Below are 72,089 nucleotides of genomic sequence, written 5' to 3' on the forward strand. Positions count from 1 at the left end.
ATAATAACAACCTAAAACTCACCCAAAGAAGTAACATACGCAACTAATTAGACTTTGACACTTGATTTTTGTGATTTGGTTTCGATACTTTGAAATTAGTTTAGACTTTGTCAATTGATTTTTATGACTTGGTTTCGATACTTTGAAATCGATTTAGAATGACACTTGATTTTTGTGATGTTTTTCGATTCTTTGAAATCAAATATGAATCTCTATTTTACTAGTTAAATATGAATCTTTAAATTAGCAGTTGAATTTTTATTTCTTTTTGTATAAAAATCGCATTTCATTTATTTAGAAAAACTAATTATAAAAAGTATTAGCGACGAATTTCTAACGGATTTGATGGGTTCCCCGAGATAGAGTAGTGACGGATTACCGATGGTTATTAGTGGCATATTAGCGATGGAATCCGGGGTTCCATTGAGCAATGTGTATCATCGCAAATTCGTCACTGAATCTGTCTGGCAATTAACGACAGGGGTTTTTTCGACCGATAATTTTTACGTTGATAGTTATCAGTGACAGATTAGCGACGGAATTGTCTGTCTCTGAAATTGCATTTTCTAGCAGTATAGCAGTTCTAATAGAATATTAGAATATTTTACCATATATTATCAATTTTAGTATATAATATTAAAATATTTTAACATTCTAAAAATTCGATTTGATTATTTACACTGTAATATTTTATTAGAATATTTCATTTATATTTCGAAAAAAAACAGTAAAGTTTTTATTATTTTGTACTTTTAAATATTTTTTTGGATAAATTAGATAACGAAAATAATATTTTTAAAAAGTTGGGATTTTTCTTTTTGTTATGCGTTTTATAACTTTTTTTTTTAATTTTTTTGATCTTCGTGATGAGTGACTAAGATCGCGTCCCCATATATCACAAATTAACGTGGTCTCAAATAAACACACACACACACACACACACACATATATATATATATATATATATATATATATATATATATATATATATATTATTTTTTATTTTTAAATATTTTTTTGGATAAATTAGATAACAAAAATAATATTTTTAAAAAGTTGGGATTTTTCTTTTTGTTATGCGTTTTATAACTTTTTTTTAAATTTTTTTGATCTCCGTGATGAGTAACTAAGATCGCATCCCCGTATATCACAAAATTAACGTGGTCTCAAATGAAAACACACACACACACACACACACACACATATATATATATATATATATATATATATATATATATATATATATATATATATATATATATATATATATATATATATATATATATATGAGAGTTCAATTGAGAAAAAAAAAAGATTGAGAATGGAAGAATCATTCTCAACCACTCATTTATTTTTACCGCAAAAGCCTCCGTCTTACCAACGGAAATAGGAAATGAATAAACATATGTTTTCAAACAAAATATGTTTCCTTAAACTATGTTAAGCATTACCTTAATATATACAAAAACATAGTTTTTTTGTTTTTTTAATTTTGAAGAAGTTATTTTTATCGAAAACCGATTTTAAATATACCAAAATTCATGATTTTTTATTCTCTACAAATAAACACCCATATTGATATAGTTTTAAGATAAAATAAAATAAAAAAAATTTATATTTTCAGCTATCGTTATTCATAAGTGAATAAAAATGAATTATGTTTTACTACAGTACATTCGTTATTCACATATGAATAAAAACTATGATTATTTTTTTTATAATTTAAGTATCATTCATATATGAATATAGCATATACTAAACATAGTATATTCATATTTTTAATATTAGACGATTCATTCACTTGTGAATATTACATAGTATATTCATTTGTGAATATTAGATTATATATTCACTTATGAATATTAGATAATATTTTCATATATGAATATTACATAGTATTACATGGTATATCACATGTGAATATTACATAGTATATTCACTTATGAATATTACACAACATATTTACATATGAATATTACAATGTGTTTTCAATAATATATATAATTTTTATATGTTATTCACATATGAATAACATACAAACTTGCATATTCGTTTTTTTTTAATAATCATATATTGATTCAGGTGAGAAAGCATATTCATATATGAATATAACGTGGTAGTTTAGTTTATGCATTTCATCAAACAGTTGGAATGCATACAATTTAACTTTTTTAAAAATATTAAAAACATGATACTTTGACTATTTAAATCTTACAAAATAGTAGATAGATAGAGAATTATATGAAATTTTTCAAAAAAAAAAAAACTATTTGATCTTTTTCTAACCTTAATTTTGAAATTTTATTTGAGAATCGATGTTGAATGAATGATATGAAGTGGATTTTTTGTTGATTATCATTGATGTTGATCTAATAACGTTAGGAGTATAATTAATTGTAGATGTTGAAGATCTGATCATATTCAAGCAGATTTGAAGGTTGGATTAAAAGAACCAAAAATGAGTCTTTGTTGTTAACTGTTGAATCGCGTTGATAAACATGTTATTTACGATGATCGATAATTAATTAACACCGGGTGATGTTGATGATGGTTTAACTGAAGAAATATGGATGATTGTTGAAGGTTGAAGGAGAAATCTGGACGATGAACGATCGAAATTTCTGTGCAGTTACGTATTTGAGGTTAAGGTTATTATCATATTTACAAGTTTGTCACCGTGTCTTTTTATGCTTAGATTATAATTCCCCCTATTCTCATCCTTTTTTATTTTCTCAATTAAACTCATATATATATATATATATATATATATATATATATATATATATATAGAGAGAGAGAGAGGGGGGGGGGGGGGGGGGGGGGGGGGGGTTGAGAGAGAGGAGGTGGACGAGGGATAGTGTGTGAGTGAGAGAGATGAATAAGTCAACTTTGAATAGCTGGAAGAAAGCTACAAATCCTCATTACTGTTGAGATCTCTCTCTATATATGGCGATACTGTTACAAAGGGAGAACATGCATAGTTCCTCTCTGATTTCTTCTCCTCTCCTCTATCTTAATTAGGTTTTGAGGCCGCAGGGTCATTTTGGAGCCATAAAAATAACTTTTCACCAAAAGTTTTGAGTCTTGTTGCACCCTTTGTTCGATGAGTTCTTGTGTTCATGTTGGTTTGAGAGATTGAAGCTGCCAGCATGATCTGGAAGTGCCAAACCGTGTCTCCTTTTTGTGTTTGTGCTATATATATATATAGATTATTTATAGGTTCAGTTGTCTTTTTGTGTGTTTTTAGTGCTGTGTTAATATACTTGTGTTTAGGGGTAGGGTAAGGAGAGGATAATTACCAGGTCATCCTTGCAGCTTCAATCACTCATGCCCAACAATTTTTCATACAGAGGAAACATGAAGAATTTCCTTCAACACTGTGTTGTCTTTTTCATGTTCTTGTTAATTAGCAGTGGCCAATTACAAATCTACACAAGTAAGTACTACTTGATTGTTTCTCTTTTACTTTTCTTTTTCATCTATCATTGTTCAATTTTCTTATTATTTTCCCCAACTAACTTTTTAATTTCATCTCAATTTAACTTAATTATTTGCATTTAATAATTAGTTTGAAGCATCTCTTTTAACTTTAGTTAGGTTAAAAACTCATGCTTTTTGTTTTTGCTTCTCATGCGGATCATATTTTATCATTGTTGTGCCTACTTTTCTTTAGTTTTTTGGCTTCAAAACTTGATATGTATTAATTAAATGCTTGTGTATGTCAAGGTTCATTGCATCACCTTTTTTCTGCCAAGTTAATAAGAAAAGTATCCTGAAAGAAATGTCACAATTATTGAGATCTATGTTTTATTTTGATAACACGAAACAAATTAATTGCCAATGTTTTGTCAACATCGTGGAGCTAGAGGGTAGAGATGCATAAAAGGCTTGACAGCTATAAGGTTTTTGTACACATTAGATGTACATGCGTAAAAACCGCTATAACATGTGTGACGGCATACATGATTAAATTTACATCTGAAGATCATATGACCAATTAGGTATGTCAAATACAAATATAACTTACAGTAAATTGAGTTGTGTTTCAGTGTATGTAATAAAGTAAAAAAGGGACATGAGCTGAACTTGAAAAAGTATATATAGCTGCAGTCATTAATGACTAGCATGTGTTACATTAACCTTTCATTGTCGTAGTACTTCCTCAAAAACATGTAAAACTACTAACCTTTCTGAAAATAGTAGATTCAACCTTTGTTTTTTGGACACTTCATTGTCTACTTCTTTCTTTGATGTATATGAGCAGTAGCACTCAACAAGCAGACTTGGAAATGTAGTTAATGGCTCATTATGTAGAAGGTAACGTCATCTCACTTAATTAAGAGTTTCTAGATACTTGACACGATGAAGTGGAGAATGTATGGACATCTGATTGAGAAAACCAAATACGTAGCATGTCCATCAAAACAGTAGTAGTTCAGCATCATCAAAGACTCGTTATATAACCAAAAACTTCAAGGACTCATTATTATATGAATAACAATGGAGAGCACTAATGAACTGATTCAAGTTGAGAGAATCAACACCAACATACACACACAACGTGTAATATATATATATATATATATATATATATATATATATATATATATATATATATATATATATATATATATATATATATATACTCATATTCCAATGATCATATCAATATATTGTGACAAAACATTGTGATTTAGTCTTGTCAGAGTCAGATGTACAAATAATTAGCACCAAACATGGATGATGAAATATTAATCAAAACACTGTATGTAAGCAGTTTGAGAGTCGATATCAGTGCGCTTATAAGCTGCTTCTACGGAAGTGATTCTTTTTTTATTCCCTACTCCCTAGACAAATGAATGTATTAATTAAGAGATTTTAGTAAGCTGTTAATGTACTTCAAATTTGAATCTGCTGCAAATATTCCTCATATAGTATCACTCATTGATTGTTCCCTTAGGTTTATTTTAGTAGGCATCTGGTGATCAACAGTGGCCTGTTTGTTGCATTCATATGGTGACAAAATCACATTTTTAGAGTGAGCTTTCTGAAGTGGGAAAACATCTGGAATGAGTTCGGAACATGTCTTTATAGCCATAGTCTACACTTTTCCGCATGGAATTCAAGGTTTAGCATACCCTCTCTCAGATCATTGTAAGATCTTACAATCTCTCTTAAGATCCTACGATCTTAGATATATGATCTTGTTAACAAACTGACCCAATTACAATCGAATCGGTTTTAACTTGTAGGGTCGTAAATCTTTTTCTACGATCAAGATACTATTGTATGCCTTTTTAATTAATTAATTAATTAATTTTATATATATATATATATATATATATATATATATATATATATATAGAGAGAGAGAGAGAGAGAGAGAGAGAGAGAGATCAATGAGATTTTGTAAGACAGGGGGACTAACTTTTGGCCTTTGATCAAAATTGATCATGTGGTTCACAAACAAACGTGATTAAGGTTTATTAAGTTCGATTAAGGCGCCTAATTAGATTATTACGGGTTGTTTGGTCAATTTTCATTTTCATTCTTCAGATTTTTATCCGCTTGATTTTTTTCTCAATCAACAATGATATACCAAAATCATGTCAGGTTTCTTGAAAGTTAAAGATTTAGATCGATTTACATTTTTCAAGGAAGTCTAAAATTGAGATCAATTCATGGTTCACATTTCTATCACAAACATTAGATTGAGACCAATTTCAACAATTGATAGTCAATTTATAAATGATTTGATATGATGATTTCATCAAATTAAGCTAAAAGAATCTTAAATGCGTCTGATGATGAGTTTGGAAGCAATCAAGATGAAGATTTCAATAAAGCGATCATAAATGAAACAACTCACATGAAATTTTTAGCAATCTCACATGAATGTAGCAATTGATTTCAACAATCAATCATGAGTTTCATGCTTTAAATTTTTTTCTCCACCTTCGAGCACATAATACTTGAAGAGAAGTAAGCGATAACAACGAATCTTCAGTTCATTTTGAGTTCTTTCTATCAAATTAACGAGCTTTGTACAAAACAATTAGTGTTCTTGAGAAAGTTCTCTTAGAATATACATGAATTAAACTTGTTTGATGATGTTTGATGAAAGTCTTGAATGAATAAAAAGTATGATGTATCACTCCCTTATTCCCATGAGTAAGAAGTGGTGTAAAATGATTCAACATTAACTACTCTTATTAACTTTATCATAGTTTGGTTTAAATATGTTTTTATTCAAACACAAAATGTTGGAGATGTCTTTTTTTGCATGGTTTTGTTTGAATATGTTCAAAGTTTACATTATGTGTTGTACATAGTACATTATCCTACAAGTATATTATTTTCCAGGTATATAGAACCTTACATAGTACATTATTCTAATTAGGATGTTGTTTGTTTTTTAATTGCATTGCTTACTACATTATTCAATTTAGAATAATTCAAAACATCACTCATATGTTATTAAGTATATATCATATTTATAATTTTCTGTTTAAAATATAATGTTCTTAAAAAAATGTATTTTTAGTGTATAAATAAAACATAAAAGTTGTTAACATTAGTGTTTTATCAACATTCTAGTAACAAGAATAAAGATGTCTACCAGTTTGATGAGAGCCTTGAATGAAAAAAGATTCGATGTATCACTCCTTCATTCACATGGATAAATTCCCCTTTAAGTATATAATATACTTGCAAAACATGATTCACAACTAGTGTAAAATGATGTAATGTTGACTACTCTTATTAATTTCCAAAACATGATAACAAGTATGGATGGTTTAGATATTCATCACAATAAAGAAAATCATCATTTTGGTATGGATGATTTATAAATTCATCACAATGAAGAATATCATCAATTCAGTATGGATGATTCAGAGATTCTTCATAACAAAAAAAAAATCAATCAAAAATCCAAGGTAGCTTTGTAATTAACAATTTGATTTTTTTTATTTTTTTCTTTTCTTTTAAATTCAGTGTATGTTAACAGTGGGGGTGTTTATATTTATTTTCATAAGAATATTCATTATTATGATTAGATTAATTGGATACCATCAGTTATATGCTATTACATGATGTGATTATTTATCAGTGTACATTATTCTGATTAGATTAATTAAATACCATAATTGAAAGTTTTGAATATAATTTTATAATCCATAATCCATGGAATCACATGTTAAAACATAGTATTTATTTTAATCTATATCAATTCTTAAAATTCTTTCATGTTTCTTTTTTGCAGAAAAATTTAGTTGGTGAATCCCTAACTTGAAAGGAACTTTAATACTTCAAACTAAAAGTTTTTGATAGCTTATGATAAGATTAATGAATGTGTAATAGATTTTATGTGTTACAAGCATGTTTATGGCTTCTGATGCAATGTTATATGAATACGACATTTTAAGATCTTTTTGAAATCCATTATTCCTTCTTTTCTCTAACAATATAACATTATGATGGATTTTTTATGGTAGAAACATGAAATGTGGTTTTCAAACAATAAGATTTTTTAGAATAACTTTCAACCTTTAGTGAATAAGTTGATATTTATCCTAAAAACATTCATTTCACTATGTAAAACTTATGTGGTTCTTACTTTTTTGAAAAAGTTGTAACTTTGGTTTCCTATACAATTAAAGGGAAATGTGACACAGATTAGAATATTACAATATAATTTTAGAATATTATACTTTATATCATAATTTCATAATATTACACATTAATATCATAATGGTATTCATAAATTCATAATATTGCACATTTTTAATAGACAATTTTGCTGTATAAATTTTCTGGTTTCCGACATATTATTCTAGATATTCTTGAAACATTATAAATTGTAAATTCAAAATATTACATATAATATTAAAATCTTTTATAATATAAGTTCATTTCATATGGTATAACATAATTTAGAATATTACATTTTAATATCAAAATATTTCACATAATTTCATAATATTACATGTTAATGACATATTATTAAATAGTGTAACCTTATGATATATTTTTTAAAATACAAAGTTGAAATTTGGTTTTTAGTCTATCAGATTTTCATAATACCTTTCAACTTTTAGAGACAAATTTGATATTTATCCTAAAAGTATTCATTTCATTCTATAAATTTATATGATTCTCACTAGTTTGAAAAGTTTGTTATTTTGGTTTCCTACATTTTATTTGGTTTCTTACACAATTGAAAAGAAGGATGGTCCGAATTAAAATATTACATCTTATAATATAATATTACACCATATAACAATCTTTTGGAATATTATACATTAACGTCATAAACTTTTCTTTTCTATAAATTAATTTTGTTCCATATATATTATTCTATATATTCATGTAACACTATCAATTATAAATACATAATATTATATCATAATATTACATATAATATTAGAAATTTACATTATATAAGTTAATTGTACACATTACAACATCATTTTAGAATAGTACATTTTAATGTCATAATATTACACATAATTTCATAATATTATATATTAACAACACATTTTATAAAAATATTAAATATTTAGAATACTAATATCATATCAGTGATAGTTATAAATAAATAAAAAAGCCTAATTTTAATTAGGCATTGTTGTATTAGAATATTCTACGTATAACTTAGAATGACATAGAATAATATTTTATTAAAATATTTTATATATATAGATTATAAAAACATAAAACATATAATATTATTATATTAAAATATCATACACAGATACATATTATTTTATGTAATAAATCAACTTATATAAATGGAAATCAACAACATTATTCTATTAGAATAATATGTTACATTTATGAAACATGCAATCTATAACATATTGTATCAGAATATTCTACATATACATATTATTTTCATGTAAATAAATGAATTTATTTAACAAAAGACCTAGAATTTTATTTTATTACATTATAAACACCATACATTATAAACACCATACATCATAAACTATAACATTCTAATTATTTTAAACACCATACACTCTACTTATAAAATTTACCTTGAATTGTGACTTAAATTCTAAAAAAAAAAGACACAAACATCAATTTATGATAATAAATAACACATAAAATTATTCTATTAGAATATTATACATATACTTATTATAACATAAAACATACAATATTATTTTGATAAAATAGTATACATAAAGACTTTAATTTTAAACTCCTCTAATATGTGAAAGATATTACTAACATTACACGATGCAAACTATAATATTTCATATATTATCCTTTAAAACATAATTATTGTTCAAGCACGTTATTGTTTTATTAAACATTCACCAATCATCAAACCTTCAAACCATAACCATTGTTTACCAAACATTCAACCATACCTATTGTTCAAAATATAGAAAATATAGCCGATATTCAAAGAGAAGAAGACTACAAATTCATTAACCGTTAAATTATTGCAAATAGTTTATCAATTCGATCAACAATCTTCATTTCATTGAATCGTTTCCTACACCAGGTTAAGATGCTTTAGTCAATCATATTTTGCAAACTACTTAGCTTCTTCGGTTAGTTTACATGTAGGTTACCATTCAATTTAGTTGCATCATGAAAAGTAAAATCAATGTATATAAATATTTATCAGAACAAAATATCCAAAATATACAAACTACCGTCAAGTAATAACAAAAATCAACGTTTTGTAACATATCGATAAATTATTGTTTATGTTTTGTTTAGGTTTTTAGTTATAATTCATATTTAATTTAATTACGTGTTTCATATATATATATATATATATATATATATATATATATATATATATATATATATATATATATATATATATATATATATATATATATATATATATATATATATATATATATATATATATATATATATATATGAAACACGTAATTAAATTAAATATGAATTATAACTAAAAACCTAAACAAAACATAAACAATAATTTATCGATATGAAATACCTAGAATATAAAGCTATTAAACACTAATTTTACAATCATGTCATTAATCCACGTGTTAACATCTGGAATTAAACTTATAACTCAGCATACCCCAATTTTATTAATTTACTACTAAATTATGGCATTAATAAACAAATTAACATCTTTTTATAACATTTTAAGCATAATTACAAACATAAAAACCAGAACATCATCAAGTAATATATTATATTGTATATAACCAATGTCCTTGCGGAATAACTCTTAACAATTAAGGGTACATGCAACCTACTGGATCTATGTCTTAACACATTGAAAGCAACATATAATGAAACTACTAGCACCCTATGTTATAATTAAATTTATAAGATTAAGTTTACATACATTTTGAATTGTTATAGCAAACAATTCTTTGAATCCTTTCTTTAATCTTCAGAAAGCAAGAACCAAAAGTAGGATGCCTCTAATGGCTCCCACCCAAACCCTAGAAACTAGAAGACAAGAGGAACACAGAAATTTGGCTAGGTTATTCCAAGGAAGTGATGGTAAAAAATACTAAGGGTTATAACCCTTTATATAGTTGTTGGGAAACCTAGAAACCCTAAAATTGAGCATATAATAATAATATTTCAAACTCAGTACATATCTAGTTTCCTAATTATCAAATGGATTCTTCCATAATATCTAATAGGGCATCTAAAACTGTCCACATGTTGGAGGTTTCTAGATCCTCTCTTTTGTTCAACTATTGAACAATTACAGCTCAGCCCTTGCACTCATAATTAATTCTAAATAACCCAGAATTAATTTCCAAATTACTTATGATTAATTCTTAATTAATTATTACTATTTCTAATTAATCCATTAATCAAATAATAAACTAATAAATTATTTCCTCTCTCCATGAACGTTATTCTAATCAATTTCTAGTTATGGGGAAACCCAAAAAGGACTTTGCTTTTAATTATAAGTATATACTAATTTACTTATGAGCTTAGACACCTTAATCCAACAGTATCCCACTTGGATAAGTCTATATCTCCAATTACAAGTAAAACCTTGAACCAAATAGTAAAGTGTGCTTTCTGAAGCCATTGGCGAACTCTGATTCAAATCAAACGTTTGCCCTAAGATAATTGATCAGCTATTCCTTCATTCTACAAGATATCGTACGAACACAATACATGGATACAAATCAATATCATGGTCTAAAATTATGCTTCCCGGTTTCTGATTTATGATGATTGGATTCAGACTACTAATTGCACACATCTTTTTAGTATGGGCAAGGCCTTGCACATGAATGTTAATATTAAATCACTGAGGGGCCAAAAGATATCGATTTTCTTGTTAAGGCAAAAGGAACAAATAAACTTTGATTACATAATTATAACCTTTACTCATCAAATCGCACATGAAATTACGTTTTATAACATCAAGTTACTTAAGCATTTACGTAATATCGCTGCACAAATAACTTGCAAATTACAACTTATGTATCTTCGTTTGAAGAATAGTAAGTTATCATCTTAGAATTACTTGTGATAGACTCCATGAAGTAATCTCTAAGTGTGGGTTTATCCAATACTTAAAATCCCGTCAAACACTCATGAGCATAATAGCAATCTTCATGTAATACACTTTTACCATGAATAATTCTATTAACACTCCATGACAGTCTTAAATCATTACCTACTCCCAAAAGTATCAACGACTTTGAATAATATTTAAATTACTCGGCAAAGTAAACATAAAAATTGAAACACAATAATAAACTAATTAGTTATGGTATCATACTTACTGTATATATATATATATATATATATATATATATATATATATATATATATATATTATTTAATCACCATAACAATTACGAATTTATTCATTGTAGATTATTTCGTGTAATCAAGTAACCATTTGAATTAAATAACATCAGTCATGCCACGTTATGCATACTATGCCTATCTATGGTCCTTCCTTTGTGAATAGACCGACTGGTCATTACTCCAATGATGCTCAATTCACAATTTCTAATTCTTATCATTATCTAAGATGTAGTGGAATTTTATCGTTACATGTGTTGACCTTTTTTGATGTTGAGGTTCTAAAGTTAGAGAGATTGAGCCTTTGATATTATGCAATGTTCCACTGAAACGTGTTACTTGAAACAATTATATCATAATGATGTCTCTAACTTAAGGTACATTCCTAGGATACTTCTCTTGCATTAAAATTTCCAAATTACTTGTAGATTGTATAATCATCTCCCATTATGGAAACACTTCCATATTCACATATGACCACCAATTATGACCAAGAATCATCTCAATCCAAAACGTGTCACTATGGTCCTTCCCAAATAATATCATACTTCCAACTATCCACAAGCAACCAATCTTCGACAAAACCTTAGAGTGTTCTTGTAAGTTGTTTAACAACTTTAGTCACATAAAACTCTAATCCTTTTCTCACAATGCTCAAGCCATTTGAAAAATTAGAATATGTGAATATTACAGCATATATGATTTGATCCTATATCTGAAGCATATGGGTCGACTTAATATTACATATACATGTATTAATATTTGTTCAATTTCTTGCTATAATATTTCTATATATGGAATCTCCTATGTTGAAACATTTCAACATGTTATTCATATATGTTTTTTACTAAGTTCTATTAACTATACGATCTAAACCTTTGGATTTGAACCAAAGTATGAGTGCCCTCTCCCTTAAGTTTACCATAGCAAAACATTTCCCAAACCTTGCAATTTGCAAACTAGAGACATTGTTTCCTACGAAAAATATTATCATCATGCAATACCAACAAAACAGTTATGTTCCCACTAGCTTTGACATGTACCCATAATCAATTAGACTTCTAGAAATCAATACCTTTTGACTTTGTTACAGAAGTGTAGATTCCTATTTCATGATGCTTCGTAAAATCTTCTAAAGGCAACTCTAAACAAATCCTTTCCATTCCTTACAATTTCTAATATGAAGAGGGATGTTGTAATCATATCATGAATAAGAGAGTGAAACTAATACAACCAATATCCATATTAATCTTTAAATTCCATCAGCGAAAGTATTTCCTCATGACCATATTCATGAATTAGAGTGAAACCTTTTGCCACTTAGATTTGAAGGTGCATACGTTCCTATCATAACACCAATTCTCTAACTAGCACACATGGACTAACGACACACCTCATCTATGAATTTTCATCATATAACTCATTGTAAAAATCAACATAAATACATGAGGCATGACTCTCATATTTAGGACACACTAGAGACAACAGAAGTTGTTAGCCTCAAATCACCTCTCCTGGTTACCTGAAATAATCATCTAGAATATGACCTAAATGATTTCAAAGAAATCAGACCGTTAATCTCTAATTTTATAGTCTCAACATAAATGACTCTCTTGACCTTGTCTGAAATATCTCTAGGAAATCATACCAAAAAGAACACTCTTGCTCATTCCTACACTCTTCATAACAACCACAACTATCTACTCCATCCAAACGAATATCCAAAGCCTTAATCTCTCATCTTGGTGGTGCTTAAACCTCCACATATTCATGAATCTCATGCTATGTCTACATCCCAAGCCATCGGCCAACCATTCAGCTTCAGCTTGCGATCCCCGAGTTGATCATCACAATCGTTTCCCACTTGATTCCCACTACTCAAACTGTTAATGCTTCTACAAGGCCCTCGAGACCTTAGAAACAGCTAAATCACACAGGTCTGCACCATTCAGACCCAATCTTCCATGTTCACTAAGGCCCAAACAATTGTTAGACTCATCTTTATCTTGAACAACCATAACCAATAATGATGGAAACACACTGCAATGAATCATGGTGCCAAACCATGCTATCTACCCTCAACCAGCTCCTTAGAAACCTTTTCGAAACTTCCTGATCCTTGTATGGATCATGTGTTTTTAGTAGTATGAGCTCATACTACCTTCCATACATATCCATACTCATCACAAGAATTCTCTCAAGGTTCCCAAAGCACTATTTATGACCACAACTAACTGGTCTAATCACATAGACCAACGCTCGAACGGGAATACACGGCTAATCTCCTAGATCACTAGTAATTTCCACCCTACCCTGCTATCAGTTGCGGAAGAAAACATCTACCAATGTTAACTAACTATCTTACAAACACGATTACATGCAACAAAATTAATTGTCCTTCGATTGAAAGATCATACACTACAACAGTTGGACTCAAACAAGAGCTACATAATATGGCCAAATCCATCATTCTAAAACTATTTAATTGTTGTGGCATGTAACCTAATGTATTCGTTGGTGGGATGTCAAGTCCACCAAGCAAATTATACCATTTGTTTGCAAATAAAACATAATATAATGGTAAAAAGGGGTATAGATCCTCAGGGAAATGGTTGTATTCAATCACCAGTTCAATCCAATAGAACTAGTGTAATAAAACTAACTAACTACAATTAAACTAAAAGGGGGTTTTGTGATTGCTTGGAAACTAAAAAAAACTTGAATAACTAAAAATCTTGCAATTAAGCAAGATGGTGAGATGCTCAAATATTGGATAGAATTGGTCAACGAAGGCAATTCAACACAATGAACATTTGTGTGATTATCAATAGGTATCAATATGAAGCTTATTATTGATCCCAAATTGGTTATGGAAATCATGAAGCATGATATGCCAAGATTCCTCATAGGTAGTACGGAGGTTCGGAAAGCCCACAACACACCTTTTTAATCAAAATCAAAGATTCAATTGAAGAAATTCAACCCAATAAAGTTGATTAGCCTTAAGAATGAAGGAATACCCAATTCCTAGAGGATGTCAATGTTTACACATCCATAAAGGAGTCATGATTCATAAGCTAGAGATGATTTCTACCATCATAAAGCCCTTGTTATAAGTAAATTCAATGATTCAATGCTAAACCAAAGAAATAAAACAAAAATTGCTCACTCAAATACCAAGCTCATGATCAAAGTATTAAACAAGCATAAGAAATGTGAAATAGAATCATTAACATAAGATAAATGAAAATTAAGCATGAATCCTTCAAAAACCACAAACATCCAAGGGTTTTAGCCAAAGTTAACCAAAATGAAGAAACTAGCCACTCATGGCAACAAAATAACAATCACAAAAGGGTTTTTGCATCAAGAAACTAACAACTGGTAGAAAGGTGAGAAGAATGTGTATCAAGTTCCCAAAAATCACCTCCAATGGTCTCTAATGGTGTAAAATCAAAGTATAACCTGCTAGACCAAACCCCCAAAGTAAATGGTGAGCAAAATGACCAAAATTCCCCAAAGTGTGCAGTTGTACGGCTACCCTCGCAGATTTGCACGACTGAGACTCCACCCTCACAAATGATGTTGGAATGATATTGGATCTTTTTCTCCACTACACCACCCCACTTCCGAGATTACCTTAGTCCCCTCCAAACCTCACATGATTCAAATTTGGCCAATCATCTTCAAGCTTTAAAATATGGATAGTCCAAGCCCAAAATAAGAATCCAATACCCATCTTCATAAGCCCAAAACATCCAAGTCTTCAACATTTTAATCCCAATTCCTCTTTGATGGATCCAGAAAGCCCAATAATGCCTCAAAATCCCACAAAGCCCGTCTCCAAGATAATCTACAGCTGTAATGAGCTCCAAAACCCTGCAAATATCTCATGCAAAATATAAACTACCTAACACGATCAATGTAAAGAAAATAAAGAATATACAATGCAATACTAATAAAAAGAGGTAAAAAATCTTAAATAAACTATAAAAAAAGGAACTAAAATAAACTATTAAATCACCTCAAGCTTTAACCTAACTTGTCCCCAAGCTAGAACAAGACTAAAATGAGCTCGGGATGAGATAGACTAAAAAGGAAAAAGAAAGATACCATAGGACTTGGTCAACATCAGTCGGCATGGTCAGAATCAGTCTTGCATGGACCCTACGCATCTTCAAAATGTTCCCTGCTTTAGAGCCATGAACCACATTCTTGAACCACTTGAAGGGCGAATAGATCACGTCTGGATGCAGTCGCGGTGTGCAAGACAAAGGAAACAGAGGATACGCCCAGCGGGGGCACTTTAAATCACCAATGCAAACCATAATGGTTGAAGGAAAGGCGCCTCTTCACACACAATGATTCCTACATTTTCCAGGCTAAAGTGTATAGTAATGAAATCGGGTTTTGCAGCAAGGCCTTTGGGAAAACATCTGGCTTTAGGAGTTTCTCCCTTCTACTGTCCTTTACGGTCTATAGTCTCATTATCATTGCCTTTTCTCACCAAAATCAAAAATTAAATAAAAATAATGAAAAATCTACTTAACCTAAATCTAAACCTAACAACTTAAATCTTCAATCTTGAACTTCTGTTATTTGGTCTTTAGTCTCCTTGCTGCTTGATCTTCTGTCTTCTTATTTCTCTCCCCTTTTTTGATTTTTTGATTTTATTTATTTATTTATTTATTTATTTATTTGTTTGTTTATTTATTTAGTTATTTGTTTATTTATTTATTTATTTGGAAAGAAGTTGAACTTGGATTATTGTTCTTCTTTTTGTGTTTCTCTTTTCTTCATTGTCTCTTATTGTCTTTGCTTTTCCAATTTCTTCATTTTTCTGTGTTTTCTTCTTGGAAGGTCTAAGGAATTTCACCATATACCATAGGACTCCAATAGTGTGAAAATGGAGTAATGGAAGAGGCTAACATGAACATTGAATTATCATTGATAATGTGTCAAGATCTGCTAAAAATGGTGGGGAATGACTCAAAAATGGGTGTTACCAAGAAAACATGGTCCCAAAAATATGAATTAGGGGACCCGCTTCAAAGTTCATCAAGCACCTTAATGTAAGGTGTGATAAACAAAATCCATCTAACTATCTACTCTAGACCCTTAGAAAAATGATGAGCTATCTTAAAAAGGTGGTCAGAATCTAACTAAGTAAGGCTCGGACGAGACTCGGGAGTATTAAGGGGTATTCCCCCAAAACCAAGATACGAGTCTTTAATGTCTTCAAAATACCTTACTGGACTAATCTTTTCTCGTACACATTGGTCTGACCAACCACATCCCTTCGCACCTAGACCCAATCAAGCTACCTGCATCTGACCCCCACACAAGCGGTCTCAAAGTGGTATGTAAGGCTCAAAGCGTGTCCCATTTATTCAATACAATGAATTACATATCAAGACTCGGGACCAATTTATGATTCAATACTTATGACTCGGTGCTATAGTACCTGTAGGGATAAGAAGACAAGTGAGAACAAAAATTCATGAAACTTAAGCTAAATTGCAACTAAAAGGTATGCAAACTAGAAAACAAAGAAATAAAATTTGCGATATTTTTGATTTTTTATGAACTTTTTTTATATATAAATGCCCTAAATTAATTACTCTAAATGCAACTATATACAACCTAAATGCAATCAAAAATAAAAGATAATAATACCTCACCCCAAGCTTAAAATTAAGCATTGTCCTCAATGCTTAGGATGAGAGTGGGGAAGGATTATACCGGGATCAAGGTGGTGGAGGCCCGCGAGGACGGTAACCGCCTTCGGGATGAAAATAATTCCAAAGATCCTCCATTTAGTTATTGGCGCAAACATGCTACTCCTTTATGCATCGAATGAATGCTCTATTCTGGTTGTCCTGACAATGCAAGGCAACAAGCTAATTGTATATACCGAGAGCAAGCTCAGGTCCGAGCTCTTGCTGCAGTGAAAACTATTGGTGTTATTGTTGTCTTTGTGTTATTGTTGTCTTAGTTGTTGGGGTAGGGTATTGGCATCTTTATTGTTGGGGTTTGGGTCGGGATTGTAAGGTAGAGTGTGATTCATGGCTATGTAGTTTTCAAATGGAATGTCTACAAAGGAATGACCAACAATTAGATAACTCAGTTCGATGTCGGCATCACTTGAAGTATGAACGTTATCTTCTATGTTGATTAGTGGAGAAGAGGAAGAAGCTTGAACGAGTTGTTGCTTTGCGTGTTTGGCCAACTTTTTCAACCTTTTTGCTTATTTTTCAATCTCCAGATTGTAGAGTAGTTCACCGGTTCTTGTAGATATAGGCATAAACAATCAAATAACAATAACCAATATCCCTAGCAACGGCGCCAAAACTTAGTGGGATGTAAAGTCCACCAAGAAAATCATACCATTTGTTTGCAAATAAAACGTAATATAATGGTAAAAATGGGTATTGATCCTCAGGGAAATGGTTGTATTCAATGACCAGTGCAATCCAATAGAACTAGTGTAATAAAACTAACTAACTACAATTAAACTAAAAGGGGGTTTTGTGATTGCTTGAAAACTAAAAAACTTGAATAACTAAAAAGCTTGCAATTAAGCAAGATGGTGAGATGCTCAAATATTGGATAGAATTGGTCAACGAAGGCAATTCAACACAATAAACATTTGTGTGATTATCAATAGGATTTAATATGAAGCTTATCATTGATCCCAAATTGGTTATGGAAATCATGAATCATGATATGCCAAGATTCCTCATAGGTAGTACGAAGGTTCGGAAAGCCCACAACACACCTTTTTAATTAAAATCAAAGATTCAATTGAAGAAATTCAACCCAAGAAAGTTGATTAGCCTTAAAAATGAAGGATCCCCAATTCCTAGAGGATGTCAATGTTTACACATCCATAAAGAAGTCATGATTCATAAGCTAGAGATGATTTCTACCATCATAAAGCCCTTGTTATAAGTAATTCAATGATTCAATGCTAAACCAAAGAGATAAATCAGCAATTGCTCATTCAAATACTAAGCTCATGATCAAAGTATTAAACAAGCATAAGAAATATGAAATAGAATCATAAACTTAAGATAAATGAAAATTAAGCATGAATCCTTCAAAAACCACAAACATCCAAGGGTTTTAGCCAAAGTTAACCAAAACGAAGAAACTAGCCACTCATGGCAACAAAATAACAATCACAAAAGGGTTTTTGCATCAAGAAACTAACAACTGGTAGAAAGATGAGAAGAATGTGTATCAAGTTCCCAAAAATCACCTCCAATGGTCTCTAATGGTGGAAAATCGAAGTATAACCTGCTAGACCAAACCCCCAAAGTAAATGGTGAGCAAAATGACCAAAATGCCCAAAAGTGTGCAGTTGTACGGGTACCCTCGCAGATTTGCATGACTGAGACTCCACCCTCACAAATGATGTTGGAATGATATTGGCTCTTTTTCTCCACTACACTACCCCATTTCCAAGATTCCCATGATCCCCTCCACAATTCACATGATTCAAATTTGGCTAATCATCTTCAAGTTTTAACATATAGATAGTCCAAGCACAATATAAGAATCCAAGACCCATCTTCATAAGCCTAAATCATCCAAGTCTTCAACATTTTAAGCCCAATTCCTCTTTGATGGATCCAGAAAGCCCAATAATACCTCGAAATCCCACAAAGCCCGTCTCCAAGCTAATATACAACCACAACGAGCTCCAAAACCCTACAAATATCTCATGCAAAATAGAAAGTACCCAACACGATCCATGATAAAGAAAATAAATAATATACAATGCAATACCAATAAAAAGGATAAAAATAAAAAATAAAGAATAAAAAAAAGAAGGAAATAAAATAAACTATCATTCGCTTAATAGTTAATTAATATTAATATAGATTTCACATAGCACAAAGCAAGCATCATTCAAGCAGCAAATCCCACAGTCACCAAGGCATCACAAAGATCAGGCAATTCTAACACACAATTCATGAATATCCTTAGCATACACACTATCATGCATCTCTAACAATTCACGCATCAGTCACAAAAGGCGTCTTTCCTAAGCAGGCATCTCTCCTAAGCATGCATTCTAGCCTGTAACCCTAAGCAGAACCTTATTCTAACTTCTAGCATGTATATCATACTATAACACATACAACATATAAACATGTATGAGTATTTTGAGAATCACTTTCTTGAGCTTCAACTAGTTGTATGCATCACATCCTTTTCTTTTTGTAAAAACTTTCCAAAAATGTTTTTGTAAAAAGAAATCTTTTAGTCCTCAATTTGAGTTCAAACACACTATAGAGTAAGCCTGAATCCCTCAAACTAAGGCTCTGATACCAACTTATAACATCCCAAATTTCAAACCAAAATTTTCATTCTAAAATCAAAGGAAACCTAGCCATTCATTCATAAAAGTAAATATTCATTTGCTTCGAAAACATAAATCAAAGTACTAATATTATAATGCAGAACATCTAAAAACGTAGTAGCAGATGCAATGTAATCACGCTGTGATCTTCCCAAACTTCCAAAATGACCTGCAACATTTAAACTTAAAATCGTAAGCATAAAGCTTAGTAAGTTCCCCAAGATACCACATACTAATACGAACCCCACCCAACATATATAACGGGTCCCGTCCAACATATATATTGGACCCCACACAACATGCATAATCACTACAAGAAAAATCATAAATAGCTACGGAAAGTTACTATGGAATCAACATCCGTTGCTATTTTACTACGGAATACGCTACGAAACGACTTGTCGTAGCTATTTTGCTACATAAATGGTTACGGAATTGCATTATGTAGCTAAATCTTAAATAGCTATATAAAATTGTTACGGAATCTAAATTTATAGTTATTTTACTATGGAATATTTTACAAAATGGTTGGTTGTAACTAATTTGCTACGAAAATGGCTACGAAATTGTATTCCGTAACTAAATCTTGAATAGTTGCTATGGAATTAAAATCCATAGCTAGTTTACTACAAATAATGCTACAATTTTTTTGGTTGTAGCTAGTTCTCTTTGAAACTTGTTACAAAATCCATGTATGTAACTAGTTAGCTACATAATTGGCTACGAAATAAAAATACGTAGCTAGTTAGCTATGGAATTGGGATCCGTAGCTATTGTGTTAGGAAATTTTGCTATAAAATAAAATTTTGTAGCTAATCTATTATGGAATTTGTTACAAAAAAGTGAATTTGCAAAATGGTTACGAAATCAAAATCCATAGGTATTTGGCTACGGAAAATTCCGTAGTCAAGTAGTTACGAAATATGTTTCCGTAGCAAAATATATAAAATTATTGAAAAAAATATATTAAAAATACACAATTATCTTTGAAAACTCAACAACAAAAATAAAATATTATTTTTATTTGTTTTGAAAATTTAATTATAACATAATTTCTACATTATAAATATTATATAAATTTTAGATTTTGATAACGTACATTTGCTAATTTTCATATAATAATATTATCCCCATATTTGTTAGGCTTTGAAAATTATTACCCCTAAATCAAAATTTATTTACCCTTAGTCTTGTACCAACTTTTTCTAAAAAAGAAATTAATTTCTTTTATTTTGGTTCTTTAGTAAAAAAAAAAAAAAAAAAAAAAAAAAAAAAAAAAAAAAATCCTTTGATGAACTTGTGCCGTTTCAATGTTTTATTAAGGGTAAAGTAGTAAATTCACACAAATCTACTTCCTCCTAACCCCAAATTAGAGGTATCACGTTCAAACCCATCGTCGGAGGCCGATCGCATCTCTCCCTCTCTCAACTTCCATCTCCTCCGCATTTGTGGCCGTCTCTAAACTAAATCTCCATCAAGCTCTTAAATTCTCTATACATGGAAGACGAAGTAGCCATCGCTTCTTCATCCATCGAAGCCGGAATCGGTTGCTGGGTCCTTCGTTCCGGTGCAGAACATCTCCGCTACCGCTCATGCGCCTCTCCTCCTCACGGCCTTGTATCCGTCGTTGGACGCTTCCTTGCTTCCTCCCAGCTCCGTGATTCTTCATCATCCTCTGGCTCCGTTCTCTTCTGGTCGTGGAACAAGGTAATTATGGCATCACATTTCTCTAAATGTTCGAACACATTGTTCAATTAGGTTTTCAACATACAGGGGAATTGAAAGGGAAATATGATAGCTTAATTCTTAATTACTTCCTGTTGTCTAGATTCTGATAGTAGTTCAATCCCCCAACATTCACTTATGTTCTGATACTTTTTCATTGAAAAGTATCAAAATTTTCACTTATGTTCTGGTTTTCGTTGTTGCGCCTCAGGTAGAAGTTAGTGTTTTCAAGTTGGAGCAATTAATCCTCTTGCTTGCAATAGTGATGGCACTTACATAGTAGGAGGAGGAGTTTCTGGTCATATTTACTTGTGGGAGGTGAGTTGTCAATAGCTGAAACAATCAATTCTCTTTTAGCGATTTCTCTCCTTTTATCTAAATCACTCTTCAAATTATATTGATAACTCTATTATTTTGATTTACTGTGTACACTTTATTGTAAGAAACTGATCTTTTATATTGGTTACAGGAAGGGGGGTTTGATTTGGATATGACTTACATTACTGACAATTTAATTGCTATGGGATTTCCTGCTGGTGATATTAGCTCAGGCTTCTTTGGATATGTTGAGGTAAGTTCATAGAGTACTTTTAACTTTTAAGTTTTATCATCAACTTAACTATCATTAGCACAAGTATTCATGTAATGAAATATTTTTGTTGATAATATTTGAAATTTTGTGTAGGGATTTTATCGTAACAACATGGAGGAAGTCATTAGGTTCTTTGAAACATATCACAAGGTAAGAACTTTCTGTTTTTACATTTAGTTTCCAATTTTATTTAGCTCTCTTTTTTATAATTTGTAGATGTTAGGATAAGTACAAGGTGTACAATCTTTGCTCTGAGAGGCTATATGATGCATCACTATTTGAAGGGAAGGTTAGTCAACAAAGTCAACCTGCTTGTATTTTTATGTTCTCTTTAATTAAATCATTTCATCATTTTCTTAAATTAGTCACATTTAATATATATATATATATATATATATATATATATATATATATATATATATATATATATATATATTTGCAGGTTGCTAGTTTTCCATTTGATGACCATAATTGCCCTCCAATTCAACTGATAATATCATTTTGCCATAGTGCATATGCATGGTTAAAAGAGTTTTTTTAAAAGTGTTGAGGTTGTCCATTGTAAGGCTGGAATGGCAAGAACAGGCTTAATGATTTCAAGTCTTCTTTTATATCTCAAGGTACCAATTCTTCAATTTACCAAACTACCCCTCATACAAAATGTATATCAACTGTTATTACTTCTCCCTGTAGTTTTTCCCCACAGCTGAGGAGTCTATATCATATTACAACCAAAAAAGATGTGTTGATGGAAAAGGACTTGTTCTTCCAAGTCAAATAGTAAGTCAAATCTTTTTTCTTTTTTTAATTTTTTTTTAAAAAACATATATCTAATATGTCCGTTTTCGTCTTTTTTAACATAAAGGTATGTCAAATATTTTGAACGTGTATGTCAAATACTTTGAACGTGTTATGACATACTTTAATGGAGAAGATCAGCCGGGGCGTAAGTACACATCAAATATTATATATATCTTTAATTTCTTTTTTCTTTTAAAAAAAAAATAGTTTAATTGAGTTTTGTTATTATTGTGTAGGTGTATGCTTAGAGGATTTCACCTTCATAGGTGTCCATATTGGATTAGGCCCTCCATTACTATCTCAGATCATAATGGTAACTACTAACATGATAATTGATAATGGCATGTAATGATCAATTCCATTCCGTTTGTTTGTGATTCCATTCCATGATACGATACATTTCTCTTTTTTGGTTGCAGGTGTTCTTTTTTCCACCAAGAAGCATCCAAGAACCAAGGATCTATCGGTATGTTTCTTAAAATAAAACATATATAGTCTTTTTGACTAATATACCCTCATTGGACTGTTTTTGAACCAGCCTAAAGATTTTTGGTTTTCTACTCTAAGAAAGGGTATAATGGTCTTTGCGCTACCCGGAGAGCCCGGATTGACTAATATACCCTCATTGGACTGTGCGTTATCTGGAGATTTTAAAGTTACTTTCCATGATCGTCAAGGCGATTTCTATTGATAAAAACATAAAATTGAGAAATATTGTGTTCCCTTCAATAATTGATGTAGTTGCATTAGATCCAGGAGAACATGTTTTTATGTTGGTGGGAGAGATGGGAAAATATACATTGCAGAACTCAATGCTCAAACCACATCCAACAATAACAACAACTATGGTTTGGATATCATTGGCACATTATCTGATCAAAGGTATGCGAAACCCAAACTTTTTTACAATATAATATTTTCAAAATTAATAATCTAATTCCAATGTTTTTTTATTGTATTTTTAATAGTAAGGCGATATGCTCTTTGGGTTTTGCATTGGATGGATTTCAATTGGTTGTTGGATCAGAGGATGGAATGGTTCGTGTTTGGGATACATAAAAAATGTGGATGTTCAAACAAAGTTTGAACAACAACTTGCACAAGCAATGAATGTCATTAGACATTGAGTGAACAGGTCAAAACTTTTATTAATCAATGATAGAATATTATGTATCGAATAACGTTTTATGTTAAATTTGTAGCGACTTTTGATTTTGAGATATGTATCTTTTGATGTATTGGATATTTCTTTTAGTTTCTATAGAAATACTTTGTTATTTTTTGTTTTATATTAATTGTATATTTTTTGTACATTGATATAATAGTCAAATTAAATAACCGAATTTTATAGAAAAAATGGTATGAAACGATTGTTATGGAATTGACTGCAAAAAAGTTGTTACGAAATTTGCTACGGAATTGTTTACGGAACGAATGGCTACGGAATTTGCTACGGAATAATTAGCTACAGAATTTGCTACAGACCAAATGACTACGGAATTTGCTACGGACCAAAAGACTACGCAATTTGCTACGGAACAACTAGCTACGAAATTTGCTATGGACCAAATGGCTACGGAACAAAATAGATACGGAATTTACTACAAAATTCATTGTTACGGAATTGTGATGGAAGTGTGTTGTAGTTGACGTAGTAGCAATAGCCATAGCAAAATTGCTACCGAACTATAATTTCGTAGTTAAACATTTTGCTACAAGAAATTTTACTATGGAATCTCATTGGCAAATTTCGTAGCAACTTTCGTAGTTATTTCTGTTTAGCTACGGAATTACATCATTTTGCTACGGAATTATTTCCATAGTTAAATCGAAATATTCTTGTAGTGAATGTGCCCCGCCCAACATGAATAACGGGCTCCACCCAACATGCAAGACTCACAAAGACAATGTAGCATTCTACATAATATAGTGAGAAGACTCACCTAAACTACTCAACATCTACCTCAGGAACATAGCAGCTAATCCAAGCTACCTAATTCCAAACTGATACCATTACTTAGTCATACTCAATTCTACCAAAGTCTAGCCAAAAGTTAAACTAGTCAAAGATCAATGGTCAATGGTTAAAGCCAATGATTTGTGCAACAAGAGCATTACGCCCTCTCACAGGAGCACAATGCCCACTACAGGACAAAACAGTTTAGATCCAACTTAAAATCAATCGCGCATTAGAAAACCCTAAAAGCGTGTCGCGCTAGGGAAGGGTGTACCGCACCTTGACTTAATTGAAATGGTAAAATAACTTAATCCATTAAGTCAATCCCTCAAATTTCCATAGTTGATCCTTAACAATGTCCTAATGGATAAATTTTCCAACTTTACCTATTAAGACACTCCAATCAAGCAAGATCTAAACTTTAAGTCTCATAAAGTCCAAAAAAGCATCTTTCTTGTCATACTCTAACAAGTCCACGTCTTCCATTTTCAGATTCGAATCAACATGATGTCTAAATGGATAAAGTTTCCAACTTTATCCATTATAATGCCATGAACTTCCAAGATATAAAACCCTAAGTTGACAGATGACTAAGAGCCCATCTTTCTTTAAGCATGGAGTAAAGAGAGCTCTTGCATGCACTCTCTACTCCACTAAACGACCATATATCATCCCAAACATCAATCAAAAGCTCAAGATCTCTTCAAACTCTATGGAAAAAGTCACCAAGGGACCAAAAATCATTAAAATGGACAAAATCTTCATATATTCATAGATCTAAAGATAAAACAAAATAAATCTTGGAATTTTATAACTTACAAAGGTCTAGAAGGTGAAAGGGGGTTGAATACTTCAAATTCATAGCTTCAAAGACAAATATTTATTGTTCTTGTTCCTGCTAGAGCATAATATCAACAAAAGAGAGAACTTATTGGTAATTAAGAGAGTACTAAAATGGATTTAAGAAAGATAATGACTTCCACACACTATAATGGGGGCTAGGGTTTCATTAGAGGTGTTCTAAAGCACGTGGATGATGAAAATGACAAACCCTTAGGGCTAACTGGCCTTTAAATACTCCCAAAAACCCTTAAAAAAACGTGCAACCCACTGGATCGGGGTGCCCCGTGCTCCTTAAGGGCGCTCTGCGCTCCTCAAATAAATTCTGGATTTTTCAGTTTTCAGCTCCAAACAATCATAACTTCTTCATTCTAATTCTGTTTTCACTGATCTTTATATGCACACGAAGGTATTGACAACCCTAAAATTTTATCTAATTACTTTTGACTTAAAGCATTTAGAACTTAATTTATTAATTCATGCAAAAAGTTCAGAATATCATATTTTCCCCATTTTACCCCTCTTGGCTCCAAAACACAATTTAAGGAATTAAATTACTTAACCAACATTATCAACATCTAATAAGATCTAAAATTTATTCCCTTGAAGCCAAATATCTTTAGTTGATTGAGTTACGGTCCGATATCCCGAAATTAGAAACATCCTGAAACTGGAGTTTGTAAGGTGTTTATATTTTTTTTTATAAATACTCAACAAAAAAAATACAAAAATGATAAAATGGTTATTTTTATAATTTAGCGTATCAATTCAGAGGTTCTAACCAAACAACATGTTAAAAATTCAAAACCTTTTAGAAAATCAGACCTCTTAAAAATTCAGATCCCACCAAATAACCCCTTAAAGCGACGATGTAAGGAATGGATTACACGTGTGAGGAAAACAGCAGGAGATAAGAGTTATTAATTTATGAGGTAAGGGAAGACCCATCTTTTAAGAGAAAATGAATTGGGAAGTGGAGACTAATAAACATGATATCGAGTGGGAGAGAGAAGAAAAAAAAAAGTACATGTATCCTTTAATCTTTCAAAGTAATATTAATAATATAATTACAAAAATATTTAAAAAAAAATGAAAGATAGATTGATCATTTACATTAATTTAATAATGTTTTACTAATATTGTTAGTCATAGGACTACATATGCAAGATAATAAAACCACAAAACTGTCCGTGCCAGATTTTCAAAACATGAACTAAAACTACAAATTTCATGAAACCATAGGTACCATATCTGTAATTCAGTCTTAAATCAGGTCAAAACACAACTTCCCGAATTCTTGATAAAGCCTTGGCAGCGCTTCCCTCATTCCCAACTATGTCTATACAGAATACACAACTAGGGTTAAGACAGGCAGCCGTCAATGCCATGGCTTCAATCAATCAAAAGGTTAACCTCATCTGTAGATCAAAGCCACCGGTGCGTATTCATATTCGTATCAAATGTGTCTTTCTTGTTGTTTCAGACGATGATAATACATGATAAAATGATTCTGCACCCCCAAACACGCCAGTGATTTTCGACTTGCAGTTGTTGTTATTAATCGTAGTTTAATTGAAACTTTCGTATCTTTTTGTTGGGAAATCGAGGAAGTATATCGTAGAATCGCTTTTTGATCGATGTAAACCATGGCATCTACAAAATGATAGTGTTGTAAATTAAATCTTAACTGGCAATGATGAAAAAAAGGCCGGACTTACAGCTGCTACCTTAAATATGGTTGGTAGTAGTTTGATGAGACGTTCTATAAGGTTATTTCTGAGCCAATGGTTGATTTTTATGTTTCTGTACCTTTTCTAATTCAGATGACTGTTTATTGTGAGCTTGCTAAGTTTTCTTAACTCAAAGTTTCCTGCTTTTTTTTTTAAATTGATTCTTTGTAGATTGTTGTTGCACACTAAAGATTGTAAGATTCTTTGTAAAGAATCTATGGATTATATAAAAGAGGCACATTGAAACTCAAATTGATACATAAACTCATGAAGAAACTATACAGAGCATATAAAAGAGGCACATTGAGTATATGCTTTACATCGATTGTACATACTCATAGCCCTTGTATGTTAATGTATTACTATGAGTTTTTCATTTGTTTCCTTTGTAATGTTTGATGTTTTTGCGCCAAGTGTGATGATTGTTGTTTGCTCCATGTTGTCCGGTTTCTATTTGTTTGCAGTGTTTGTCCATAACCTATTTTAATTGTTCGATTGTATATGGACTATGATCACATGTTTTCCTTAAAACCCATGTCCATTTAATTTATTTAATTATTCATTTACTTAGTTTATTTATTTTTGTATTGCTTGATGGTACACTGAAATTTAATATGCATGTGGTCTTATTCGACCAGCAGACACTTTGTATTTTCCTTGTTTGTTTTTCTTTTTTTCTTTTTGATGTTGTAGGTATCCTTTAATTCTTACTCGGATTAAATAATTTGTTACAAGCTATAATAAATTTGGTTAATTCATAAACAAAATAATTTACTTATATTTACCTTTTTGTTTATGTTGAGGCTTTTCATGCACGTTTTACATCATTAACAATTCTTTTAGCAGAAAAAGAATTATCGAAACGATAGATGGCAAATTTTTTTTTTAAATTATCAATTAATATTTGACTATTATTCTAGGTTACACTATTTGGTATAGGTAACATGTTACCACATTCAAAAGTTGACACCTCACCATCTTAGTCATATATGTTATAATACTAAGTGTGGAAATCGGTAATCAAATAATATGTTATACCACCTTCTAATTTCCATGTCGATCCTTTTTATTTTGTTTTTATTTTCTTTTGTTAAATAGTTATAAAAAACAAATATAAATTATCAAAACATGATAATAATAATACTAATAATTATAATAATAATAACAATGATAAAAAAAATGTATTATATAATTCTAGGGTCTAAATGGTATTTTTTTTTTTTTTTTTTGAAATCAGATTTGTAAGATAAATTTGGCTAGGGGTTTAACTCATAAGAATGTTGAACTTGAGCGGCCAAAACTGCCCAACAGATAACTTATTCTCTTCCTTGTTGGTAAACCGGTACATACAAAGCCCAAAGGATCGTAAGAAGCCAACGTTCAAAAGATAATGTAGTTTCCTTTCGTCACCATAACAACGCATCGTAACATAATCCCTAAAAACGTCAGGGCGGGGCAGTGTTCGAAACTTATGACGGTGTTACCTCAATGTCTAAGTCACAATAACGCCGGTGGGTGTTACCCACACCGGCGAATCTTATGGAAAATAGAATATACAATCACAAATAACCAAATATGTCGAGGCTTCTAACAAAATGGTCATCTTTAATACCAATGTTGTAAAAATCTCAACTAGGTCCTGATTAATTTTCGATTAATTTCTAAGCGCTACTTAACCGACTAGAGGGTGACTCGCAATTAATCCATGCATACACAATGAGTGAAGCAGTAGAAAACGATGAAATTTTAACATTTTGAAGAAGTTCTATCTCAATAGAAACTATTTCATGTATTGTTAATGTTCTATTAGTCATATTAACCTATTTTATTATGATATTAGTGGTATTTACGAACTTTGATATAACATTAGTCATATTTAATTTTTAAAATTCAACAAATTAGCAATTAATAATCCCGAATTAATTTTCGCCTAGCTTAATCCCTTAATCCAGCCACCGATTAGGTAACATCAAATATTTTTTACAACCTTGCTTTTTACACAAAATAACAACATGCTTTGCGAGGAGCGCATTGCGAAATCAAAAGAATAGCCTTGTTAGATTCACCTATGAATTTATATACTCAGATGGGCTAATGTTTTGGTTTTTTATTGGATACGATGTGTGGATCTAAATGAGATTTCTCTCTTGTGGACTTAAGGAGTAGGCGTTACACCGTATGACAAACTATTCGGTTATCCCATGCAAAGTGGCAAAACCCGATAAAACATGCATGGATAATCAACACATGTTTATTGCATTTGTGTGTGATACTTTTTATTTCCTTCTACGAGAGATTGTTGCACTCTCTCAATAATGTTCAACGGCTATGCATAGTAATACTATAACCTCAAGATTTATTAATATGGTTTTTAAAAGAATTATTTTTGAAATCGAAAAGGATCCAAGATTATAATATAATTGTTTTAAAATAAGAATAGCCCTCACCACAAAAAAAAAAAAAAAAAAAAAAAAAAAAAAAAAAAAAAAAAAATAGTCGATAAAATATCCTGTATTTCCCAATATCTTAGTTTTCTTAAAAAATTATTTTGTAAAATAATTAAGATTTTTTTTTTTTTTTTGTGGTAACAATCATTAAAAGTCATTTTGTTAAAAGCCTATATCTATTTTGCATTTTATTAAATATATAGGATAGGATATCATTTTTATTTATTATTTTTCAATAATAAAAATTTGTGAAACATGCTGATTTTCAAATTTTTAAAATAAAAAATCAAACATAGAATTGATGCCACCAAAGTACCAAAGTGCCCGTTAGTTAGTCCTATTCATGAGCAAAAACAATTGAAACATCAATCGCAATTCGCAAAGGAGCATCACATCATCTATAGATGCTTCGAGTCAACAGTGAAAGACGGCTCTTCAATGGCGTTTGCAACACCCACCTTAACTCTCTCCTTAAACAAAGGAATTTTTCCTACAAACCCAGTGAAGAACCACATACAGACTGGTTTCCTCCTCCGCGTCCTCCTTCCCATCCTCAGTCGTCCTCCAGGTCTGTTGTCAGAAATGTATGCTCTTTGGTCTGTCAATCATACTATCAGCAACAAACCCATTTCAAATCCACACCCACTCAGCTTACTCTTCCGATTGCTTCTGATTCTTTAACTACCGAAGAAGCAATCACCGTCGTCGCATCCCTCGCCGACGAAGCCGGATCAATGGTGGCTCTGAGTTTCTTCTATTGGGCAATTGGGTTTCCGAGTTTCAGACACTTTATGAGGTTTTACGTCGTTACAGCAACATCGTTGATCGAAAATGGAAATTCAGAGAGGGCCCACGAAGTGATGCGGTGTATGGTGAAGAACCTGGCGGAGATCGGCAGGTTGAAGGAGGCTGTTACAATGGTTATCGAGATGAGAAACCAAGGATTAGAGCCATGTACTCAAACCCTAAATTGTCTTCTCGGAGTCGCTACAGAGATGGGTTCCATTGAACTTGCAAGGAAGGTGTTTGTCGAAATGTCTGAAAGAGGTGCATTTCCTGATTCCTCCACTTTCAAGATTCTAATCATCTCTTATTGCAAAACTAACGAAATTTCCCAAGTTGATCAATGGTTAATCGCAATGTTAGACAAGGGATTTCTCTTAGACAATGCAACATGTACACTAGTTCTCTCTACTTTTTGTGAAAAGGGTCATATCAATCGAGCACTATGGTTTTTCCACAAGATGATTGGGAATGGATTAACACCGAATGTTATCAACTACACCACTTTGATAAACGGATTATGTAAAAGAGGAAGCATCAAGCAAGCTTTTGAATTGTTAGAGGAAATGGTTAGAAAAGGATGGAAACCAAATGTGTATACTCACACAGTGTTAATCGATGGCATGTGTAAAAAAGGGTGGACTGATAAAGCATTTAGGCTTTTTCTAAAGCTTGTGAGAAGTGAATCCTATAAACCCAATGTCCTCACTTACACTGCTATGATCAATGGATACTGCAAAGAAGGAAAAGTCAACCGTGCAGAAATGTTGTTGACCAGAATGCAAGAACAAGGTTTGGTTCCAAATGAGAACACTTACACTACTCTCATAAATGGACATTGCAAAAATGGGAATTTAAATCGGGCATTTGAATTGTTACATGAGATGCAAAAAGAAGGGTCACCTCCAAATATGTATACGTATAATGCAATTATTCATGGGTTGTTTAAAAAAGGAAGAATTCAAGAAGCATATGAACAATTGGAGATATGTTTAAAACAAGGATTACAACCCGATGAAGTAACATATAACATTCTAATAATGGAAAAGAGTAAAGAATCGGATATTAAACATGTGTTAATGATATTAAGTAAGATGATCAAGATTGGTGTAAAACGTGATATACATTTGTACACCACTTTGATATCAAGATTTTCTTGGATGAAAAGAATGGATGAAAGCGAGAGGCTTTTTGATGATTTAGTGAAAAATGGATTAATCCCAAGTAAGGAAACTTACACTTCTATGATTTGTGGGTATTGTAGAGAAGGGAAAGTCGAAAATGGTAGAAAAATGTTTGAAAAAATGAGTGAAAATGGTTGTTTGCCTGATAGTATTACTTATGGTGCTCTTATAAGTGGACTTTGTAAAGGGTCAAAGTTGAATGAGGCTAAATCATACTATGATGCTATGATTGAAAAAGGACTTGTTCCATGTGAAGTTACTCGTTTGACAATTGCTTATGAGTATTGTAAAGTGAATGAATTGAGTAAAGCCATGGAGGTTGTTGATAGATTAGAGAAGAAGTTATGGGTTAGAACATTGAATACTTTGGTGAGAAAGTTATGTAGTGAGAAGAAAATGGAGATTGCAGTTCCTTTTGTTCATAAATTGATTGATAAAGAGAAGAATTTGGATCGAATAATGCTTATGGGTTTTGTTACCGCATGTTATGATAGCAATCATTATGCTCTTGTTTCTGATATATCAGAAAGAATATCAAAAGGAATTGGTTAGTAGAAAAGGGGATTGATTCCTTAGAGATTGTAATATTGACATCAATGGTGATTGCTTGTTCTCGAACATGAAATGAACTTTGAAGGTAATTTGATTGTCACTATTTTTTTATCTTTTTTTTTTTTAAATCGAGCTCATTCCAATATTGAATGTTGTTGTAGACTTGTATTTGTAACTTGAAAGAAACATACGGGGTTAGTTTGGCAATTATTAAATTTGAGGGTACAAGTATAAAATCTGATTTACTATCACATAGCTTCATAAGTCATAACCACAATAGTAGAGATCCATGGAAAAAGTTCATATTGACAAAAAAGATCACCAGTTTATAAGTTTTGTATCAAAGATCCCATATCTTCTACTACCCCACATGTCGTTCTTATCAACATAATAAGATTTCAAACAACAATCAATCCATGGTGGATTTCTTGCCTTTCCATTAGTTTCATCAATTCCAAGCAATGCATTATGCATTTTTATCATTTTATCATCATCCGGATAGCCTCCAAAAAACTTCTCCTAATAAAAGACGATAACACAAACATAATTTAGTTCACAAAAGAATTAATGAAAATTCAATAATTATAATTAAGAAAAAAGTATATTATATATATAGTTAAATACCGCGTCTTTGTCATATAAACATGCATGGATTCTAGCTGTAGCATCTTCAAGTGTGAGGCGAAGCCTATAAATACCAGTGGGCCCACGGAAGTTGGTAGCCTCACCAGGTAATGTTGCCACTACACGAACTACACATCTGTATTTGTATAATACCTAAAACATATTTCAAAAGTATAGATAAACTACAAAGTGCTTACAAAACTACAAGGACTATTTTTGAGAAAAAAAAAAAAAACTTCATAGTGACCATTTTTGTAATTCATTTTCTACATAGGGAGAAAAGGCTCATTTTTAAAAATTTGTTATTATGAATGGGCATTTATGTAATTTTTTAAACATATGCACCATTTTTGTAAATATAAATCTGCAAAAGGACCTATTACGTAAATTCCAAGGACCATTCTTGTAATTTATTTTCAACGTAGGGACCAAACATATGAAACCTGCAAACATGCGAAAATACGAAAGGTAAAGAGATGAAAAATATTGGTGTTCAAAATTAAGGGGCTAAAAGTGACATTTTACAAAGTGTGGGATGAAAAGTGGCATTTGACAAAAGTGGTGGAAAGTGCAAACAGAAAAAAGTTTAGGAATCAAATATGTCAAAATAAGAGAGTTTCGTGACTAAAGTCTAAAATAAGAAAGTTAGGACCTTCCGAGTTAAAAAAATAAGTTAGGAACCAGACATGCAAATTACCCTAAACCATAGGGACCATTCGTGTAATTTACTCATAAAAATTCAACCTACTAAGCAAAGATTGTTATACTATACACCTTTGGATAGGTGATCATGTCCATCAGTGTAACAAGAGGCACGTGCTCATGCTCTGTTTCTGCATACACATAGGTGTATGATCAGTATACACATACATACATACATACATACATACAAACATACATACATACATACATACATATATACATATATGCAAAGAAAGGTATACTTGTGAGATTAGGAGGCCAAGGGAAGCTAGACAATGGCATACGAGTCCACTTTCCTTTAAATCGTTTCTTGTATTCCCTGAATCACATCATCAAAAAATTGTGAGAATTTCTTGATATTCAGTCAAAATGTTTTCTTTATAATTTATATGACATATGTATACATGAACCTTTGGAACTCTAACACAACTTTATTGTCATCAGGCAAATAACTAAACTTAGAAGAATGCATCAAAATTCCACACCATAAACCCTCACGAGCTTCAAATTGAATATTCCTAAACTGAACCCATCTGCCACCTTTCAGTAACTGAAGTGCCAGCCTGGCATTACACCTGTCAGCAGTCATCCTTAAAACACTCCCAACAGTTGGGAAACTACACAAAACTTCTCTTGATAATGGAGGTTCTTCTAATTGTAGACAAAGAGGGTTCTTAAGCTCTTCTTCAAGCCTGAAGTTGAAAAAATACACACAAAAACAGAGTCAATAGTGAAAAGTCAACACATGAGTTTGACCTCCGAAGATGAAACAACACTCACTTTGAATGAATATCTAATGGTGGAGCATCAGTTCCATTCCATACAAAAAGCATCCACTCACCTTGTGTAACTTCACAGATATGAAGAACCTATAAATCACAAGAATGCTCAAAATTCAAATGGATATAATATGATATTATGATCCAACATTTGTGCAAAATCTCATTATAAAAGTAGCAATCTTTTAAAGCACCTTACAAATCAAGTTAGATCGAATTCCTTGTTTGATTGAATTCAGTTGGATGAAGCCATTTGATTCTGTAAATATAGTAGAAATGTAGTTTCAGTAGTGCTTAATGTACAGCTTTACAAGTATCAAAGTGAGTTTAATTGAGTACCTGTTTCAGGTAGGTGAGTAATTGTCCACTTTCTCAAGTCTGCTATGAACTTGTTATCTTGTTCTCTAGCATGAAACTTGGAGGAAACTTGATAAGGTACAAAGTTTGAAAAATTACTTCCTTCATATAATGCAAATGCTGAAAATCTTTTGTTAAAAACAGCATTGACCTCAGATCCATGAAGTTTCATCTGTGATAACAACAAATAAAAAGAATCAAGGTATCACTATATAAGCATAAACATAAGAATGAAAAAGCAGCCAGATAGAAGTACCACAACATGAGAAAACTGAATAATGTCACCGGTGGACTCAACATTTGGGAGCTTATCAAAAGTTTCAGCAAAAACATTAACGGAGATACCAGAGCTTGGATTTGATTCATCTACAATCCTTATTGTGCAACAACAATCTACAGAGAATCAATCAAAAGAGAAAGAAGGAAATTTTTAGTTTAGATCACAATAAGTTGTTATCCATTCGGAATGTACGCATCGAGAGAAATTTGAAAATCAAAAGCCCTAGCTCAGAAATAACCTTATAGAACTTCTCATCAATCTACTACCAACCACTAAGGTGGCAGCTGTAAGTCCGGCCTTTTTTTCATCATTGCCAGGTAAAAGTTAATTCAGAGAGTGAAAACGTATATACTGAGAACAATAAGACAGTATAACGTTTTATCCATTGAAATGATCAAAAGGAAGTTCTCGTTATAGAGCTTATACTATTTCGGAGACACAGAGAGAGTTTTGTTATCATTTGATTATGTATTATCGTCGTCTGAAACAAAAGAAATCAACAAGAACGACACGTTTGATGAGTATATGAACACGCACCAGTGCCTTTGCTCTGCTTGGGTATACCGGCTTCGGTGACAACACCAATGAGGTTAACTTTTTGATTAATCGAAGTCGTGGCATCTACAATACGAAGAAACTTATAGTCGTCACTCTCTGGATTCGGCATTTGCAGCTGTTCTGTCGTAACCCTAGTTGTGTATTCTGTGTACCTGTAGGCGGGAATGGGAGAATTGCGGAATTGGTGAAATGGGGGGAAACGTCCGCCAGCTTTTATCAAGGAACACGCTAATGGATTATATTCGGTTTCCACAGTGATTTTCTTATTATTTTTTATTTTTACTTATTATTATTATTTTTTTTTAATTTAACGGGTCTTTTTTAAAAAAAAAAAATAACCATGCTTTTCGGGTAATGAAACAGCGAGAACATTGATTTTTATTAAACATGTCATCTTCCTATTTTAAAATATGAATAAGTTTAAATTTCAAAATTTAAATTTTTTCACTTTAATTATACAGTATTAATTAATAATAATAGATTAAAAAATAAAATAAAAATAATACATATTATAAGATGATATAACTTCACGATTTATTTAAATCAACGATTATAATTTTATACAACTAAAAAAATACCTCTTAAATAATAATTTATTTATAACTGATTAATAATTTTGATTTTTAATATGAAAATTTAATGAGTTTATAATCATGGTTCACACGGGATATAAACTAGTATTATTAATAAAAGAATAGTTCATACAATCAACATGATTCATCCACGTCGGCTTTTGCTACGTGTCCTTCTAAAATGCATTTGGTTCAATTTTAAATTCATAATAACATACCAAAGTACCATATATGCTTACCAAACTACCAACAATTTCGATTTCTATTTACTTTAAAAAGCTAAATACATTTAATAGATTCTACACTTAAATTATGTACATTTTAAATGAAGATAACACCTATTTTCCATAGAATCTGGAATCCATAGTTACATCTTGCATAATATCATATGTAAATAAGGTGATATCGTAACATACCACCCAGTAAATAAGGTATTTCAAAAAAAAAAAAAAAAAAAAAAAAAAACAAACAAATAGGCATTCCAACTAAACATCTGGTATCACTTCCTTAACTAACGTGATAAAATAATATCTCTCAGGATAATTCGATTAACTTTCAATATTTGTAACCTTATTAACGATTTGCAAGACATACTTATACGGATATATACCTGCATACACTGTGATACTTAAACTCTTCACACTTTTGTCATTCGTTTTACAACTCTTTCTTCTTTGTGTTTCTATGAAATCTGCCAAAAAACAAGTTCAATACATCATGTATTTCATTTTTTCTTCCTCTTTCTTTCTTACTGTTTTTACTTTTTTATTTTCTATTCCATTTGTTTATTGTAATTTATTCGAAATAAAAAAGTGTTTTTTGATCAATTTTATCCTAATTTCAAAATAAAAGAAAAAGAAACATAAATTCCTAATGTGCAAGAAAAATAAAACCACCTACTTAAAATCATATTTGCTTTCAGGCTGCAAGACCTCTCTAAGCAGATTTAATAATATTAAGGTGATGGTAGCAAGCCTTTTGGATTCCATCCTGATGAGAAAACATGCAAATACACAAAACTCATGTTATAAACCTTTGTGTTAAATAGAATGTTGCAAAACAATTTTTTTTTTGTTAACTTTACACTCGATGTTATCATCCTATCCAAAGTAGGTTGTTATTTTAAGATATTTTCCAACTTCGAGACTCTTTCAAAATAACAACCTATTTTGAAAAAATCTTAATATAAAATGTTTTGGTTTCATGCTATTAATTTGGTTTTTTTGGTTCATATGCATAATGTAGACAATCTATGATGGGTATTTTGGTAATTTGAACACAATTATGATGTCAATTTATGTCTTGTGGCTACAATAGGTATCACCTTCCTGTTTTGACTTGTCATAATTCTTTTTTGAGTTTCCTTAGATCTAGAACACACAAAGTTTATAAGGTTGAAAGTTAGTTGCTATAAATTTCTATAAAAAAAATTATTAGTTCAGGTAACCTAAACAAATTCATGCATATTAATTAGCAAATGACCTTAATTAATACAACCATCAACCAAATAAGCAACTGCTTTCTGTCTCTTGTAGCAGTGAAAGTTGTGAGAGGTTCATAAACAGTGTATAATTGTTGCAATGATTTTGGTACCTAAAGACACAAAAATTGCAAGAGAAAACTATTAAAAATACAATTTTTGAACAAATTTAGGTACCCAAATCATTACAATTGATAAATGGGCAATTTTTTTACAAAGTTTGGGACTAAAATTGCAAGACTAAACTATTAGGGACCAAAAACTCTAGAAACTATTACGTGAGCTCGTTCCATGTTGTTATGGAGCCGGATGGGAAATCGTATAATCATTCTTTCGTTGTATCTTGAAGTGAAAAGGAAAATGCACTCAACTTTATCTGCTCCCCAGTGATGGCATGTGGCTTCATTCCAGAACAGACCACATGAAATTTATGTGGGTCTTTGTTTTTTAGGCCTCAGAATATAGATAGAAGATGCATCAGCCTACAGTTCAGTTCGAAATTTTAGGCATCAGGAAAAGTGATACAAAGAGGTTATTGAGTGACCTCTTGAGTAGCCCACTATCAAAGAGTCCTCTATTCGTTGTCTGCGTCTCCCATGGTTCAATTGTCGAAATCTGATTCAGAAGGGTCGATGGTTTCGAATTTGACGGATGATAACGGATATGTTTTGTATGGGCTTTGAAAAAGGTGAAGATGAAGGTGCTTTTGGGAAAGATGTGAACATGAATTCAGGTTTATACCATAAGGGATTGCCTTGTGGATCAATTTTCTCCAAGGTTAGAGAAGATGATGGAGCATAGAACCCCGTTGAGTATTTTTGTTGTATCACTTTTTTCCTTAGTTTTATTATTGTCTTCTCTATTTCAGGATCAAGCCTTAGTGGTGTACTTGTACATGAAGATCTTGGCATAAACAATTAGTGTTTGTCGTGTCTCTGACAACGGCGCCAAGTTGTTAAGCGAATCGTAAGTGCCTAAACAAATGAATAAGCGGTATAAAAGTTACTTCTTGGTTGCACTAATGGGTAGTACATGAAAGCAGGGTCGAATCCACAGGGAGACGTCCTAAAGGTCTACGCTCTTTTGATGATTAATACTAATATTAAAAGTAAATTTATAAAAATACAACTAATAACTTATGGAAATTCATATTATTATAAGCAACTGCCACGGTGACTCTCCTAATCATGCAAATAATCATCAATTTGATTGTTTGAATTGTGCTCTGTCTAAACTAGTACTGAAAATCATTAACAAGCACTAATAATCTTCTTTTTTCCAAATTGTTTAATCAAAATATTTTCTTTGAGTTAAATTTTGTTTTTTACTAAGTTAATTAAACAGACTCTTAATTAATTTAGAAATGTGTCATTAACCACAATGTAAAATTCCCATTAAATTGAAATACTTCTGATAGGCTCAGAAACGTAAAAACTTATTCGATCGTTTTATATTAGAGTTAAATCCTAGCACGGAACCAATCTAATACCCGTTACTTATTACAAGTTAATTAAAATGATTACGGATTGATTTAATACCAATTCAAGTGGCCAACAAAAACTCAATCGAAACCAAACATTCATGTAAGCACGAGACCAATCAAACTAAATAGAATCCACAACCAAAAATCAAGCCTAATGATTACTTGCACGAAAAGTCAAGCCAATGCGAAACTGAAATCTGGGGTATTTAGTCGTACATGGATAAAAATGAATTACAAACAGTAAAAATAGAGTCTAAACGATAAATCTTACTAAACTAGGTGAACGAGTCAAACTGCAATCTTCAGATCTCGAAATTCGTTGGAAGACTTCAGAAAATCGCCAAAAATTCATTTACATCAATCTAGGGTTCAACTATTTTGGTATTTATATAGTAGGCTTGGTAGTAAATAAAGGCTCTAGCATAAATCACAAACTGTGTTTGGAGGCCAGTGGAGTCCATAAGCATTTAAATGAAGTACATTTCCAAAACGAGAATATTTTTAGACGCACGACCTGTTTTGTGTGAGCAGGTCGTGCCTTTCGGATACAGAGAACCAATCTTTAAATTTTGAAGATTCAGGAAAATAGTCATCGGGGAGTAAGCACTGCTTGTGCTAGGTCATAATTGCCAAAAATACGATATAGAATGAGATTAAATGTAACCAAAAAGATGCATAAAAATGCATCTAACAATTGTTTAGCGAACTAAATCGTAGGTCCATTTAATTAGAATAGTATCATATTTGTGTTATACATTATCTTATCAGAAAGTATTCTACAAAAATAAGTAATAATTGTGCAAAAAGAATGAAATAAAGTATAATACAAGTATTATAATGTAATAATATGGAAACAATCTAAGTAGAGTTTTGGTATGGGATGTAGTTGTTCAGAGAGGGAGTTCATCTTGGCCACTTCAATGGTTTTACCTTGTGTTTTGCTGCTTCATGTGAGTTCTCATGAACTTACTTATTATATGGACTATGTATTATTTGTGTGTTGACTAGAGGACAACCCCTCGGAGAATCTAGTTGGTTTCATGACCATGACATGCCTTCAGGAAAGTGGTCAAAGTTTGGATGATCATGACAGCCCTTTGAGGAAGTGATCAGTCCCAGTTGGCAGTGTCCGAGACAGCCCTTCGGGGAATCAACCTGCTGGAGTAGGGTTGGTACCAACAATATGTGTTAGGAAATATACATATGTTAGGTGATAGTATGTAAGAAATATGTTATTTACTATTTGAAGTTTATGTGTATAAAGTAAAAATGCATATGATATGTATAATGGGTGAGTGTTATGATTACTCACTAAGCCTTTGGCTTACAATTGTTACCTTATGTTTTTAGTTGCAAGTCCTTCAAGTTCGAAGGGCAAGGAACTGACATGGTTGGGATTTTTGGACATTCTTGGATGGTCGAATCATTTCTTCTCTTTCCCTAAAAAAACTCAGACGGGGAGTTAAGAGTATTTTGGTCTTTAGTAAAAGAAATTAATAATGAAATCAAGTTTATTCTACCTTCTCTTATGAATGGTACCTCCTATGAATGGTGAGTTCATGATATATTGATATTATTAAATTTTGTTCATTTGGCAACCAAAAACGCATCGAATGTAATCTCAAATTCCAATTCCATCAAAATTCACAAACAAAACAAACCCAAAACAACAAATTATCTATCAAACGAATATGGGGGAGAAACATAATTGCTCAAAGATCATGGGGCAACATAGGAACTTCAAAAAAGTACTATTTCCAAAAACAAAAAATGTGGCCAACCTAATTTAGGGAAATATGGCTAGCCAAATCCAATAAAGAATGATTACACTTACAAACTTAGCAAAAATGCAATCCAAATCAAAATGACACGAGTTAAAATGAATGAGAAAGAAAAATGCATATAATTATGCAATGATCACAACTTCTAGGGTTCAAATTCCATCAAAGACTACCACAAAACCACCATCACCGCCTCCGGACAGCTGCACTTTGCCCATGATGGATAGCCCTAACCGCCTGCTGTGGTGGCATATCCACCTGTTCCTCCACCATGTTCGCGGATTGGTTGATAGCATTCATGACAATAACAACAAGCGGCATCAAATACATCCACTGAAAAATTATCAAGTACATCATGTTATCATAAACACAAGTAGTTTTCAAAATAATTAAGTTGAAATTAAAATATTCATGACTCACATATTTAGCCAAAAAGGATCTCTCTATTGGCTTTACCCCTTCATCCTCTCCCATATCACCACCAATGATATGTTCAGAAAATATTGGCGTCCTGTTTGAGTTGACTCAAGGAATTTTAAAGGCTGAAAATGGAGTTATGAAAAGAGGAAGATATTAAGAATTTGACCTTGGTGTATATTCACTGTACTTTAAAACTGTGTGAGAGTTGAAGGTCCACTTTGAAGGCTGAAAATGAATAGAAAGCATGACATGTCATATATGACATTCAAGTTAGTGGAAGTCACTGAATATTTAAAAACTCAAATGATATAAATGTTTAAATACATTGGTCTAAAAGAGAACACAAGTAAATTATATATTTGTGAAAACTTACAATTCTCAATTGCCGATTATATTGGCAAGCCCTAAGAGAACCATAATTAACAGCCAAAATGTGGACACCTTCCTGCATGATTTATATTTTATACCAGATGATGAATAATTATAGAGTAATGAAATGTAAATTAGCATGATAAAATATTAAAATGTGTAACTTTTAGACATTTTTTTTTTTTGACACATTAATGGAAAGGAGAATTACCATGTGTATGATGAAGTGTTCATCCAAGCCATCATTTGGGAGGCACCTCTGAAAGTAAATACAGGATCAGTAAATAGTGTATAAAGTATAAACCTTAATTTCTGCTAAGGATGCTAAGAGTGAAAATATATAACCTAATGTCAAGTTTCAAGCTTACTGCTTTTACTGAGGAGATAACATAAGCCTTTCCAGGAGAATTTAATACGTTAGATGGCACCCTTATCCTGTAGAAATCATCATCTTCAAGTAGTTTCTACAGTAGATGAACATCAACAAGAAGAATTTAAAGTCATACAACTAGTGAAACATAAACAAAAACGTCATTTAAGAAGTAGGTTTGATGAAGAATTACTTTGAACTTCTCCTTCTCTATTGTGCTAAGATCGTTTCTTGAGAATCTGATCTTTGTAAGAGTTCTCTTTAAGCAAAAGAAGCCAAACCAGAAAGAAGTCGATCGTGTTAATAGCTTTATAACTCGTAACATAACAAAAAAGTAGTGTACAAGAGCATACAAAAGTTTAAAGATTGTTCAATTAGGTCACTCGGTGACTTGTGTTTTGTAAAATGTGAGAATTTTCGTGATGATGATCATAAAATTAAACAACGAAATCGATGAAATGATCATAGAATCTGAGTACCTTTCCTCCATGAGATTTGAGGCGAGCAGTGAAAGTGCCGGCGACGGAGAAATCTTCTGAATCTCCAAATGCGTGTTCCAGAGCGAACTGAACTCTAGAGTCTGAATCAGGCTCCGCAGACGTCTTTCGAATGGGTTTTAACGGAGAATGCGAACCAGAAGAAATGGAAGGTGACGATGATGATACGAATTCATGGGAAGGGCGCTCATTTGAATCAAATTGTTCATCGTCCACAATAAGCTCGTCCGATTGAAAAGCTGAAGATGATGAAACCAATAGAGCGAAGGATAGAAGCAGCAAGGCTCCGGTGAGCTTCATTGTGAAGGGTGAGGGTTTACAAAGAGAGTCGTTGCGATTCGATATTTATAGATTGAGGATTGAATTATAGATATAGACCCTGAACTATATGTTACTTTGCATATATATTCCTCTAACATTCCAAGTCGTTCTATGAGAACTTGTATGTTCCCAAATTTTGAGTTTACAACGACTAAAATTTCCTTTAGGAGTATCGAGTATCATGTTTGTTAGATTTCATGGGGGTGTAGACTAGAATATAAAACTACTTGTTATCCTCATTCTTTATTTCATATCTACTTTGAGTCTCACATTTATTCAAGTATTAAAAGATACTTCAACTTCATGTTTATATAATAAGATTAGAAGTTAGCTAAATATTCAATTAAGGTTTAGGTTTAAAACCAAAATCAAACCGGAAAACCCAAGTACAAACTGAAAACTGAAACACTAAACCGGTGGGTTTGGGTTCGGTTTGGTTTTAAAAGTTTCAAAACCAAGGCTGTCGGTTTTGTGTTCGATTTTATGTCAAAACTAACCAATCGTATCCCATGCTCACTTGTTGCGATGATACCCGGAAAAAAAATTGGGATACCCTTTTGCTTTGAGTAAGCCAATAGACATAAAACACAAATTCAATAACTATAAAGATTGAAAAAATGGATATTAATTAAGAAAATGGCTGTTTGTGAAATAAATTTGTTTACTCGATAAATGTTCATCATGTAGGTTTGCATGTGTGCGAATGTTTTTCTTATAAAAGGAGTGGACAATTATGGTATTTAAAAGATATCACAACCATTTGAGATGTATGGACACTTGTCATTGTGGTTTTGATTCACGACATCCGTACACCCAAAAAGAAAGCAAATAACTAGTTAGGTCATAGGCAATACTTAAGATTAACGTTGGAGGCATTTGATTGTTGTGGTTTTTGAATTTATTATCATTTCCACCGAACCGCAGTTCATTAAATCTAATACTAAATTGCAAAAATGACTAAACTGCAAATTTGGTCCTTGTGGTTAGTAAAAAAATATAAATAAGATCTAAAATCTTTTCGACTTGCATGATGGTTGATGTAAGTTAAAGAGAGGGTGCATGTTAGGTGGGGTTAGATTTTTTTCTAATCTAAAAAGTACTAAAATAAATAAATAACGAAAAAGAAAATAATAATGGCAAATCAATATTTCCCACAGTTGCTTAGGACCAAAACCACATTAAAAAAACTTCTTCTGTATCAATCTGGTTGTAAAAAATTCTAGATAAAAATGATAATTTTCAACTAAAAACATGAACCATTGTATAATTTTTTTCTTAAATCTACAAATTATAACATTTTATGTAAAAAAGTTTTTTCGGCTACAATTTAAATGTTGGTTTAGGAGATGACAAACCATAACAATAAAACTACGTAATACATAAGTTTTACTCTTAGAAAACGATAAAATTGCAAAAATGGTCCTTATGGTATATATTTTTTTAAGGTTTAATCCAAATTTCGATTTTTTTTTGGATTCGTGGTCATTTTGAGCTAGTTTCGTTGCAGATTTGATCCATCAGTAAAATGAAATGACTTTAATACCATTGGGATATATTTATTTCTATTTTTCTTTCATTTTTTTAAAATCTAATAATTATTTATTTATTTAAACAATAAAAAAATAAGATGGCACATCCCCCCCTCTCTCTCTTTCTCCCTCCCTCTCTCTCTCTCTCTCTCTCTCTTCTTCATTACTTTTCCTTTTCATAACTTTAATGTTTTTTTCCCTATAAAAATCAACAAATGTCTAAAGAACATTAAATTAGATATTGGAATTCATCATCAGAACAAAAACACACACAAATCTCGTGTCAAGCTTTTTCCAAAGAAACCGAGATCTTGTGTCAAGCTTTTTCTAGCGAACATCTGAAGATGTGACTCCTATTCATCGACATGCTTCCCAAGTCCGATGAACCCTTCATTGTCCTTAGGTTTTAAAAACCAGAACCTTATCTATCCTCTCCATCTTTCCCTCAATCTATATATATCCCCTCTGAAACCTATATAATGAAATCAGATGATCTTCTCCTCAAAACCACCAAGACCTTCAAAACACACATACACATACACATCTGTCTACACCAACGAACCACTACATTCATCACTGTAATCATCTTCAATGGTTTAGAATAGAACTAGATTCCTTGCACAACTATACTTTCTGAGAAAACGAAGATGAAGATGATGGTCTGACCAACAACTACAAACATAAATAAACCCAGATACAAAAATGATTACTGGCTAAATAAAAAAAACAAACCTTTTCGGGGGTTGGGTTCTATCGGTAATGCAAAATCAGACCTTTTTGGTGGAAAGTTAAATGCGTCCATGGTAGTTGCTTTAGTTTTTGTAGCCTGTACATCCCTTGGAGACAACAAAATGACTCGGTATGTCATAAACCATATCTGTGATTTTCTTCCTCAACTCATAAATTTCAGACACTCATTTGATGGTTTTGGTTTTAGGATGTTTTGGTTTGTGATTGTGTGAAAAGGGTGGTGAAGTGAAGGAGTTTAGTGTGTGTGTGTGTGTGAGAGAGGGGGGATGGGCCATCTTATTTTTTTATTGTTTAAATAAATAAATAATTATTAGATTTAAAAAATGAAAGAAAAATAGAAAATAAATACCCTAAGGGTATTAATGTAACACCCAAAGTTTTAAAGGCCAAGAAAGGAAAGAAAGCCCTAATTTTAAGGGTCGACTCGGCGAGTCCAAGGAGGGACTCGGCGAGTCCGAGCGGGATCCGGGTCAAGGTGTAAGTGGCCAACTCGGCGAGTCGGCCAAGTGGACTCGGCGAGTCCGGTCTGTGCAAGGAAAACCCTAAATCCGGGACATTGAGCGCTATTTAAGCTTCTTATTCTCTCCATTAGGGTTCCTTATAGCATCCCTCGTTCAGAAAACGAAGCCTAAGCCTCCATTGTTGTGCATCCAAGCTTCCAAGCCATTTTTGGGTGATTTGAAGGAGGAAGAGGGAAGGGAATCAGTGAAGCTTCAAGGATTGGCTTTAGATCTGGAGTTTGTGGAGTCTTTCTGAGGTATTGAAGGTATTAAGTCATTTCCTTCCCTTAGATCTATTTTTGGTTGTGAGTTTTGGGCTTTTTAAGCCATGATTAGCCACCCTTATGGGTTAGAAGCCGGATCTGGAGTTGCTACTTCAAATCCAAGTGTGTTATGGCCTGGAGAAGCAAAAAGTATCAGCCCTTGAGTCGATTTTGAAGCCCCTTGGCCTTAAACCCTAGTTTATGGCATATTTTGCCTAGATCTCCCTCTCTACACGTAAAGTTTGCAACTTTACGTGAGGAATAGGCTTGGGAAGGGTAGATCTACAGTTTAGAGTCCATGCATGACTCAAAAGTCCTCTTCATGTAAGGAGAACTGAAGGGACTCGACGAGTCCTTTGAGTGGACTCGGCGAGTAGCATGAAGTTGTGGAGAAACTCGACGAGTGGGATGAACAACTCATCGAGTCATATGAAGATTGCCTTGTACTCGGCGATTCTGTTCTTGGACTCGGCGAGTCAGGTCGCGAAACCCCAAACCCTTCGAGTTAAGACTCGAATCAGTGAGTCGGGTGGAGACTCAGTGAGTTGGACAGGTAAGGACTCAGAAATCGGTTGACTCGGCGAGTCATGGACTGACTCGGCGATTCGAGTCGCGAATGGAAGGATTTTGAACATTATGAACTCGACGAATCAGTAGGGTTGACCTGGAAGGTTGACCTTGACCAGGACTTTGACTTGGATCAGGGTTGACTTGGTTGTCTTTCGGGGGTCAGTTAGACTCAATGTTGCATTGATATTGGTAGTTCAGGGAGCAAGGGGAGCAGGAGTTCAGTGAGTTGACGGGCAGCAACTAGTGAGATCATCAGCAAGTTCACCCAGTGCAGGTGAGTTTCCCTTTGTGTGAATGGGTCTAAGGCCACAATGCTGGCCCATGTAGTTATGAGTAGAAGACCCGGGGGTTAGCCCTAGGCACAATATGCTAGTATGATATTCAGGACGAGGTCCACTAATAGCGGGCGGGTGCCCAAGGATTCGTTTATATGCTAGATTATACTTGTTGTCTGTGTGATACATGTATGTGCCTGGTAGGGAGGTGAGTGTGGGCGAGGTCTCGTATCTCATCAATAACAAAGTGTGGATGGGGTTCCATATCTCATTAGTAGTAGAACAGGGGCGAGGCCCAAACTAGAACATGAGTGAGAGTGGGCTGGGCCCGTACCTCACTACCACTAGGAGCGTGGACGGGGTTCCATGACTCATTAGTAGCAGTACATGGGCGAGGCTCAGGATAGGCAAGGCCTTAGGACAGAACCAGTTGTATGTGTTTAGTTATGTGTTGTGATATGTTTATGTGATGTTAATTGTTGGCGGGCGAGGCCCTGTGACAGGCGGGGCCTAAGTAAAATAGATATGTATCCGAGCGGGGCTCGAAGCCAGGCGGGGCCTGGAGCGGCGGGGCCGTTGTAGCGAGCGAGGCCCGAGGTAGGGGGCGAGGCCCAAGATAGCGGGCGTGGCCCAGTATGTGTAATATGTGGTTATACATGGTATGTGGTAGGTGGGGGAACTCACTAAGCTTTGTGCTTACGGTTTTTAGTTTTGGTTTCAGGTACTTCCGGTAGCGGAGGGAAGAGCTCGGGGTGATCGCATGGCACACACCATACATTAGACAACCTGGGAATGTTTACTCTGATAATGAACATGTGTTTTGAAAACTTATACTCATATTATGTTTTGGAATGATGACTTCACTTTAAGTAATGATTTATTAAAAGAAATTTTTGGTCTTAAATTTTGGGTCGTTACAATTAAAGTCATTTCAATTTACTGAGAGACCAAATCTGCAATGAAACTAACTCAAAAGGACCACAATACCAAAAAAAAAAATCGAAAAAAATGCATACCACATGAACCATTTTTACAGTTTTGTCTTAGAAAAATAACTTATGTTTGTAAGAAATTTCAACATTTATCATTTTGTGCATCAAGGACTGTTAATGAAAATATAAAAAATACTCGGATAAAAAGTGTATATTAATATATAGTTGATAGACCATATATGAAACTAACTCTATTTCCTCCTCTACGCCATCAAAACAGCAACCCCAACTAAAAGTCTAAAACCTTCAAGCTTCCGTCCGGCTTATTTTGCAATTAGCAGTACTCCGGCGACTTTTTCCCTCCGGCAACCTTCAACAGGTAAATCCACACCATCGATTCGTTAAATCGAAGTCATTACTACTTGCTTTCCTGCCTTTTTTTTTTTTTTCATACTCCTAAAACCCTTATGCAACACACACGCGCATAAATAGTAGTAGTCACATATTCAAATCATGACTCGAAGCATGATAAAACCCTTCTTCAGACATCCATTTACCTACCATGGTAGTGTTTTCACTAAGCTTTTCTCTTCATCATCATCGGTATCTCGTTCAATTGGTATAGCTCATTCAAATCATGCTGTGACAAATAACTTAGATTCCCAATTAAGACAGCTTCTACAAAAACCTAATCCCCAATTTGCAGATGCGGTTTTGCTGTTCGAACAGTCGGCTGAGTTAGGCCTGATTCCTTCTTCTTCCACATGCAATTTCATCGTGGAAAGCTTGGGTAGAAACAGTAAGTACGGTTTAGTTTTGCAAGTTTACAGAAAACTAGCTACCATTGGAGTAGTCCCTTTCTTTCTTTCATATGGTGCTGTAATTGAGAGCTTAGTGCATTTCCAGAAACCAGAATATGCAATTTCTGTTTTATGTTTGATTCTAAAAAGCGGATTCAATGTCAACGTGTACCTTGTTAATCTTGTATTGAAAGGTCTATGTCGCAAGAACAAAATTGATGATGCCATGGGGCTTTTTCATCAAGTTTCTAGCTATGGGTTAGCTCCAGATGAGGTGACACTTAATACCCTCGTTTCTGGCCTTTGCAAGACTAGTAGATATGATGAAGCCTTAGCTTTGAAGGGTAAAATGGAGAATTTAGGTTGTGCTCCTGATTTGGTTACTTACAGAACATTGGTAATCAATCTTTACCAAAATGGAAAGACTGGAAAAGGGAAAGAGATTCTTGATGATATGATGAGTAAAGGATTATCTCCTTCTTTAGACATATATAATCCTTTAATTCATGGTCTTTCTAAAGAGGGAAAGTTCAAAGAAGCCATGGGAATCTTAAATTCCATGATGGATAATGGAATTCTACCAGATGCTGTTACATATACAGGTTTAATCAATGGGCATTGTCTGAATGGGAAAGCTAAAAAAGCTTTAGATTTACTTAATTTTATGATAGAAAAGGGTCAAGAGCCTAATAGCACAACATACATGCAGTTGATTATCAGCTTATGTAAAGAGGGATTAGTAATCGATTGTTTTAAGCTATTGAAAACAATGATGGAGAAGGAAAAGAATCCTTCCATGAACTTTTACAACAATTTACTTAAAGAACTATGTGACCAAAAGAAAGTTGATGATGCATTGATACTTTACAACCTTTTGATTGAAAAAAACGATGTTAATCCCAATGTCAAGACACATAATTTACTCATCCAAGGTCTATGCAAAGAAAACCGTATAAACGAGGCTTCAAAGATTCATCAAAACATGATTTCAAATGGAAATAATGGTAATGTGATAACTTATAATTCACTTATAGACACGTATTTGAGAAATGGAGAAATCGAAAAGAGTATGTTACTATGGAAGCAAATGCTTGAAGTAGGATTAACCCCAAATTCATACACTTTTAGTCACATTATCAACGGATTTTGCAAATTACATATGATTAACATTGCAAAAGGGATCTTTATTCTTATGAGAAAACATAGTCATGTTCCCAATGTGTGTGATTTCAATGCATTAATGTTGGCATTATGTAAGGAGGGTAGTTTAGAACAAGCAACAATGTTGTTTCAAGAAATGGGAAATGAGAACTGTGAACCTGATGTGACTTCTTTCAATATTATAATCGATTCATTATTTAAAGCTGGAAATATGGAGGATTTGACAAAATTACTCATAATGATGCGTGAAAAGGGTGTGGATCCTGATGTGTATACGTTTTCTATATTGATAAATCGATATTGTAAATTAGGGGAATTGGATGAAGCAAAGGGGATGTTGAAAAAGATGGTTGATTTTGGTTTCATGCCAGATAAATTTGTGTATGATTCTTTGTTAAAATGTTTGTGTGAAAAGGGTGAAACAGATGAGATATTCGAGTTGCTTCGTGAAATGGCTAAAAAGGGGATTATGCTTGACTCAAAGTTGACTTCGACTATTTTGACATGTGTTTGTCATGCTTCTGAGGATGTTGATGTTATGGAGCTTTTACCGAATTTTTCACAAGAAAGTTCAGAAACAGGAAGCATTTCGTGTAATGATTTACTTGCAAAATTGTCCACTTCAGTTTCATAAGTCATGACATATATCTTATAATCTTTGGTAAAAAAAAATTTGGTCTTTTGTTATGATTACTTTAGCATAGAATGCAAACAACTTGCTTATGTTTTTTGCACTTTAGAATCATGGGAAATACTTGTATATAGAAAATGGTTTTTTTTTTTTACGACAATTTGGTCATTTAATGAAAAACTAAACAATGTGGCTTAGTTTTAATGTAATCTTTGGGACATGAATTTGAAGGTATCTCCCAAATTCAATCCGGTCGGTATGGCAACCAAACACATTAATTGGAATTTGTGGCTCCAATTCCTTTAGATTCTATCGGACTTTGTAAATGAAGTTGCAAATTAATAACAATCTAAAGAGAAAACGGTTATTGAAAGAAAACTATAATTACAAATAATTGAGTCTTCTTAAAAATATCAACAATCTACAAAGTTGATGGTATACAAGGAAGCGAGATTGTTTCAAGCCGAAAATGATGGCGATTTATAGTTTTTTTGTTTGCTCATGGGAAATAAAATTATTTGCAATCTGCATTTCACTATTATTGCAACAATGAGAAATAACAAGACTTCATCAGCAAGAAAGCCAATGCAACCAACCAATCTCATAGGTAATCACAACCATAGCAAGATACTCGACTTTTGTAGACGGGCAAGAGACATAATCTTGTTTCTTACTTTTCCACGAGATTAAAGAATCTCCAAGGAAAATGCATAAACTAATGGTGGATTTACGTGATGGGTTTTGATACAAAATATAAATTTGTTTTTTACAAAAACCACAATGGAAGTCTTATAAAAATCACAAGTTTATTTTTTAATTTATAAAAAAACCAAACCATCAAGGATCCATTTATAGAGGTTAAAATGAAATAAAAACAATCAAAGAGTTTTTAAAACAATAACATTTGAAGTCTTTAAATCCACTTGGTTTTAGGTTGTTGATAAAGATAGCATAAATCAAAGAATATGATTTTTCTATGGTATCCACCATAAAGAGTAAAACACTTGGAATGTTAGTTCTTTCTTGTATTCTTGAGTGTTTTAAACCTTTAAGTGCTTAACTTAAATAATTATTGTATGAGACAACTCAAGGAAGCTTTAAATACCAAAGTAAAGCACCAAACTTCAAAAGAAATGAAGCTCTTCATATTTACGCTTTTAAAGAGAGAAAAGGGAAGAAAGAAATACCAAAAAGACTAGCTAGTTTTGTAGCCTTTAGAAGAAAGAAAGGAAGCTCTTCATGCTCATGGTTTTACATTAAAATACTCTAAAGTATTTGTAGCATTTAGAAGCATAGAGAGACAAAGCATGAAGGTTGACAAATAACTTTCATATTTCTTTATTAAATTTGGTTATACCTTTCAGAAGAGGATGTATTCTTTAAATTTTATAAACACTAAGTTTATAAAATATAAACTTTATCTTTAGGTAAAAGACAAAAGAATCTAACAAGTCTAAAAGGTTGTAGATAACTTATTAATTCATACCATATGAAATAATAATTACTTATACTCTCTTATAATTATTATTTTCACAAAACAATAATGATCCCCTTATTAAAAATACAAGAATTGATATTATCTATTAATAATCATATTAATAATAAATATACAAAATGTGGCAACTTGATAAAGGTGTGACACTATAGGATCATATATTATTAACAATATCACCCAATAATGATTCTTGGGTATATAGATTAAACAATCTCCCACTTGCACAAGATTCATTATAGACTGGCATAGATAGTAGATGACGTCTAACAACAGACTACTACCCCTAACAACATATCAATTATTTCGTTGTCTCAGACATCATGTTGAACATGGGATATGGATCGCAATCTATTTTATTTAGTTTTCAACCGTGAGTAAGACATTAGATGTCTAACTCTCAACGAATAAGATGGACAAATCCCATCTTGACTACATATGCCCATTAATGTAGTTCATGTCATACCCAATGAGGGCCCTTATGAATGCCTTTTACGGAACAACGTTAAACAATGTCAAAGCACAACAATTCCTACACTTCAAGTCCCAAATATATATCTCAGGTCTAAGAATACAAAGATACAACCTTGATCAAAACATTACTCATGAATACGATCCATAAAGTGATTTTGATGCGGGTCAGGTCCAATACTTATGCTCCTAATCAAGTATCTACAAAGTTGGTAGCAACTCTTGCTATTCTCATCTCCATAATAATCAACAAATCCACTCATATTAGTCTTACTTCGTAGATGCTCCCACAATTATGAACGACTATGGACATTTAAAATAACCTAGTTATTCAAGGATTTAAACATGCTAATATATAACACAACAATTATTCAGTAAGAGACTCATATCCAATATATCAATTCATTACAATATATGTTGCTTTTATTGTTCCAATATCCAAATACTAAATTTCAGTCAAATGCATCTACTTATATCAATAAGGCCCTATTACACTAGCTTGACTTTCATGCTTTAGCTAATGAATGATCTTTGTTAAGTAGATTTGACAAAATTGATTCGTATAAACTTTGCTAATACATACATTTATAGTTTTATATATAACTCGTATATAGAGAAAACTATTGAGAATATATTAGATGCTTAAATATGACTTAGATACCAATACTTGCGTGATGGGATTACTCCTAGTCATAATGAAATATACATTAAGTATCTTTGTATGTGGTTCTCCAAATCATAATGTACTCTAACTATAAACATAGATTTCTTTCAAATACTTCAGAGATTAGGAATATTTCTCTAGTTCTCGCAAGTACTTTAGAATGTTCCTATAAGTCACATAATGACTCGTTCTCGGGTTATACTAATATCATCCGACATGCTCTAAAAATACCATTTATATAGCCTTTATGCATAATCATGACATATATAATTAATCCAATTGCAACAGTATATTGAATATTGTAACATCCCAACTTTCAAGGCCAAAAATTTCATTTTTAATTACGAGATTCATAACATAGTTTACCAAACATTGCCAATGTCATATCAATTTATAAAAATCACAACAGCGTGTCTGAAGACCATATCATCAAAAGTAATAAAAATCAGAGTACAATCTCAGAAATCTCCATGCGGAATCCATATGAGTGTGTGTTTGATGCTCTGCTACACCGCTGGCTCCTTCCCCTTAGACGAAGAGGTACCTGAAACCAAAACTGAAACTGTAAGCTCAAAGCTTAGTGAGTTCCCCATCATACCCATACCAAATAATGCATAATCATTGGTATCTTTCAACGGGTAACTGGGAGCTACCCTCCCCTTCAGTATCTTTCAATCGGTAACTGGGATCTACCCTCCCTTTCGGTATCTTTCAACCGGTAACTGGGAATTACCCTCCCCTTCGGTATCTTTCAACCGGTAACCGGGAGCTACCCTCCCCTTCGGTATCTTTCAACCGGTATCCGGGGACCATTCCACCCCTGCTATTTACTAATACATATCAAGCACAACAAGCATATCAAATACAATGATCATATCAAGCATAGTAATCATATCTCACATCAATCCTAGATGATTATCACAAAGACAACCATCTACACAACGCCCTTACTGATGGGTCGACATTGTGGCCGTAGACCCACCCCTACTAGAAGGAAACTCACCTCCAATTCGTGTAGTGTCTATACTATCCTCGGTGTGAAAGTCGTCTCTCCTCGACTCCTCAATCCCTACACAACAACCCCTTTAAGTTACAACTTGTACTCACTACCCCTACAAGGGTCAACTTGAATCCAGGTCAAAGGCAAAGTAAAACCCTGGTCAAGTCATCTTTTGGTCGACCAGACTCGCCGAGTTGGTCCGCCAACTCGTCGAGTCCCTTCGTCCACATAATACTACAACCCGTCCCCACTTGTCGAGTCTAGCAAGAGCTCAACGAGTTCACCTTCAACAACACTTCAGTCAATCTTCATCTGACTCATTGAGTTCTTCCTTGAACTCGTCGAGTTCATCTTCAACATATGAATGTGTCCAGTCTATGACTCGCCGAGTTGTAAGAACATGTGAAATCCCCATTTTCACAGCCAGAAAAGACTGATTTTGTTTATGCTTTATAAATTTCAGAGTATCTCTTAAAATCAAAATGTTGCGGAATTTGTTCCCAATGAAACATGATAAATACGTTATCAAAGTATTTCCGAAGAAAAGTATTTTTATTCATTTTAAAACATTTGGGATGTCATTGTCAATACGGGAACATAAGCATAAACAAAACTTACATTCATTATCACTAGTGATCTATATCTCCTTAATCTCTTAGTGTAATGTGACTTCATATCAACACATGTGATATAAATAAACTGAGTGGGTCAGGTTGGGAAACTTGGTGAGTACATAGGGCTTTCAACCCATAATAATATAATTATTATATTTAACCATCAAACAATCAACCCGATTACCCATCCCCATTATCTTCTTTGATATTCCTTAAAGAATTATCTTAAGGGTCATCTCCTATATCATATTTACCTCTCATATTTTTGTTGGGTTATGAGCATTCTAACACTCCTAAGTGTACATGCAACCCTAAATACCTTGGATCTATGTTTTCTCTATTATACATGCAAATATGAACATCCAAGGTATTATCCTAATCTAGCATACAAAATAATGGATATAACAAGATAGAATACATACCTCTTTGATAGTGCTTGTCTTCATGAAGCTTGAGTGCTTAGTGCCTCAAGTGTGACACCTCAAATGGTTCACACAACACCAAATACACTTGGAATAACTTGAGAGAAACTAGAACACTTCATGAAATCGGTTAGCCCTCTCTAGAATAATCTAGTGACCGATTTTGGGAAGAATAATATCTTTATATAGTGTTACAATTAGGGTAAACCCTAATTGTCATGACTTTCCATTTCCTTGGATCCATGGGTTCAAATACACCATGGAGCATCCATGGAGCATCATATGGGTTTTGGCCCAACTAGATAATCCATGGAGCATTAGCCCACTATATAAGTATGGATGATTTACACAATCAACCCATATATTTAATTAGTCTTCTTTTGATCACTTAATTAATCCTAGATTAATTCTTGATCAATACTAATTAAATAATCTTATTATTCTTATTATTAATATACTAGAACTTATAATATATTAATAACCATAAGTGTCTTATTTCTCTCATTATAGTCTATCCAAGTGCATGATGCCATGCAACCCAAATGGACCATGCCGGGTCGGGTCAAGTCTTACCAATTATAGTTATGGACTTAGACATTAATCCAACAGTCTCCCACTTGGATAAGTCTAAAACTATTATTGCGTATGACTTCAGGAACCAACTAGCAATCGTAGCTCTCAAAAGCTTCTGTCGAACTCTGACCTTGTAGATGAACTCTGATCTTTGTCAACGACTTGTCCATTAGATAAGGGATCATATATTCCTCCATTCTAGATATCATATAGACTGAGACATGGATTATAATCATTCTCTCTGTCCATTTGTTGTTTCCCGATTTCCGATTTATGACGACTGACTAATTGAACAAATCAAATCAGTCCTGGCCCGGCCGAGCACTTCCATTTGTCATCATCAAATCATCGAGGGGCCCACAGATATCGCTTTCATCCCGAAGGTAAAAGGAATGGATAAACTTCGACTCATATGGCTTGTTCTACTACTTGTTGAATCATACATAAAGACACGTTTTATAGCACCGAGTTACCAAATGCAGTTTCGTGCAATCAATGTACAACCAACTCATAGTAACAACTCATATCTCTAGGTTTGAAGAATATAAGATATTATCGTCTCATGATCACTCGTGATAAAATCCATGAAGTGATTCCAATGAGCGCGGGTTGAATCCAATACTCAGAACTTATGAGCACTCATGAGTGTTGTAGCCCTTTGTCTAACAACTTAGACCTCTACAAGCCAACCCATGACAGTCTTAATTTATATCTACTTCCAACATATGACCGACTGTGGATGGTTTGAATAACTTAGTCATTCCGGAAGAATAACCTAGTTTATTCGGGAAGTCAAAACATGCAAAGTGAAACACAATAATAATTGAATCCAATATGGTCTCAGAACTTATGAATATAAATAAAACTCCTTTTATTTATCACAATATGATTACACATTATTCATTGTATATTGTTTCAGCTATCAACATTATTCTTGAATTTAAAACAATAGTTGTCCCATGCTCCAAGCATGTACACTATGTTTTCTAAACAATAGTCATGCCATACACCAAGTATGCATAATATGTTTGACTATGATCTTTATTTTTGTGAACTAGATCAAATGAACATAACTTCAATGATTCTCTTTTCACACTCCCAAATCCTTACTGCAAATGCAAGAATTCCAAATTCATGTCATTTACTGAAATCTGTTAGATTCTAAACTTATATGCATCGATCCTCTTGTAATGATTATGCACAAAGTCAGAAAGACTTAACAACAATCATTACAGAGCATTCCAAAGAAGATCAAGTCCTTGGAACCATCCTTCTTGCATTAAGTTTCCTTAATCTTACACAGATTGAAAATTCTAACTTTGAAACATTTCCAGATTCCATTTCGACTATCACTTCTGAACAAGAGTTGCCTCCTTACAGATTATGTCAATATGGTCCTTCCAGAATTATCACTATACTTCCAATTGTCCTTGAGAAACCAATCTTTGGTAAACCTTAGATTGTCCTCGACAATTGTTTAATCCTTTTAGTCATATCCAGTTCTAAACCTTTTCCATTCTTAACGCCCTAGGCATTTGGAAAATTTTAGAAAGGATGGATATAGCACATGTAATCGATCCTATATCCGAAGCATATGGGACACGATTCATGATGTCTCACATAAAGACTAAACCAGTCTTTTGCTATAACATTTCCATTTCAATTTGCCAAGTTCTCATAATTCAGATTTTGAAAAAGGGATGCCGTAATCATAATCGAATTTAAGAACGCAAATAATGGACCCATATACAGAATTTCCTTATGTTGAGCCATTCCAACATGAAATTCAAATATATCCTTGACTAAATGATTAAAACCTCATGATCTAAGCTTATAGATTTGAGATGAAGTATAATTTCCTCTCCCTTAATTATAGCAAAACAACTTTTTCCTAGTTGAAACCTTTTTGTTTTCTATAATTAACATTGCTAGCTTGCAATACTTATCGTAATTATCATGCTCCCACTAACATGATGATTATTAGCATAACACTTATGCTCCCACTAGCTTTGACATATACTCAGAAAGCTCGACTTCTAGAAATCAATACTTTATTGACTTTCTTACCAAAGTTCAGATTTCTGATACTAGATTGTTTTGATAAGACTTTATCAAAAACATACACCTTCCCTTAGATAGCTCATGGGTATGTCAAAACAATTTTAAGAACTATGAAAAGGGATGCCGTAATCATAGTCTTGATTGCTTTGACCTTTGCCATTTCTCACAAGTCCAAGTTAGTGTGCCGGTAAACCACACACGCTCCACTAACGACTTTGAGAATGCCAATATTACAATTGCTATCTAGCTAAAATCTACTTAGTGGAAGTGTTTCCTCACCATCATTTTCATGAATCGGAGAGAAACTCTATGACACTTAGATTTAATGGTGTATGAGTTCTTATCCATGTGAATTGTCAAAACCATAGTCACAAGACAAGGATAATGACAAATCCAAACTCATATGGAGTGAACTCAATCTTAATTTCTTGCCACCTGGTAGCTCAAGGGCCTACCATTGCTTCCAAGTTGTTGTGCAACACATTGAGAACTCTAAGAACTCATATGCAAAGCCAACTCTAACTGGAATGGGCACAGAATATGTCAACACGATAGGTTATAAACCTTAAGTCGTGTGCTAGTGAAGAACTTTAGGTTTTATTCTTGATTAGTTCTTGAGACTTTCAAGACCTTTAAGACTCCCACTGTCAAACATCCAAGAGATAGTGTGGATTCTAATCAAGACAAACACTTCACACAATTGGCCTAAGTTGGTCTTTGTTTTATCCAAAACATCACAACTTACCAATTTCAAATGTACAAGAGTAGAAAACTTTTACTCTTACATTTGTCAAGTGTTTTAAACCTTCTTTAAGACATGTCTCTCAAATTACAATCTTGGAGTATGACTCTAAGACTTGTATTGGAACGAAGTATGACTCATCTTCTTGATTTAACCATTTCAACAATTTCAAGATCCCTTCTTCTTAGTCATAAGAATGCACTAAGACTTCCTTAGAGAACTAATTTTGATATGGTTTCTTAATCATTAAGATGATCACAAAGCTGATACTAAAGTACTCTCCCATCTTTTCAGATTTGAGAAACTTTTATCCTTTTGCCTAATTTGATTCTACTTATTCGCTCTGCCTTACATTGGAACCTTTTCCAATGTCTCAGAGTTACACTTAAGCTTGTAAGTATAATCATATTTACTGAGCTTTAGTAAACTATGACGAATAGCTTTATATCTTTTGTGGTGGACTTAATCAGTGCACATGACTATGTACTCGATCCCTTAGTCCATTACTTGACTCACACATCCATGTGAACAAGTAATTAGTCTTAATTTTTCCAATACTTGAAAGTTCTCATTCATCATGCTATATAACTTGCATGATTCCAAGTCCCGGTCCAATTGAGACTTGGGTGATGAGAATCTTTCCTTATTTGGTAAATTTAGACATTACCACAAATGAAGGAATCAATTTCATACTTCCACTCTTGCTATTCATGGAATCATATAAGCAACAATTTTTCCTCAAATGCCATTGTAAGGATATTTTAAAATAAATAAAATCAAAAATTTTCTTTTATTTTAAAACTATGCGGAAAAACTTATCCTTACAATCCATATGAAAATTTGTTGTTATCTATTCCTTAGCAATATCTCATAACTCCTAAGAAGTAGCTCAAGAATCCGATCTTCAAACTACGCGATAGAAATCCATCTACGCGATCAGATTCAGCATATTCTTTCTTTAAGTTCCTTTACTTTTCTTTGATTCTTAAAACATTACCATGTGACCCATTCACATCATGTATCAGGAATCTGAAAATAGAAACTTAACAGAGTTAGATTAGTGGACTTTTACCTGAAGTAGAGTCAATCTTATTGACTTTAACATCCTTAGGTAAATTAGGCAGCTTCGCAACTAATGACCCTTACTTTGGCAATATAAACATATGGACCCTTTGATAATGGTACACAGGACTATTACAGACTTAGCTTTTCTCTTTACCATTTGTTCAACCGAGTTGACTATGGCCGATCCCTTTCCATTGGGAAGAGAATGCTTTTTTCTGTATTTCCAGTGTCACCATTGTCAATGTCCATAAAGTTTTAGGAAGTAGATCTTAACAATAGATGAGATCATTAAGGGTCTTGTCATAGTCTATTTCATAGGTGTCCCAAAGGAACTCACTATGTAACTTAGAAAGTGATTGAACCACCAACTTTCTCAAGACATTGACACCCAACTCTCCCGGCTTGTCAATATGTGTCTACATCTCCAAGATGTGATCACACCTAGACCTTGCCTTGCCATTAGGGCTTGAGTGACCTTAAACTTTTCAAGAACTTGTGGGTTAGAGAGAATAATCGGAGGAGGAGAGAGAAGTATGATATCCATGGGACATCATCTTCATTTAGGAAAGCTTGTTTCAAGAGATTTGGGAAGATCATAAATGTCTAATTCAGACATGTTATGGGAGATATTCAAGATAGTTGATCTTTGAGTCCTTAATATGACACCCAATATGAAATATTAAGGCTAGGACCCAACAAACTATTTTATAACTTAGAAGAGGTATACCGTAATCCAAGCTATAAAACAATTTGAAGGTAGGTGAATGACGATTCACCAATTTCCACCAAGATAAACGAAATGTATTATTAGGTTTTTAATTGGTTTTGAAACTCCTAGATCTTTTGAGATTCATTGAACTGTTCAATGGCATGTTTCAATCTCGAGTGTGCCCTTCAGGTTTTGTGACTGGGATGCCGAGGATCACAAAACAAGGTGTAAAGTAACCATGCAAATTACTGGGTACCCTTAAGTGTTTACCCCTCAATCGATGTGCCGGTTAACCACACACGCTCCATCGATACTATGATAAACATTAAGTTACCCTTCGCCTACCTTGTTAAATACGAGTTAGTGTGCCGGTTAACCACACACGCTCCACTAACCGACTTAAACAAAGTGCAAAGTGTAATTTCATGGATTAGCACCTTCTTCACATTTTCCTAAGTAACTAAGATTGGGTATTATTAAGAGTTTAGTTACTTAGTATTTATCATTAATACTTTTAATGAAGGGAGAATTATAGTCATGTCAAACCCGTTCGGCTAACGACCCTCCACCAATCAAGCGAGCGGTGGGTGAGAGTGAACACCCATTAAGTTGCCATTTTATAGGCAACAACCTTATACCCACCTTATAGACCGGCTTCGTGAATGAGGCGTACTAGCGGTAAGACCGACTTTACTCTTATACATATAAATATTATTAACTTATAATATTATAAAGTATAAGGGTTGAATTTTAACTTTTAAAATTCTAAGGGCTAACTTGGAATTAAAGTATTCATAAGAGAAAACTTTACAAATTCCAAAACTTGAGGGCAAGTTTTGAAACTATTCAAAACTAATTAATTCCATAACTTATGTATTTAAAGTAGTTTTAATCCAAAAACTCTTCAAGTTCCATAACTTGTGGACAAATTATGGAAGACTTTAAACTAATAAAGAATTAATCTTTTCTTTATTTTATAACTTATGGAATTAATTAAGGTTACATATTTTATTTATTTATTTATTAATGAAGTGACTCTTGAACCTCCATAACTTAAGGACAAGACTCTTCATCTTTTTTGTAACCTTTGCCAACTTTATGAGTTTTATGAGTCTTTAATGTGACTCTTCATGTAACTTAAGGATAAGTTACACAAACACATTTTATACTCAACTCTTAGATTAATTTGGATTGAAAACAACTTTTTCACTCAACTTTTCTATTAATCTAAGCAACTCATAAGAACAAGATAATTCAAATCAAACTTTTTCATGTAATTAGTCTAACCTTTAAACTAATACAAAACATGAATCTATTGACAATTATCTTGAAAATGGATTAGCATGAACATTACCACATTTAAAAACAAGTTTATAAGTTCAAAACAACTTAGGGTAATGTTCCTAGTCCATTTCTAGCCAAAAACCTCGAAGATATGCTGTCTGGGGTCCAACTCGTCGAGTGCATGAACACAACTCGGCGAGTTGGATGCATTTTGCCTTGGACTCGTCGAGTCCCTTCATGGACTCGGCGAGTCAGCTGGGCTGACAGCATCAAAACTCGATTTTTCAGCTTCTATTGAAGGTATAACAAGAAAACAAACCTGGCTCTGATACCACTGTTGGGTTATGAGCATTCTAACACTCCTAAGTGTACATGCAACCCTAAATACCTTGGATCTATGTTTTCTCTATTATACATGCAAATATGAACATCCAAGGTATTATCCTAATCTAGCATACAAAATAATGGATATAACAAGATAGAATACATACCTCTTTGATAGTGCTTGTATTCATGAAGCTTGAGTGCTTAGTGCCTCAAGTGTGACACCTCAAATGGTTCACACAACACCAAATACACTTGGAATAACTTGAGAGAAACTAGAACACTTCATGAAATCGGTTAGCCCTCTCTAGAATAATCTAGTGACCGATTTTGGGAAGAATAATATCTTTATATAGTGTTACAATTAGGGTAAACCCTAATTGTCATGACTTTCCATTTCCTTGGATCCATGGGTTCAAATACACCATGGAGCATCCATGGAGCATCATATGGGTTTTGGCCCAACTAGATAATCCATAGAGCATTAGCCCACTATATAAGTATGGATGATTTACACAATCAACCCATATATTTAATTAGTCTTCTTTTGATCACTTAATTAATCCTAGATTAATTCTTGATCAATACTAATTAAATAATCTTATTATTCTTATTATTAATATACTAGAACTTATAATATATTAATAACCATAAGTGTCTTATTTCTCTCATTATAGTCTATCCAAGTGCATGATGCCATGCAACCCAAATGGACCATGCCGGGTCGGGTCAAGTCTTACCAATTATAGTTATGGACTTAGACATTAATCCAACAATTTTTACCTCACATTTCCTTATATGCTCGTTCCTAAAGCATGAATACGTAGTTACGTCGCATGAACTCGTAATTCATAGTAAGGGTTAGAGTATCATCACATGAATATACAGTCACAACATCATCTAGACTCATAATTCATCACCTACAGGTTATAAGTTTGTTGGTATTTCCACGGGTTGTCTAGAATTGTCACACCCCGAAAATCAAAGGCGGAAACATTTCCGGGGTGGACTCCACGTTGTGTATCAAATCCAATGTACATAGTAATCACAGTAAACAACCATTACATTACATATATATATGAAGTTTACATTTGTTTCAAAAGTAAATTGTACAAAAGTTATACATATATCATATGAACAAAAACGAGACGAGTCTTCCACGCACTCCGTCTTCACCAAAAGAGATCATCGGGTACCTGTCTAACTTGGACCTGAGAATACAAGCGGTTTGAAAATCAGCATAAAGCTGGTGAGTTCATAAGATGTTTGTTTTTCTGAAAATGTACCAATTTCCTTTAGTTTTCCGAAAAGGTTTGTTATCCAAGAAAATCCCATATTTTCTTATGTAAAGTTAGTTTAGTTATCATTTGTTACCAATTCGATTACGTGTTGTATTTTACCCCAGGAAAATCCCATATTTTCCTAAATGTAAGCTCGGTTGAATATCACAAAGTATAGTTTAATACACAAAACTATTTATTGAAGATCATGGGATCACTATCCCGAACGAGATATAAGATAGTTTGATACATATGAAAATACAGATTAAAGACCATGGGACTACCATCCCGGACTAGATACAAGATAATTTGATATATACGAAAATATAGATTGGGAACCATGGGATTACTATCCCGGACAAGATATAGATTTAAACCATGGGATTATCATCCCGTATTTGATATAGATCGAAATCATGGGATTACTATCCCGAAATAGATATAGTTTGAAAACCATGGGATCACTATCCCGGACAAGATATAATTTTAAACCATGGGATTACTATCCCGTAATAGATATAGATCCAAAACCATGGGATTACTATCCCGTATAAGATATAGTTAAAAACCATGGGACAAACATCCCGTACAAGTTACAGATACCATGTAAAAAGTAGATACGGAATCGAAACAAAGTCAAAACCAAACCCAAAACGATACTATGAATAAACTTTTATTAATACATATTGTGAGTCGGGTAACCATGCTGATACGACAACGAGACCTCCTTGACGCTTATCAGACGTCGAATGATATCCAGAAATTTGTCACCCCAGGCGTGCCCGCCTAACTGTAGCTAGCAGTTAAGGTGTGGGATTGTCAGTCCCGAATAGATCTATTCACAAATTCCTCGCTCTCCCTCCAGGAGACTCTGGTTACACTTTCGGGGAGGATTTACTGATCATCCATAAAGGGTAGTGACTAACTCACAAACTAGTACTAAACTATTCACAGGGTTCTCATACGATATCAAACATACAAAAGATTATGAAACATAATACAACGAATATAGATACATACAATGAAACTATCTGGTAATACATTCAAGTGATACGGAGATAAACTGAATCAGACATAGTTTATCTAATAACTTTATATAGATATCAGTACATGATATAAAGAGAACTATAGAACCCCAAATTATTCCCATAATAATTTGATTAGTTTGGTTATTTTCTTAACTAAAATCCATTTAGTTGTAGTTGATAAATTATCCCTTATGCTCAACATAATACATAAGGAGTAAAAGTATTTATAAATTTGCCAGATATTATTTGAAACACATCAATGTTAAGTTTTGAAAACAGTTATAGTTTGCTTGTATTCGCCCCCCCCCCCCCCCCCCTGAAAACATTGAAAAACACGGAAAAAGCATAGGGGTATGAACTCATCGGACGAGAAATGTGACGATTTCGGATGCTAAAGTTTGGTCCGGGGCTTGCAAACGCACGTGGTTCCTAAGTATAATGTAAAGATACACATTTGTATCTAATTAGGACTTAGATTGATTATTTGATAGGGACAATTACTTCTAGTCGTGAAAACACCCTGATACAAGTGTTTGGAGGGACCCGGGTGACATTTGGGGACACATATAGCTAGGATATTGAAATGGGACTCCAAAAGTAAACTCCTTAGGGAGTTTACGGCCGTAAACTCATGGTGGGGTGATTTATGGCACAAAGTGGCTTGAAACACTTAGGGAATAATTTCTAAGCTTGGTTTAAGGGATTGGAATTATTTTTAAACACCAAATGGACCTATTTAAGGGAGTTTACGGCCTAGCATAAGACTCATGGTCGTAAACTCTCAAATACCCATGAATAAGTGTGTTATTGGTTCCAAACAAATCACATGTGATTGCTAAAATTGTTTCAAGGCCTTTCATGAATTTTTATGGGACTTTTGAGGGGTTTTTGGAGTTTACGGCCCATGAGACCCCCCTCATGGCCGTAAACTCTCCTACAGAGGGATTCCTTGTGTTTTAAGGCCAAAAACTTGTTTATATGCACTTCTAAAAATTATTCCAAGGCTTTAGGGGTGTTAAAGTGGCTTTCTAACACCTTAAAATGAGTTTACACCATGTTTCAAGGAGTTTACAGCCCAAGCACATGCCTTGGCCGTAAAATCATATAAATCCCTCAAAAATTATGTTTAAAGTGTTCCAAGGCTAAAGCAATTATTCTAGAAGTCATATCCATGTCTTGTTGAGGTTTGGAAGGGTTTAAGGTCATAAAAACCCCATATATATGAGTTTACGGCCCAAGCATGTGCCTTGGCCGTAAGCTCCTTCAAATCACTCAAAATCCATGTCTAAAATGTTATAAGTCCATTCCATGAAGTCATATAGCCATAACTAAGGTCCAATTGTGTTTTGGAAGGGTTTTTGGGCTCCAAAACCCATTTCATATGAGTTCACGGCCTAGGATTGTTCCAGGGCCGTAAACTCATGAATGTGGTCCTATTCCATGTTTTGAACTCGAATTTGAAGGCTAGGGAGGTTACATAACAAGCTAGGGAAGGTACCTTAGAGATTTGAGGCCTTAAATTTGAGTTTTGGACCCTTAAACTTGGATTTAGGAGAGAGGTTAGAGAGAGAGAGTAGAGAGAGGAAGAAAAAAGCTTCAAATGAATGTTTAAACATGTTTATATAGGTCCTAAAAATTGGACACAGAGGAATTCTACCCGATACCGGCATTAAACGGGGCTTTAGGTCGCACCCGATTAAGTTTCCGTCACCCGGCGGGGACGTTTCTAAACTTTTTGAAATAAACATTTTGGGCTAAATTCATGAGTTCCTAAGAGGTTTGGACACTCATTAGCATTAATTAAACATATAATTTTGATTAACAAAACCCAAAAACAACATCGGAACGTTTCGATATACAGGTAGAATGGGTTTTCGGCGATGAACAGCTTCGGGTTGTTACAAGAATAGTCTGTGGTTGCCATCTATACTCTAGTAGATGACTACATCTCCAAATTGCCGGACAAGGTTATAATATCTTTCATCCTACATCAGCGATTCATCATCACCTATCCATCACCTAATTATCATCACCTTCCTATCATCACCTATCTGTCATCATTTTATTTCATCACACACCAACTATTTCATCTACCCATGTTTTATCCCAGTATATTTGTAGATATAAAATAAATATATATATTTAAATCATTTAAAACATGTATAAAATCATTCATCAATCATAGACAACAAGTATTCAGATAATATGCACACATAGCACGTAATTTATATAAAATACTTCATATCTATGTGTAAGATGAAAGGGACCATGCACTCACTTGTTAAAGTGATGATTCCAAACTCAGACAGCGCTTCGTTACCTCAAAACAATTTTCCTCGACAAAACTTAGTATCAATACCACTAGGGTTTAGTTTTAACGTTAACCGCGACTAATTAACAGTCTAGCTATTATTGCTATTATATAAGCGTTAAATAACACTCTGTAAGGTCGAACCTTATAATATGAGGATGTTTGAAACTGATCACTTAGCATCAGCACGTAATCCAGCGTCAGCATACAAGTTGTTCGGTGTATATCTTTTTTAATGTAACATATTTAGTATTTATCTTGTTTCCATAATTATCATTTATTAGTTAGCTGGAACATCCCTGATTTGTAGGGATTATCTATAATAGTTCTATATAGTCTTTTGTAAGGTTTGTGAAGACGTCATCTTTTCACAATCCCTAATAGCCGCTTTGTGCGAACAATAATCTCTTTGTGAGATTATCATTCTTAGTGAAAGTTCTTTGTGAAACTTCATTGTTCTTATTAGTAGCTATTGTTTGATAAATCGTTTGATCCAAGGTTCTTTCACACTCAATATAACTCGTAATAATAGCCCAAATAATTATTTTAAGGTCCTAATAATGTTACTATAATTAAATAAAAGGTATATTAAATATAGTATAGGCGTAGCTCACTTACAACGGGTTTTTATTAAAAATCGGGCTTCGCTGGACCAGCGTTTCCAAGCCGAAAGCTTTTCTTATCGGGGCCGCCGGGCGCTCCGGGGCTTCTTTCTCGTGCTAGGGAGGTTCCCTAGACTTGGGAGGGGTTTAGGGAGGCTAGAGAGAAGTTAGAGAGAGAAAGAAAGGCTTATGGTGTGAAGAAATTATGAAGAGCTCACCTCTTATTTATAGGAATTTTATAGTAAAGTAGTCTCCAAGCTTCGTCCGTATCTTTCGCGTACGAGCTCCGTTTTCTACATTCTTTATATCCACGCATTGGTATTTATAATTAATACAACTTTCATTTAGACCCCGTCGGCTAATTCTCCTTCTATCTCATATTTACAAAAACTGTATCGAATTCGTCGCGCTCGAAAAGTAGAAACTAAGCTTCGTCCATAACTTTCGCATACGATCTCTGTTTTTGTCGATATTTATATCCACACGTTGGTATTTACGAGTACTACAACTTTCATTTAGACCTCGTTGGCTAATTCTCAATCTATCTCCGATTTACAAAACTGTATCTAATTTGTCGCGCTAAAAAAGTAGAGACTAAGCTTCGTCGATAACTTTCGCATATGAGCTTCGTTTTTGACGTTATTTATATCCACATGTAGGTAAAAATAAAATCTACAACTTTCCTTTTTACTCCGTAGGCTAATTCTCGACCGATCTTAAATTTAATAGTAGGAAGAGATTAGACTGTTAAATGACCGCGAAGAATTCGTAACTCCTTCATACGGACTCCATTTTCGTCTGTCTTTTAACCTTTGAGTTCCTATTAATGAGATCTTCAACTGTCATTTAGGTCACGTAAGCCAAAAACCGCTCGAACTAAAATTCGAGTTTCGGACCGTGCACTGCTATGCCAAATCTTAGAAAAATCATAACTTCCTCATACGAAGTCAGATTTGGGCGTTCTTTTTTTGTATCTTATCGGTTTAACGTATGCTACAACTTTGGTTTAGATCACTAAGGCTAAAAAGTTCTCTATCGTAAATTCACTATTTACGTCTCCCGGTGTTGTGTCGGTTTTGCCGAAAAACTTCGACGGGCCTTAACTTCTTCGTTATAACTCGGATTTCGGCGCTCTTTATATGTACGGAAACCTTGTAACATATACTAAAACTTGGTTAAGATTATTTATTCTAAATAATCTTTTGCTGAAAAGTCATTTTCGACCCCTATTATCTCTAGATTGACTAGCCCGGATCTACGGGCGTTACGGAACAACTCGTCGAGTCCATCTTCAAAGATTGGGAGATTGCCTTGGACTCGCCAAGTTTGTTCTAACTCTCATCGAGTCCCATGATTCCCAGGGCCCTTAAGAGCCTAAACAATTGAGCGACCTTCCATACTATCATCCGGTCCCTCGACAGAAGGGATTTGGCGGTCATTACACCACGACTCGTCGAGTCCATCCTTGACCATTACTATACAATCGATTTAAATGGGTATTAACACATCAAAACCATAGATCTGGCCTCCTAATGTCGATTTTACACGTAAAGCCTCAAGCTTGGTGCACATGCATGGGTTCTTTGCCTCAAAAAGCCATAATAATGGTCTACAAGGTTCATGGGGTGTTTATGGCAACAAAGTTGGCATCTTTATACCATAAAGACCCCTAATGGCCCCAAATCTGAAGTCATAACTCCATATTGCACTCCACAACCCGAAAATGGCTTAGAAAGCCCTAAATATACCAAGATCCAATCCCTAAAGATGATTAATTACATGGAAGATCAAGACAGGAGATTTTTACCTTAAATGAGCTGGAAATGGAACACAATATCTAGATCTCCAAGATCCAACTTGAACTCCCAAGTTCCTTTCCTCTTTTCAAGCTTCACAACCCACCAAATGCACAAAATTTCCTTAGAACACTCAAACAAGGCTAGGGGTTTCAAGATAATGGTTTCTGGAAGTATAAGGGACGATGGAGGCTGAGATGGGGGATATAAGTTGTTTAAATAGGGTGCAAACCCTCAAATTTAGGGTTTCACTCAGAAACACTTACTCGCCGAGTCAGTCTCCCGACTCGTCGAGTAGGTCACTTAAACTTCCCGCGGGTCACGACTCTACTCGACGAGTTAGTCCACCAACTCGTCGAGCCCCAGTGAAAATATAAAGATTTCTAGAATTAACTGCGTACCAGGAATCGGGTGTTACAAATATAATCATATTATCTAGTTCAAAACATTATACTAGGATTTTGAGGGATGCTCAAAATCATGTCATGTGGTATTTGACAAGATAACTCTATCAGAGTCCTTTATCTTAAGCCTTTAAGATCCTTGACAATTGATGCAATTTTACTTAATCATTTAAGTTGTCATGATCTATCTATATAGATCTTTATTCCAAGAATTAGTATGTTTACTACATATAAGACTATGAATGTTACTTCGCTCCCACTAGCTTTGTACAAAACACAAGAGTCTTCTTGATTTATAATTAAATCACACTATTTAATTATCTTATAAAAAAGAAGATTCTTACTTTGAGATGTTAGCTTAAATCTTGGAAAGATTTTCATTCATGTATGTTTTCTCCTCTAAAAACTCACTTACTCTTTATATTCACAATATATCGAGGAAAATTAATCAAGCCCATACTTGATAATCACATATGAATGCATCTCTATGTGCTTTAATTGTTTCTGATCAACTATTGAGCAGATTTAACAAGAGTTGAAAACTTGCTAGTTCCAAACTATGATGCATTTAGTTTATGGTTCTTTAGCTCTTAAAGTTCCATATAGCTCCCACTAAGGAAAAGAAATTTCTAAGTACTTATCTTCTAGAATGACACTTAATGGGATTAGTAGAGATTTAATCCTAAGCAATCATTTATGATAATCTACATAAATGCAATTAGTAGAAGATAGAGTGGTTAAGCTTTTTGTCTAACATAAGCTCTATATCTCCATTCATTTTAAATAAGGATAAACCATTACATCCTTAGACTAATAAAAATATTTAATCTACTTGTTTAGTTGGAAATATATATTCAATATATATTTGTTGCAGTGAGCATAATTCTAAAAAAATTTATAAAGTAAATAGTTCTTTTAAAAACATCATATAATAGCTAAAACGTCTATTTGTATCCTCTTCAAAAACTTGTACTATCAACATTCAGCTAGTGGCCAGGTTACCCTATCCCACTAGAGAGTACGAAGGCTATCTCGAACATCAAAAGATAGATCCAAGTGACCAGGTGATCCTGTGCCACAAGACCTATACTAATGACGAGTGAGTGTTTTTGACGGAATGAGTTGTGAATCGATTCCACAACTCCTAAGATGTTCTTAGAAGACTTGGTTTACAAAAATCAGTTTCTTTATCACAATGAAAAGTTAATGATAGTCTCATTAAGTTGTATTTCAATCTTCACTGCGAAACAATTTGAGCAAATCAAAGGTTTCAACAATAACGAATAAAAAATTGTTAGTGAAATTGATTAAGCATCTATCACCAAATCTATTCATGGATTGAAAATATTACATACATCACTTATGTATAATTCTTTGTCAAGCCTTTTTTTTCTTTAACCACTAATAGATAAATACACTTGTGAATCATTTTCCCATATAAATAGGATTCACATATATCAAATGAATCAAGCTCATTTTCCTTCAAAATTCCATCCTCTTGAAGTTGGTATATGTGTTTCATATTTATAATGTAATATCCCAACTTTCAGGTATTTTCAAATCCTTCCCTTGGTTTTAAATTATGTCATTTTGGTCCTTGGATTGGTTGGAAATAGCCCTAAGAATCTTTAGTGGAAAAATGGTAAATTTCAGGGCATGAGATGTACATTGAGCGTATATGCGAGTACGATGGGCATACACATATGTACGCTGGACATACTAGTGTCCGGGTGAAAACCTAAATTTTTGGGTTTGAGGAGTATTTAAACATCTTTATGGACCATTTACCCTTATCCTTTCAACCTCCAAATCCTTGAGATTGAGATCCCTAGAGTGTGTTCTTGGTGTTTTTATAGGAAATGGAAGCGCATCAAGAAGCTTAAAAGCTTGAAGCAACGTTGGATCTCAAAGTGTGGCTTCCTTCTTTGTAACATACACGTTTTGAAATTGTGTTTTATATTAAATAATATTATGAAATATTATGTGATTTTGATTAATTGAGTTCTAATAGATAGTTTTTACTAGAATTGAAGTTAAACTATGTTTAGAATCACTCGGAAAATATTGGAAGTCTTATGAGATTACAATCAAATGTCAAATAGTGAAATGTAACGAAGATATAAATTTTGAAATAAGTAAAATTTTATTATTGAAAGTTGTAAAGATTATCATTAGAAACATTTAGGCGAAAACCTCATCGAAATCTGAGTAATAACGAAGAAGTTATGACCAATCGAAGATTCGTGACAAAACCGCACGACACCGAATGACGTAAAAAGTGAGTTTTTGATAAACTACTTTTTAGCCTTGGTGATCTAAATGAAAGTCGTAGTATTCGTTAAACCGTGAATTTTGATAAAAAAAAGAACGTTAAAATCTGACTTCGTATGAGGAAGTTCTGATTTTTCTAAGTTTCGGTATAGCAGTAGACAACTAAAAACTTGAAATAAAGATCGAGTGATTTTTTTCCG

The 72,089-nt window shown here is 33.1% G+C and overlaps 4 protein-coding genes, 2 long non-coding RNA genes, 2 other non-coding genes and 1 pseudogene across 10 annotated transcripts; 6 read left to right on the top strand and 3 right to left on the bottom strand.

Moving 5' to 3' along the window:
- Positions 1-2,837: 2,837 nt before the first annotated feature.
- LOC145031517 (uncharacterized) lies at positions 2,838-7,443 on the top strand. Its single transcript, XR_013676965.1, has 2 exons — positions 2,838-5,154; positions 7,265-7,443. It is a non-coding gene; the product is annotated as an uncharacterized LOC145031517 (long non-coding RNA).
- A 14,215-nt stretch (positions 7,444-21,658) lies between these two features.
- Positions 21,659-24,155, top strand: LOC145030057 (phosphatidylinositol 3,4,5-trisphosphate 3-phosphatase and protein-tyrosine-phosphatase PTEN2A-like; annotated as a pseudogene). The gene is made up of 11 exons (XR_013676590.1): positions 21,659-21,868; positions 22,109-22,204; positions 22,356-22,457; positions 22,572-22,628; positions 22,702-22,767; positions 22,921-23,098; positions 23,172-23,262; positions 23,344-23,428; positions 23,516-23,592; positions 23,699-23,745; positions 23,818-24,155. The product of XR_013676590.1 is annotated as a phosphatidylinositol 3,4,5-trisphosphate 3-phosphatase and protein-tyrosine-phosphatase PTEN2A-like (transcript).
- A 3,222-nt stretch (positions 24,156-27,377) lies between these two features.
- Positions 27,378-28,337, top strand: LOC145029055 (uncharacterized). The gene is made up of 2 exons (XR_013676341.1): positions 27,378-27,513; positions 27,978-28,337. It is a non-coding gene; the product is annotated as an uncharacterized LOC145029055 (long non-coding RNA).
- LOC145032993 (small nucleolar RNA snoR113) lies at positions 27,765-27,861 on the top strand. Its single transcript, XR_013677261.1, has one exon. It is a non-coding gene; the product is annotated as a small nucleolar RNA snoR113 (small nucleolar RNA).
- Positions 28,338-30,582: 2,245 nt separating the features above from the next.
- On the top strand, positions 30,583-33,016 carry LOC145031518 (Pentatricopeptide repeat (PPR-like) superfamily protein). The gene has a single exon (XM_078980085.1). The coding sequence runs from the start codon at positions 30,658-30,660 to the stop codon at positions 32,770-32,772; it is 2,115 nt and encodes a 704-aa protein (XP_078836211.1). The 5' UTR covers positions 30,583-30,657; the 3' UTR covers positions 32,773-33,016.
- On the bottom strand, positions 33,002-36,271 carry LOC145031519 (protection of telomeres protein 1b-like). Of its 2 annotated transcripts, none has more exons than XM_078980086.1 (10): positions 36,052-36,271; positions 35,491-35,627; positions 35,217-35,406; positions 35,072-35,136; positions 34,879-34,967; positions 34,509-34,790; positions 34,341-34,417; positions 34,171-34,229; positions 33,397-33,549; positions 33,002-33,291 (listed from the first exon to the last, which is right to left on the bottom strand). In XM_078980086.1, exons 1-10 carry the CDS (start codon positions 36,179-36,181, stop codon positions 33,091-33,093), a joined length of 1,383 nt encoding a protein of 460 aa, XP_078836212.1. In that variant the 5' UTR covers positions 36,182-36,271; the 3' UTR covers positions 33,002-33,090. The 2 variants fall into 2 exon arrangements, with proteins under 2 accessions (XP_078836212.1, XP_078836214.1); XM_078980088.1 differs by lacking the exon at positions 36,052-36,271 and adding an exon at positions 35,753-35,869.
- On the bottom strand, positions 35,737-35,830 carry LOC145032994 (small nucleolar RNA snoR113). The gene has a single exon (XR_013677262.1). It is a non-coding gene; the product is annotated as a small nucleolar RNA snoR113 (small nucleolar RNA).
- Positions 36,272-41,479: 5,208 nt separating the features above from the next.
- Positions 41,480-43,344, bottom strand: LOC145030058 (uncharacterized). The gene is made up of 8 exons (XM_078978489.1): positions 43,027-43,344; positions 42,741-42,806; positions 42,546-42,641; positions 42,389-42,436; positions 42,182-42,253; positions 41,975-42,033; positions 41,809-41,899; positions 41,480-41,721 (listed from the first exon to the last, which is right to left on the bottom strand). The coding sequence occupies exons 1-8, from the start codon at positions 43,342-43,344 to the stop codon at positions 41,575-41,577; spliced, it is 897 nt and encodes a 298-aa protein (XP_078834615.1). The 3' UTR covers positions 41,480-41,574.
- Positions 43,345-48,451: 5,107 nt separating this feature from the next.
- LOC145031520 (uncharacterized) lies at positions 48,452-50,868 on the top strand. Its single transcript, XM_078980089.1, has one exon. It carries the CDS (start codon positions 48,698-48,700, stop codon positions 50,777-50,779), a length of 2,082 nt encoding a protein of 693 aa, XP_078836215.1. The 5' UTR covers positions 48,452-48,697; the 3' UTR covers positions 50,780-50,868.
- Positions 50,869-72,089: the final 21,221 nt, after the last annotated feature.

The sequence above is a fragment of the Lactuca saligna genome, chromosome 2 (assembly GCF_052625555.1).
Source record: "Lactuca saligna cultivar CGN05327 chromosome 2, ASM5262555v1, whole genome shotgun sequence".
Classification (NCBI taxonomy): domain Eukaryota; kingdom Viridiplantae; phylum Streptophyta; class Magnoliopsida; order Asterales; family Asteraceae; genus Lactuca; species Lactuca saligna.

Bases quoted from the DNA above. Each gene is read 5' to 3' on its own strand.
- LOC145030058 (XM_078978489.1), bottom strand. From the start codon at position 43,344: ATGAAGCTCACCGGAGCCTTGCTGCTTCTATCCTTCGCTCTATTGGTT. The intron at 42,807-43,026 runs GTACTCAGATTC...TTTTGCTTAAAG, and splicing joins TCAAATCTCATGGAGGAAAG to AGAACTCTTACAAAGATCAG. The intron at 42,642-42,740 runs GTAATTCTTCAT...CATCTACTGTAG, and splicing joins TAGAGAAGGAGAAGTTCAAA to AAACTACTTGAAGATGATGA.
- LOC145031520 (XM_078980089.1), top strand. From the start codon at position 48,698: ATGACTCGAAGCATGATAAAACCCTTCTTCAGACATCCATTTACCTAC.
- LOC145031519 (XM_078980086.1), bottom strand. From the start codon at position 36,181: ATGCCGAATCCAGAGAGTGACGACTATAAGTTTCTTCGTATTGTAGAT. The intron at 35,628-36,051 runs GTGCGTGTTCAT...GATTCTCTGTAG, and splicing joins CAAGCAGAGCAAAGGCACTG to ATTGTTGTTGCACAATAAGG. The intron at 34,791-34,878 runs GTGAGTGTTGTT...TTTCAACTTCAG, and splicing joins CCATTAGATATTCATTCAAA to GCTTGAAGAAGAGCTTAAGA.
- LOC145031518 (XM_078980085.1), top strand. From the start codon at position 30,658: ATGCTTCGAGTCAACAGTGAAAGACGGCTCTTCAATGGCGTTTGCAAC.